Source organism: Dermacentor andersoni, chromosome 8 (genome assembly GCF_023375885.2).
Source record: "Dermacentor andersoni chromosome 8, qqDerAnde1_hic_scaffold, whole genome shotgun sequence".
NCBI classification, from domain to species: Eukaryota; Metazoa; Arthropoda; class Arachnida; order Ixodida; family Ixodidae; genus Dermacentor; species Dermacentor andersoni.
This window is the reverse complement of record NC_092821.1, coordinates 58,265,524-58,336,931: the sequence shown is the minus strand read 5'-3', so window position 1 is coordinate 58,336,931 and position 71,408 is coordinate 58,265,524. Positions and strand designations below refer to the sequence as shown.

General features: G+C 46.8%; 2 protein-coding genes, 1 long non-coding RNA gene and 2 pseudogenes across 3 annotated transcripts in view; all 5 read left to right on the top strand.

The window, feature by feature from the left end:
• Positions 1-2,190, top strand: part of LOC126526336 (piggyBac transposable element-derived protein 4-like) — a 2,475-nt gene extending 285 nt beyond the window's left edge. The window contains exon 2 of the mRNA XM_050174234.3: positions 194-2,190. Coding sequence (XP_050030191.3) covers positions 194-1,971 — 1,778 coding nt within the window. The 3' untranslated portion in view covers positions 1,972-2,190. The remainder of the gene's footprint in view (positions 1-193) is intronic.
• The window catches only part of LOC140212958 (uncharacterized), a 4,170-nt pseudogene extending 864 nt beyond the window's left edge, over positions 1-3,306 (top strand).
• Positions 3,307-36,686: 33,380 nt separating this feature from the next.
• LOC129383463 (uncharacterized) lies at positions 36,687-39,807 on the top strand. The gene is made up of 3 exons (XM_055068054.2): positions 36,687-36,807; positions 36,870-37,028; positions 37,087-39,807. The coding sequence occupies exons 1-3, from the start codon at positions 36,730-36,732 to the stop codon at positions 37,261-37,263; spliced, it is 414 nt and encodes a 137-aa protein (XP_054924029.1). The 5' UTR covers positions 36,687-36,729; the 3' UTR covers positions 37,264-39,807.
• A 22-nt stretch (positions 39,808-39,829) lies between these two features.
• Positions 39,830-42,587, top strand: LOC126526337 (piggyBac transposable element-derived protein 3-like; annotated as a pseudogene).
• Positions 42,588-64,410: 21,823 nt separating this feature from the next.
• LOC126526338 (uncharacterized) lies at positions 64,411-65,668 on the top strand. Its single transcript, XR_008611382.2, has 3 exons — positions 64,411-64,655; positions 65,131-65,490; positions 65,570-65,668. It is a non-coding gene; the product is annotated as an uncharacterized lncRNA (long non-coding RNA).
• The last annotated feature ends 5,740 nt before the right edge of the window (positions 65,669-71,408 follow it).

Genomic DNA, 71,408 nt, shown 5'->3' with positions numbered 1-71,408 from the left:
GCATTCAGAGAAACAACCCTGGATTAAAATCAGCTCTTGTTTCTGAGATTTGAGCTTACATATAATGAGATAAATGCAAATTTTCAATACCATGCTGAAAAAAGTTGCACATTTTGCTAAGCCTAATGGCAGAATTTTGAGCGGTAATTTTCGAATTATTTGATCTAGAACTTGTCGTTGCTTTCTAATGCAGGCAAGCGATTTCTATCACAAGAAGAAGCTCTCGAGCTCTATTTTAGCATATCGGACGATCCGGACTCCAATGATTCGGATGGGGAAAGCACAGACGAGAATGTCATTCCCGAGCTTGCGCCTCATTGTACAGATGAGGATGCCAGTGCAGATGAAATGGCTGCGTCAACGAGCAGACAGGCAAAACGCAAGGCAACCTATACAAAAAAGAAAACAAAGAGGCGGAAAAGATCGCTAGACCTGTGCGACAACATCGTGGAAAATGAGGAAGAAACGCCGGGCACATGGGGTTGTGACGAGCCAGACCATGTTCTGCAAGTCCCAAAAACATGGGATCCTGAGATGTCACAAAAGTTGCCATCCAAACCGATTGAAGCTTTTTCACTCTACTTCGACGACGAAGTAATGCAGCTCCTTGTAGAGGAAACAAACCGCTTTGCAGAACAGAAAAACCGGCGAAAATGGAAAACGATCACGTTAGATGAGCTTCGGGCTTTCTTCGGCATTCTGATTCTCATGAGTGTAAACCCGAGACATCAGCTGTACCTTTACTGGAGCAGCGATAACTTTTTCAATGCACCAGAAATCTCAAAAGTCATGTCGTTCAAGCGATTCCAATCCATCATGAATTGCCTGCATTTGAGTGACAACACGAAAGAAAAAAAAAGAGGCGAAGATGGATATGACCGGCTGGCAAGAGTACGCCCTCTCATCGATGCTCTGAACAAACGTTTTCAGAAAGAGTACACGCCATCGGCTCATCAAGCTATAGATGAGAGTATGATCCTATTCAAAGGAAGATCGTCTCTGAAGCAATACATGCCAATGAAGCCCATCAAACGCGGCTACAAGGTGTGGTGCCGGGCCGATTCAGAAACCGGCTACCTGATTGCGTTTCAGGTGTATGAAGGAAAAAATGCGAAGCGTCCTGCCAACCAAGCACTTGGAGAGTACGTCGTATTGTCTCTGGTAGAAGGCGTTGAGCCTGGCACGCAACTCTACTTTGACAATTTCTTCACTTCCACTCGCCTCATGGAGGACCTTGCACAGAAAGGAATTCTTGCTGTTGGTACAGTCCGGACAAACAGGAAGGATCTGCCTGATGAATTGAAAATGGACAACAAACTCCAGAAAGGAGAATATATCTGGCGATCAAAAGGAAGCATTGTTGCATATCAGTGGCGTGACACAAAAAATGTGCATGCTTTATCGAATTTTCACCACCCAAAGGACACAGAAGAAGTTGTCCGCAAGCTTGCAAATGGGTCTTCGGTTTCCGTCCAGTGTCCAAAGGCTATATCCGACTACAACACTTGGATGGGAGGAGTCGACAAATTCGACAAAAAGCGCAATGCATACCGAGCTGACAGGAGGTCCAAAAAGTCCTGGTACAGAATATTTTATTTCTTGCTCGATGCAGCCATCGTCAACGCGTTCATTCAAGTAAATGCTGTGAATCCAATGACCTACTTATGGTTTCGATTGGTTCTTGGACGGGAACTCATCAATGGCCAGACATTCAGAACCACCGGCAGCAGGAAGCCGTTCAGAATGAACAAGGAGGGTAGAAAAAATGGCCACAAAATGGTTGGCGTATCGGATGAAGTTCGGTTCATGGGAAGAGAGCACAACCCTGTGAAAGTGGAAAATAGGCGCAGATGCCGTTGGTGTTCCACGAGGGGGAAAGAAGTGCGAACAAGTTTCTTGTGCAAGGCATGCTCAGTCCCGCTTTGTGTGACCTGTTTTGGACCATTCCATGAAGTGGTTAGTCAGAACTAACCTAGTGTGGCACCCGTGTAGGTCAATGGGATAAATACGTCCCACATTTCATTTTCCCATTTAGTGTCAATGGGACAAATGCGTCCCACATTTTTTTCTTTAACTATACATAATAAAACTGTGAAATTTGTTTAGAATCATTTCTGTACACCTCATTTTCAAGTGTAATAAAAAATTTTTTATAATTCTTGCAAAAAATATATGTTGTCCCACAAAGGGTTAAGACTGTGATTCAGGGCAAGGAAGTGGAAATTCCCCGGGATGTGCCGCAACTCGCGAATGATGCTGTTCCTACACTGTTTCCTGACGCCCCAAAGTATATCTCGAAACCCCTGCCCCGGAAGAGGAAGGATAGAAACTTGTGCGAGCAGAAGCAATCGCCGGGAGTCAGAGCACCACCAGAGAAAAAAAACGCATTGATCCTGAAGCACCAGTCAACGAAGGGGACGGCATATTCTAATAAGTGGCTACTGGAATGCATTCTGATGCGAATGAAGAGCCCTAAGTTGTATGAACATATGCGACGACACAACATCCTGGCTCTTCCAGGTAGAACATGCTTACAAAAGCGCATCTACAGCTTCAAGAGTGGATTTGGTTTCAATCCAAATATATTTAATGCTTTATCCGAGAAGTCACAACATATGGATGAGTTCTCACGCAGAGGAGGTATCGTCTTTGACGAAATGAAGATCTCCGAGCACCTTGACGTGAAATCAACTGGTGAGTGGTTTTTAAGCCTTACTTACACCCGTAAGTAAGCTTTACATGAAACATGTGGCAACTGTGTTTTTGTGTATACTACTATTGTACTTTTTCAGGTGAGCTAGAAGGATTCGCCGATCTTGCTCAGTTCACGCCCGATTCCCAAAAAGGCCAACTCTCGGACCATGGCATGGTAGTTCTGTTCCAGCCTTTCCAGGGTAATTTTTTTTCTAACATATAGGTCGGATTTGTCGCGTTACTATTAAAACACTGTGTTTGTGGAAAAAGTAAATTTGCTGTTTTATCTTTCCAGGCAAGTGGACACAAGTCCTTGGGATTTTCGCATCACGATCAGGCTGCAGCTTTCACTGCAAACTTTGATAATGGTGGCTTACTCTATCCGTCTGGCCCCTTGAAGAAAATTGTCACCGTCCTTCAAGACAGCTTCACTACTAATTTTAGTCTGAATAAGTTGCACGAAAAAAGCATTGTTGACTTCGCTGATCTTTTAACACATGTAAATGTTCCGTCTCTGGCCTGCGTGAAACATGGACGTGAAATTGTTAATGGCATAATGAAATTTTATATTCTGCTTCGCCTGCGCTTCCACACGAAGTCTATCAATGTTGAGAGGGCAGCTAAGAAAGAGCAGCTGAAGCTGTTAAAGATGAGAAGATGCCAGTAGGTGGTGAAAACAAAAATGTGGGCAGCCTGAGTGCAATGTGATCAAAATAAATGGGTTCAACAACGATTTTTATGTTGTGCATTACATTAGTGATCCTTTGGTATCTTTTCCTTGACAGTACGTGTTACCTACATAGCATAGGCTAAGAAGCCTATTTTACCAAGCACGTGATTCGAAGGAACTACTTAGAATGCATGCTAGTGTTCATTACTTCTGTAACACGGTTGCCTAAGCACTAAGGAATGCGTTCCTGCAGTTTGCCTAAAGCACGTGATTTACAGGGCTCAGGTTCTCATCTTACATGTTTTTATTGTGCGTGCATCTAGAAGTTTCCAGTGCTCAGTCTGCTTTCTAACTTCATTTATAGTCTGTAGAAGTTGAGATCGGATCAATAGCATGAATGAAAACGGCGCTGTCAATAGCGCACTGTTGCGCGCACACACGGTCGTGGGGTTTAGAATCCTGGGTAATGTTTCTGATGCGAGGAATTTTCATTTAAATTCCTCAGAAGGCGGTATTATAATACGTGGATGGGCAGCAGTATTCAGAAAGGAGAATATGATGTAAAAATAAGCGGGTTCGTTTCACCTCCGACTCTGGGGTACGCGCCCAAAATTTTTCGCAATAAAAATATCGTTTGCGCCGCTACGCCAATAACTGAAGTGCACATTGAAAAACCACGACTAAGCTAAAATCAAAGAAAAAAACAGTGCAATCGCATGCGCAAGGCAAATCAACACGCGCAGTGAATTTGTTTCGCGGGGTGAGACGCGCGCGTCTAGAGCAGACGCCGCGGCTGGCATGGCACGCCGATTGTTCGCAGCGCCACCGCGGCGATCATTCAGCAGCAGTTTTCGCCGTAGCCGGCGGACGCCAAAGTAGCAAGTATTTTAGGGACCCTACCTCCACCTACTCACGGCTTTCCGCCAAGTAACACAGAACCTACAAGCAACGCACGCACAATCATGTGAGCAATGTTGAACAACGCGCGGTGCAGAGAACGATCACGCCGAGGACGAACACGCCACGGCGTCGCTCGGCGCCAGCATCGCGCCTTCTCAAAAATCCCTAAACGATGCTGTCCCTAGGCACCTAGGATTAGATCACGTGAGAGATTTTTGTACGACAAATAGACGCACGCCTCCGCGCGCTAGGAGAAAAGCGTGGAGGAAGTGACGTACAGGTTCTCCTCTGTTTTCGTGTTTTTTTAATTTCTTTTGCTGTAGCGGCCCCGCCTTTCGGGCCACAATGGCGGCTTTGTTTGGCAACACGTGCGCTCACATGGGTTGCTCCGTAGGTTTTGTACCGTGGCAGAGGCGCCGTGCGGGCAGGTTTGCGTTGGTCTCCGTGTTTTGTTGCACTGCGTTATCTGGACCGTGCTCTACCGGATGTTGCTGTGGCCAGGTGGGACTGGAGGAACTAAAGTTCGTGAAATGAACGCGCATGCAACGATGTACGCAATGTACCGCGCCACGGCAATGGCAACGGACGAAGGAACATCCGCGGGAAGTTTTGCCCTCTTTGGCGGAATCATGCTAACGTGCTAACGATTGTTTAGTACTGCTGCGGAGCGCGCGGGTCTGAGCAGCACGGTTGCGCGCAGCGCGGCGTGGTTTCGCGAGAAATGTAAACAAGAGAGGAGAGCTGGCCCCATAGGCGGAGCAACGCCAACTTCCGGCTTCACTTTCGCTTCACAAATTGTGACGTCAGGGCCTCTCCTTAGTTTTTTTTTCCTCCGTGACTGCTGGAACCCTCTATGGCTGGAACCGCTCTTGCGCGCTCGTTGCACGGTGGCGGAACTATCGTGCAGTGTTGCCAGATTGGGCTATTTATAGCCAAATTGGGCTACTTAAGATATTTCCTGGCTGCTTTTTAGATAATTTGGCGTTGTGGCTATTTTTGGGCTATACGCTCCCTGAAATTTTTAATGGTAAAAAAGCGTGTTTTTGGAAGAGCGCTACGTTTAATTAGTAGCTGCTGCAGCCTTTTCGCGGCTTGCTTTCATTTTTTGCTTCCGTCTACGTGGCGTGTTTCCGTGGATAATGTCGTGGCTTTTGTTGGCTAGGGATTCTGCGTACGGCGCATTTAGCCAAAGCCGCTCTCCTGCTCGCTTGCTTGAAAGTGAAACTAGGGTGTCTGGATAGTGAAACCATGCATGCATGAAAGCTGCTGCTGTTGTGCTCGCTCTGTGTGTTTGTCTCGCCTCTTCATTTGTGCACAATGGGGAAGTGGGCGAAATACCCAAGGAAATACCAGAAAGAATGGGAGTAGAACCCAGATTTCAAACGTAAGTGTAACGTAGCCCAGCCTAGCGGGAGCGCATTGCCCAGCCGGCAACCCTGAGCTCCCAAGAGGCTGTTGCGCGTTCTCGAGTAGTCGGCGTGCGTTGCAATAAAGTCAGTCTTTGTTCAGCACTCGCCTTGGTGTGCGTGTCGTTATTCACGCTCGTTACATGGTGTCAGAAGTGGGATGGCCGTTCCCGCGCAAGCGACTGTTGCATAGCAAGCTCGAATTTCAAGCCTGCGCATGGAAGCCCTACCGCCCCCTGCTCCGCTGGTGCTCGCTGAGAACGCGGCAGCCAATTGGAACAAGTTCAGGCAACGCATCGAGCTATATTTCGTAGCCACGGGAAAGGAACATACCAGCGCGGAGAAGGCTGCCATTTTTTTACATGTGGCCGGCCAGGAGGCCATTGATGTCTTCAACACTTTTCGACTTACGTCTGCAAAAGCGGAGGACTACGAAGTGCTGGTGCGCAAGTTCGAAGAGTACTGCGCACCACAACAGAATGAAACATTTGAGCGATACGTCCTCCGCATGCGACTCCAGAATGAAGGTGAGCCATTTGAACAGTTCTCGCGGGACGTGCAGCTCAAGGCGCAGTCTAACTTTGGCGATCTCAAAAGCTCCATGGTGCGTGACCAGTTAGTCTGTGGAACTCGGGACAAAAAGTTGCGCAACAGGCTGCTGCGCGAGAAGGACTTGACACTCGAGAAGACCATTGATTTCTGCAAAGCGGCGGAGGCTGCCACGAGCCAGGCGCGAGTATGGGAGCAGGCAGAGACGGCACAGGTGATCGGCGCAGTGGAAGGAAAGTTATACGGGCCGGCTCGGAGCAAGACTTTGCGGCGGTGCAACTTCTGCGGCAGCTGTCACCCGCCGCGAAAATGTCCGGCATGGGGAAAGAGGTGCGTGGTGTGCCGAAAACTGAACCACTTCGCGGCGTGCTGCAGAGCGAAGAGAAGCGTTCAAGAAGTTGAGTGCCCTGAAGAAAAGTCGGAAGATGATTTTGAAATATTAGACGTGCATATAGCCGGCTTCGCTAGCTCGAACGATTGGATCGTCCCGGTTAAAGTTGACACAGATACAGTGCACATGAAGGTCGACACGGGAGCCCAGGCGAATTCGTTGCCGTTATCTTTATACCGGAGACTCAAGCGAAAGCCACCGTTGCGCCCCAGCCAGACTGTTCTTTCGGGCTATGGAGGCAATGCTATACAGCATGTTGGTACAACGGTGCTGCCTCTTCAAGTGGGCGATAAATGCGAACAGCTGGTTTTCTATGTGGTTAAGAAGGGCAAACAGGCATTACTCGGCCTTGAGGCATGTGAGAAATTCGGCTTTATAGCACGAGTCCGGTCAGTGTCACAAGAGGAAGGAATGGACAAGCAGATGATTATTGAAGAGTTTCCCGCTCTATTCCGTGGCCTAGGATGTACGAGGCGGAAATACAGGATCACTCTGAAAGACGATGCGCGACCTATAGCGCTACCATCGAGAAGGGTGCCACACGCACTGAAGGAGCCTCTGCGCCAGGAGTTGGACCGCATGGAGGCGGAGGGCATTATAACCCGTATGCAGGACCAAACTGATTGGGTAAGCCCGCTTGTCATCGTAACTAAGAAAAATGGGAGATTAAGAGTGTGCACGGACCCGCGGCGTGTGAATGAGGGTATCCGAAGGGAGCACTACGAGCTGCCCCGAAGAGAGGACATTGAGGCAGAGCTGGCCGGAGCCAGGTATTTTAGCAAACTGGACGCTAATAGAGGCTTCTACCAGATACCTCTAGATGACTATACGTCCTGCATTTGCACGTTTAGCACGCCGTTTGGCAGGTACCGGTTCCTGAGGCTTCCATTTGGGCTGAGTTCAGCGCCGGAGGTTTTTCAGAAAGCCATGAGTGATGCCTTGGACAACCTCTCGGGGGTGCGAGTCTACATAGATGACATCTTAGTACGGGGAGCAACCAAGGAGGAGCACGACGCCCGACTGAAGGCGGCGCTCAGAGCAATTGAGACTGCAGGCTTTACCCTTAATCCGGAGAAGTGTGTAGTGGCCGCTGACAAGATCAAGTTCCTAGGTGATGTCCTCTCTAAAGAAGGAATACGGCCCGATCCGGATCTGGTGCGATGCGTAGCCAGCATGCCCTCACCCACGTGCAAACAGGAGGTGCAAAGACTCCTAGGCGCAGTCAACTATTTCGGAAAGTTTTTGCCTTGTCTGTCTGAAAAAACACATGCTACGCTCCCTCGTGAGGAAGGACAGTGAATTCGAGTGGACAGAGGCGCATGACAAGGAATGGGAAAACTTTTGCGGCATGCTATCCTCTGCCCCCTTGTTGGCCATTTTCGACATTCAGAGGCCCACTAAAGTGTCAACCGATGCGTCCAACTTTGCCTTGGGTGCTGCTCTCCAGCTACATGAGGGGGGTTGGAGACCGGTGGCGTATGCCTCGCGTGTTTTAACGCAAGCGGAAACCCGGTATTCTCAAATTGAGAAGGAGGCACTAGGAATAACATTCGGCTGCGAACGCTTCAGAGAATTCATCGTGGGGTCTCATGTCACCATAGAAACAGACCATCAGCCCCTTCTAGCTATTGCGAAAATGGGACTGAATGAAATGCCTCCTCGTGTTCAGCGTTTTTTCTTGCGTCTGATGCAGTTCGACTTCACCCTGCAGTTCGTGCCTGGAAAGCAGCTCCTATTGGCGGATGCGCTGTCGCGTCTGCGGATCCCACCAGACTCAACTCGGGCAGAGGAATATGAAGATGTAGCCATACATGCTGTGAACGTACTTTCAACCCTCGTCAGTGACGCCATGGTAAAAAGGCTGCAGGCAGCGACGGCTGAAGATGAAGACCTCAGGCGAGTGATGACCGCTCTCGAGAATCGTAAGGCCATTCAAGGGCAGTTATCGTCGGTGGCAGCAGAGTTGTCGGTTGTGAATGGTATCCTTATGAGAGGCGCTAAAGTATTAATACCCAAGAAGCTACGGAAAGAAATGCTGGACCGCGTGCACGAGGGGCACCTCGGGGTGGACAAGGCAAAGGCGAGAGCTAGAGCCCTAATGTATTGGCCGGCTATGCAAAAGGACATTGAGGAAAAAACGTCAAAATGTGAGACCTGCTGTCGCTACGCGTATCGGCAGCCATCAGAGCCAGTGCTAATGAAGCCTGTCCCTTTGTCGCCGTGGTCAAGAATAGGGTTGGACCTGTGTGAGCATGCGGGAGTGCACTACTTAGTGGGCTATGACGCTCACTCAAGCTACCCAGAAGTAGAACAGCTGACTCAAACAACGAGCCACCAAGTCATCCAGAAACTGGAAATGTGGTTTGCCAGGCATGGGATACCTTTAGAAGTGTGCACGGATGGGGGACCGCAGTTCTCCTCGAGGGAGTTCCTAGAGTTTGCCAAGCTATGCGACTTTCAACACGTGGTTTCGAGTCCGAGGTTTCCAAGGGCAAATGGGCTAGTCGAGAAAGGAGTACAAGTGTTCAAAAGACTCCTGAAGAAAACAAAGCATGCTAATGAGCCTCTGTGGCTAGGACTTCTAAACTACAGGTCATCGCCACTAGAGGATGGAAGGAGCCCTGCGCAGCTGCTGATGGGAAGACAACTTCGAGGCCGTCTTCCAGACTTCTCCACCCCTCAGGCAACCGAGGTGAAGAAGCAGACACAAAGGCACCGGCCAAGGCCGGAACTACCGCCACTCAGGACAGGAGACACGGCCCGCCTTTTAGAAGATCAGGGTTGGACTAGCAGAGCTAGAGTAACGCGGCAGGTCACACCACGATCATATTTGATGGAAACCGAAGACGGGAGCCTACTGCGTCGAAATCGGCAGCACATCCTGCGGACGGCAGAGCCGTTCCACTCGCCTAGTGACACAGCGGGCAGCCCCCACCATCCTCAGAAAGCTAATGGCAGCGGCCAAGAAACAAGCCCTGCAGGCACCCCAGAACGTCCACCAGCCTCTGGCCTGCACGACGCAGCAACTCCCATGCGCCGCCCTGTGCGGGCAAGGAACCCGCGAGTGCGTCTAACTTACGATGAGAACTTCGAGCAAGAACCTGGACCCTCACGTGGGAGTGAGGGAGGTGTAACGTAGCCCAGCCTAGCGGGAGCGCATTGCCCAGCCGGCAACCCTGAGCTCCCAAGAGGCTGTTGCGCGTTCTCGAGTAGTCGGCGTGCGTTGCAATAAAGTCAGTCTTTGTTCAGCACTCGCCTTGGTGTGCGTGTCGTAACTCACGCTCGTTACAGTAAGTATCTGCTGTTAGCTAATTTTATAGTCTACGACAGGTTTATAGCATAAATTCAGTTTACTATTTTTTTTAAATAGACTGGATCATGCCTTCGAGACAGGAGGGCAACGGAGACGCCATCGACACGGTATACTGCAAAGCATGCAAGTGCAAGCTGAGGCCGCACGTGCAGGACCTCAAGGTCCATGTTACGAGGCACAAGCACATTCAAAATATAAAATCGGTGAAGCTTGCGTCTGTAACCCGGCCTATCGACTCGCACTTAAAGCCCGGGCCTTCGAAGCCAACATCAACTCAGCTGAAGATTGCAGAGCTGCGCCTGGCAGCGCATGTCGCCGTGCATAGCTCGCTGTGCTCTGTGGATCACTTGGCTCCACTGTTGGCAAGTACATTTCCCGAGTCAAATGTTGCGGTCGGAGTAACGCTTGGACGCACCAAGTGTATGGCTCTGGTCTCAAAGGTTCTTGGACATACCTTCCGAGAGATGCTACTCGAAGACATCGGAGAGCAGCCCTACTCCCTTATCATCGACGAGAGCACGGACATTGATCCCTATCACTGACGCGTCTGCTAACGGCATGTTTGTGGAACTTAAATCTTTTCTTGAGTTATGCCACCTAGATTTAACAAAATGTGTTGGCATTGGTACGGACGGTGCCAGCGTGATGTGCGGCCGGCACCACTCGTTATATTCTCTTCTAAAAGAGGAAAACCCAAAACTTATACTTGCGAAGTGTACTTGCCATTCCCTCCACCTAGCCTGCAGTGAAGCAACCGCTGCTCTTCCTGCTAACATTGAATTTCTTGTGCGGGAGTGCTATAATTGGTTTTCATGTTCACCAAAACGGCGAGAGCAGTATCGCCTTATCTACTCTGCTATCAATGAGACCAACCAATCAGGTTGGTCAGCATAGCGAACACTCGGTGGCTCAGTGTTGCTGCAGCTGTGAATCGCATTATCGACCAGTGGACGGAGCTGCGGTTGCATTTTCAGATAGCTCAAAACACAGAGCGGTGTTATACAGCACGACTAATGCATGAAATGTTCCAAGACGAAAAAAATTATCTGTACATGCTTTTCATTCAGCCCATCATCTCGGAATTCGACAGAGTCAATAGGTTATTTCAATCGGAAAATCCTGATCCAGTTAAGCTTTTTGAAGATTTAGATATGCATGTCAGGTCGATGCTGTTTAGAGTGGTCCTGAAGGAGCATGCTTGTCCAACTGCAGAGTGGGAGAAGCACTTGCTTCACGTACGTGCGTGTAACTACGGAACTGTTTTCTCTGACGCCTTTCACAAGAGCTCGCTTTCAGACGGCGAGAAGGACCAGATGCTTGACCGCTGTCGTGTGTACCTTGTCGCCTGTATCAAATCACTGCTAAAAAGGCTGCCTGACAACCTAGAGCTACTGCAGAACTTCAAACTGTTGAGGCCCAGATGCATTCGTGACACGCCGTTTCGTACGTTTCACAGAGTCATTGCCATTGTTGCAGCACCGAGTAGTACGTCAACCCTTGAAAGCGAGTACGGAACTTTGCAGTCGATGCTCCCGTCTCTCGCTATGAGTGACAATGTGAGTGAATTCTGGCGAGAGGTCGCGAAATTCACTAACAGTGCAGGCGAACCTCTCTTTCCTAAATTGTCGGCAGTTGCCTTCGCACTTCTGTGCTTGCCAGTGTCAAACGCCGCTGTAGAGAGAGTTTTCAGTCTGGTGACCGTAACTAAAACAGACCATCGAAACAAACTAAGCGTGCGTACTTTGGAAATGATACTCCATGTACGATGTGGCTTAAAGGAGTACGGGTGCTGCAACAATTTTGAACCAAGCCCGCGTTTCTTGGAGAAGTTTAACAGTGCTGTCATGTACGAGTAGTGATGTGAATGAATGAAGGGCATAAACTGGTGTGCGTTAATCTGAAACATGTTCCTTGAGTGGCCATGTGTCAACGCGAGTGAGATTTTTATAGCCTAGTGATCTCGCTTTTTTCTGCGAATGCGATAGTTTTCGCTTTCTGCTGCGTCACTTGGGCTAGTCAACCGTAGGTATCTTTTGTAACAAGTTTATTGTTTTCTGTTCGAATTTTAGTTGCGAATAAAAAAACTTCATCTCACTGTCCGATGGGTAATGTTGGCTACATTTTGGCTACTAACTGTCTTGGCCTGGTTGTGTGGTTGGCTATTTTTGGGCTACAATTTTCCTATACTTTGGCTACGGCACTCTGCGCCATCTGGCAACACTGCTATCGCGGAACTAGTGCTACAGTGGCTACAAGGGGGAAGTGTGAGGAGCGCGCCGCTCGCCGTATGCGGTCCACTGAGGCCTTTGAGGAGGATCCGACAGGCGGCGCTCGACGACGTTTGCACGTCAGTCGATGGGCAAGGCGCGGTGGCATACGCTGGCGTGAGCTGTGCTGCACGTGTTTCTCTCGGCTTTGCCGGCAGTTGTGTGAGTTATTTCTTGTGCGCTGTATGTGTGGTGATGCCCAGAAAACAGAGCCACTGTTTTGTGCCTGGGTGCACTACTGGCTACAAATCGTGCAAGATGAAACTGTCGCTGTTTGGTGTACCCAAGAATGAACTGGCGTTGGCGCAGTGGCAGCGGGCTATACCGCGTGCTGACAAACAACTCGAGAAGAACTCTGCGGTGTGCGAGCTTCATTTCGACACAAGGTACATTTCAAGGTACTTTGAGCACACAGTGAATGGAGAGCTCGTCCGAATCGAAAGAAGCAGGCCTCTGTTGCTTCCTGGAGCTGTGCCCACGCTTTTCCCAAACCTACCAAAGTATTTATCGAAGCAACTGCCGCCTGACAGGAAGCGGCCCGCAAAGCCTGAACCCACAGCTCCAGCCAAGAAGAAATGTGCAGAAGACAGTGCCGTTTCTGTGAGTGTGGGCTTCGAGGAGGTTCCGTACTGCACAGCTTCGTTTCAGGACCTCACTTTACCGTCGTGTTCGTGGGGCATGCACACGTTGAACCCTTCGCCGTTGACTGTGGCTTACAGTGTGTGCAAACCAGGGAAGGATAAACGGGTCCTATATGCAAGCAAGCTGGTTGTGTTTTCACAAGAAGCGAACTGTGTGAAACAAGATGTTTTTTTAAAGGGAGTGCGCCAGTCGGGGCTGTCATCCACCGATCCTACATCTCTTTTGAAAGAGGTCGACAGCATGGAAGTCTGTGTTGGAGCCGGCACAGTCGATGAATTTCCGTTTGCGTTGGGAAGCAAGAAATTTCACTTTTTTGACGCAATCATTTCAAGCATAAAGTGTCGTGGTGTAGCGCATGACAGTAGGCCATGTGTGATGTGCAAGCATCTAAGAAAAGCTCTTTTGAACCAGCGATCAAAAAAGCGTCGTAGCCAGAATTCAGCTCCCAGACTCTCAAGGAAGAAAAAACTTCAAACGCAAACTGTTCGGCGACTCAAGGCCAAGTTGTCAGTCTACACACAAACCATCAAGGATCTTGAGAGGCAGAGTGTAGAACTGGAAGAGAGCGTCCTGGAAGACAGATTAAAAGCTCTTCCACCTAAGCAAAGGCTCGCGGTACTGCAGTGTTTTCAGGCAGCTCGTCGCAAATCACTGAGAGGGATGAAATACAACCCAGATTGGCTACTCGAGTGCATTATAATGCGCATGAAGAGTCCAAGACTCTACGAGCACGTCAGAAGAGAGGGAATACTAACACTCCCGAACAGAACCTGCTTGAAGACATATATGCGGAAGTATAAGAGCGGGTTTGGCTTCAACTCCCTTGTGCTTGCAGGGATTGGCAAGAAAACGAAGACCATGGATGAATTCAGGTGCCACGGTGGCCTGATAATAGATGAGATGAAACTGTCGGAGTGTTTCAGTGTAGTTGGAGGGGGAAAGATTGAGGGACTTGTGGACTTAGGAAAATTCACCCCCGAAAGTGAGAAACATGTGCCTTGTGATCACGGTCTAGTGGTCATGTTTCAACCTCTAAGCGGTTCTTGGCATCAAATACTTGGTGTTTTTGCCTCAAGGGGCAATGTGAAGGCAGCTCTGTTGTCGAAAATCGTCCTAGAAGCTGTGATTCTTGCCGAAAAAGCTGGCCTGAAGGTTGATTTTGTGACAGCTGATGGCGCTTCATGGAACCGCTCTATGTGGCGCATATTTGGAATATCTGGTTCCTCGAGCTGTGTGAAGTCGTCGGTTGCTCATCCTGTTGATAAAGAAAGACGTCTTTTTTTTATGTCAGATTTTTCCCCACTTGATAAAATGCGTAAGGAACGGTTTCCTGAAGTGCTTCTACAAAACTCCGGATGGTGCTGCCTACATTGAGCACATCAGGGTGGCACACGAGGAAGATAAATGTGCAGTCACCCTCAAGGTCATGCCAAAAATTAGTGCATGCCACGTGAAGCCCAATAATTTTGAGAAAATGAGGGTGAACTTAGCATTCCAACTTTTCAGCTCAGAAGTCGTTCGTGGCCTTTTCTTTTACAAGAATGAAATTCAAAGGAATTGGGGTGACCCAGCAGCAACTGAGGCATTTGTCAGCACAATGGCCAAGCTAATAGAGGCGATGACAGCACGTATTCCATCCGAAGCTCTAAGACTTGGGTCCATTCAAGAGAAAAACATCAAAGATTTCATCGAGTACCTTAACAAATGGGAAAGATCCTTGGCACCTTCCAGAGTAGGTTTTTTGTCAGCAAGCACAGCTGAAGGACTGAGGGTTACCCTCCATGCAACATTAGATCTGTTAAAGTATGTCCATGACAAGCTTGGGTACAAGTACTTGCTGACAAGCCGCCTTTGTCAGGATAGCCTGGAAAAACTGTTTGGCGTCATACGTCAGTTTTCCGGCTGTAATGACCACCCCAACGCAACCCAGTTCCTCATCACTGTTAATTGCCTAAGTTTTTATAACTTAGTGAAAGCGCCGAGCAGCGGAAACTGTGAAGGAGGCACCCTGCAGTTTTTGCTGGGTGAGAAGGAAGCAGGCGGTGAAGTGGATGAACTTCTTGACAGAGGACAGATAGAAGATGCTTCACAAAGGCTCCAGAAATCTGAGCTTCTCTCTGACCATGTGTACAATGAAAAAACGAGCGACAGCCGCCTGGTGTTTTACATTGCAGGGTATGTTGCACGAAAGACCATCCTGAAAACTCACTGCAAAGACTGTTTTGATCAGCTTCTCGTGAATCCGGAGAATGCTAACAAAGAACTCTCGACATTTACCAAATTTTGTGACAAAGGTGGTCTGCTCTACCCATCCCACGAACTTTTCTCGTTTGTAGAGGCGTTAGAACTCACCTTTTCTATGTGGTTTAGCAACAACCAACTGCACTATGACAGCATTGATCAGCTGACATGCTGTCTCAGGAAGAACAATGTCTTGATTGGCTGTGAACTTCATGGGCTGAGTATTACCAACCACATCACCAAGTTTTTCCTGCTAACACGCCTTCATTTCTACATGAAATCCCTTAACAAAGAGAGGGAATCATCGCGGGAAAAAAAGAAGCACTTGAAACTGAGGCGGGTTACCTAAGGACTGTTTGGAAGAGGTTTCACTCCCAAGTACCAGGAAATCATTTTATTTTGCCGCTACCAGAGCAGCTTAGCAAAATAAAGCTTTATTCAGAAATTTTGCGCATTTGAACATGTGGTGCTTTGTCCGAGTACAGCAGAAATCAACCCGTCGCGAAATAATCTACGCTGTTGGGCGATCCAACATGGAAACGGTAAGTCTGCTTTCTCTTGACATTCTGCTCAATTTGGAATTAACTCAGTAATATTTCCGGCTCTCTTGTACAACCAAGTGTCCAGCAGAACCGATTTCTGTAATATAGTGAGAGCCATGGAAACATGACGAAAGAAAAACTGCGTCCGCCGCGTATAAAACACGCGTTTACCAACGCTGCAGCCGAAGAATCTGACGTGTATGCGCGCTGCAGCGCCATCTGCCCCTTTCCTTCCAAAGCGCTTCGCCTGCCCGGGCGCGCTCCTCACACTTCCCCCTTGTAGCCACTGTACTAGTGCAGCCAGTGCAGACAAATCAAAGGGACCTTTTCTTCCTCTATGCTATGGTTTTGTTTTTCTGCAAGTCCGCGCACGCAGCTCAGTAGTGGATGCACGGCGTCGCATTGCGACCTGCGTCATTTTATCGTTCGCACAATCGGTGTGAGACATGTCGCACGTGAAATGTTTGATAGAAGTGCCTCACGTCCAAGTGATGCGGATGTACGGGTCACGATGGAAGAATACCACAGTGCGCTGACAGCGCTCCGTTCTCTCACCTAGCCTATCTTCCACCGTGGTACGGGTGCTGTGGCGGTGTGCCCCGTTCTCGGAAGCGTCGTCGGGTTTTCGGCATGCAGATTTCAGGTACGTGCAAATATGTTTCGCCCTCCTATTGAGCTCCGGAGAAAAGCGTGCAATATTTCACGTGAAAGATGCAGTGCCCGTCATCATGGTGTGAATTTCGAGCGGCAAACGAGAACTGCGGCACTTAGCGCAGACTGCGGCTGCTAAATCAGTGTGGAAATTGTTTTACGTTGCCGTAATATATTGCTTGTGGCAACGATAGGTATGTAAATGGGAAGCGGTAATAATTTTAGAGAGCGGACAGTTGTTTCGCTCGATGTTTGGTCGTGTTCATGGCGTTATGAAGGCTAGAAAATTAACTGGCTTGATGGGGCTTAGTTCTAACTTCAACGGGCGTAACGTTGGGGCTGTATTTGTTTGTTTTCCGTGCGGCGAGTGCCACTTTCATGTTTTGTTGCATGAGAGTGGTAGCTGCTACGTGCCGCCTGGGCAGAATAAAATGAAAGCAATTTCCTCATTTCATACGTATGCAATGTGACGTGACAAAATTTCCAGCGTTTTATTCGGAGTGTAAATATCCAATATAGTTTAGTAGGAAACTCAAATTGTATCTTGGATTAGTAGCTGTGAGACAAGTGAAACTCGCATTCCTTTTTTAATTGTTCGCCCAATTGATCTGCCAGGGTCGGTGCGCCCCTGGCAGATGCGTCATCGGGTATTTGACAGTAACTTCGCCACATGGGTCGTTTTATGCGCAAATATTGCCCGGTTACGTATCCTGTTAATTTATGCAGACACTCGTTCATCTTATTTTTAAGCGATTACTATCCCCGAGTACCGGACGATGCCAAACTTGTGAGGGTAGCAAACGCGGGAAATTCAAAGTGGCGTGGCTGCAAGTTCCTCTTTTTACGTTTCTTGCATTCAAAGTAATCACTGATCTATTTTCATTTCTGGTGTACTTGATCACTCTAATGTGACAACTGTGTTTGCTCTTTAATTTTCTCCTTTTATTGTGTATTCGGCTGGGCTGCCAGAAAATGCTAGAATTTTTTTCAGTATGCGAGTGACTGAATGTTTCACTGACGGCCGTGTGTGAAACACACAAGATCACAAAACTCGTAGCAAAATGATGAGATGTTTCTTCATTTATAGAGTTTGGACTCGACTTTTGGTGAGGATGTCGGTCGACCTTGGGCCTGGTGACAGCACACCTGACATGGCGAAAGTGCAGCCTGTCAGTTGAGTGCCCCCGAATGGACCATCAACATCAGAAAATGAAGCAGAGCAGGTAGGAGCAATTTTCACTCTGGAACAGAATACTAACAGCTGCATTTTTTTTGATGAACTAAATAACATATTTACAAACACAATCCTTTCTCTTCGTGCAGCCTACATAGAATTGTTCTTGCTTGTTATACAGATCTTCAGAAAGCAATCCTTCTGAACCCATTTTGCATGCACAAATAAAGAGGAGTGCACTTTTTGAAGAAATTGATGCACTGAAATATGCATTTGCTACACACAGAGATGCAAAATAACCAAAAACATTAAAGCAGTAAAAAAAGAAAAAAAAAACAGGTTTGAAAGATGTTCTAGCATCCCAACCTGCCTTGGCATACGGAATTAAATGTAACAGCAACAGAGGTGCATGCAGAGAAGTGTTTGTAAATGTTTGCAACATATGGACATTGTCTAAGAAACTGGTCTTATTTAGTTGGAGCTTCTGAATTTATGTCTGATGATGGGAAGCACATGACTTTGTCTGATCTTCGTGCTTGTGAATTCAGGCATTCTCGTGGCTTTGTATATTATACGTTATATAAATTTCATTGTCATAAATTTCAGCGCAGTCTATACTTTTTGAAGTGCAGAAGACGCCGCCAACACGCATAATTGCTATTAATTGCAACGATTGAGCTTGTCCAGGTGGCCAAATCAAAACACGCCAAGCGTCTCAAGGCATTGGCATGCCCGTGATAAATTCATCAGGGCGTTGCACTCGCTTGTCGTTACATGCCTCGTGGCTTAATGGTTTCAGTATCAGACTTCTGTTCTAGGGTTCCTGTGTTCGAATCCTGTCGTTGGACGATTTTAATGATGATTATTTATTACACAGTGCATTGTTGAAAATGACTAGTTTAAAAGTCACAAAGCCGTTTGCAGCCAAACAGACGAAGTTTAGGCAAATCCATGTACTTCCCATAATTCCCATGCTGGTACAACCGTTCTTGTTTCATCTCCTGTAGACACTAGCGTCAGAGTGCCCTCTAGTAATTATTGTATGAAACTGATTTCTGCACCTCGCCCGTGCAGAAGCAGCACCACACCTGCTGCGTAAACATGCACTGCCTTTCGGCCAAGTGCAGGGGATGCTGTGAACTCGCCCTGTACAAAGCCTGCACTAAGTAAAACAAATCACAACGTGCAGTTGCTGCCATGTTGAGCTGGTGGAACGAGTAGTGAAATGCAGCACCTCCTGAACTAGTTCAGAAAGTGGAGGTCAATTGAGTGGAGATTATATAGTAACAGAAGTTGAGTGATTCTGCATTACATTCGCGAAATTACTTCATTATACCTTTCCATTCATTTCTTCCGTTATTAAGAATCCCTTTTGCATTGTTGGACAAAACTACAGAATGCCAACATATTTTCTAGCATTCACTGGTAGCTAACATGTCAAAACTTGTTCTAGTTTCTGGATTGCCGCTTTACCTGTAAACCCCCAAGTTAATTCCGGAAAAACGTACAAAATTTTCTAAATTCTTATGTACTCATTTTTTCGGTGTCATTCTCATTCTAAAAATATATTACTTCATTGGTCTCTGGTTAGAAATAACACAAAAAAAGAAGCTGCTCTTGGGGGTAGCTTTCCCTGAATGCTGACTGTAACATCTTTGACAATCGGAGCAGCATAACATCAGGCAGAAAGCGTGCGACTCGTCATTGGTGATATTGGTACTATCTCCAGTCACTAGTACAGCTCGGGATCAAGGGTTAAAGGTTGCGACTTCTTTGCTGCCCAATTTTAATTCTGCAGCTGTTACACTGGGTGTAGCGTGTGTATGTACGTGTGCATGCATTAAAATGACTTCATGCTAGAGCAAAGCAACTAGTGCAGAGAGGCATCGGTCATCTTTATATATTTGCTTTGCAAAGATGCGCTAAGTTTATCTTTTGCAGTATAGACTTGGCGCTCTTTGACCAAAGATACTCTTGTGCTATTAAAACCTATCAATTAATTATCTTTTTGCAGTAGCAGGTGCTTATTCTTTTTTCAGGATCGGTGCACCAGTTTTAATTTGTTTTTCTTAAACCGTGCAATTCCCACTCACAGGACTGCGTGTCATCCGAGGTGTTCCTTTTTCAATCAAGAATGTTGAGGTTGTCTTTGTGAAACTCGATTTCTTGCCCCAAACGAGCTTGTACAAACTGACCAAGCTGATAATTCTACCTGCTTATATATGAAATATGTTGCAGTTATGAACCCTCATAATGAATGACACATAGTACAAAAATTTTATGTATTAAAAGAATTTCATGAAATTTTGCGTGTTTTTTGTGTTTGTGTTGTCCACTTCTCTACTCTTGTGTCCTGTCTGCATACCTCACCTCTTTTTTTGCATATTAAATGTTGTCTAAACTTAACCATGCTTTTTTACCACAGTGCAGGGAGAAAAAGTTCCAGTAACACCAAGTAACTCGAGAAGCAGTTGGCAAAGAACGAGCCTTTATTAAAGGTCAGTGTAGCTTTTATAGGCTTTATTTGCGACGTCACCACAGCCACTGCTGATTCACAAGAGGCGTGGCCGGTGAATCTAACACAACAAACACGTGTCAGCGGCGCATGCTGATTCACAATTCTTCCCCTTTAAAGAATGAAGCAGTCCGGGGGCTGGGGCTTCCCTTTCGACCTACGCAGTGTCACTTGCGTCTCGCTGGTAGCACCCTCGGCTTCGGCCCGCTCATCTGACGGCGTTCGAATGTCGGTGCCTACTTGAGCCTGACTGTGACTGCTGTCGTGTCCTTGAGACTGCGAGTCTACCGCTGCGTTCTGGCTGCCTTTAGCCGTTGGTACTTGCATGGGGGCCTCGGGTTCCACCGCTTCTCCTCCCACGCTGGTTCTCCTGGTCTTTAGCTGGTCGAGGTGGCGGCGATGTTGTTCCCCATCTGCAGTCTTTACCGTTGCCATTCGCGAGCCTTCGGTGGACTCTACCGAGCCTGGTTTCCATTTGTCACCCACTCCGTAGTTCTTGAACCAGACGTCTTTGCACAGCCGTCGGCCACTGTTGCACGCACCTGCAGAAGGGAATGGTCGTGACACGACGTTGTGCAATAAAGAACGTGGCTGATATCCGAGAAGCATAGAAGCTGGGGTTTGCGCCGATAATGCGAAAGAATGTGGTCCAGCCGAGCTTGCAAACTGCCGCGTGTGTTTTTGTTTAACCCTTGTTTGACAGTCCGTACTGCTCTTTCTGCCAGGCCATTAGACTGCGGTTTGTAGGGAGCTGTCCGCAAATGAGCGATGCCGTTGCGCTTCATAAATGCCTTGAACTCTTCGCTAGTAAACTGCGGCCCGTTGTCCGTAACAAGGGTCCTGGGCAAACCGAACCGGCTGAACATAGTCTGCAATGCTTCAATTGTCTTTGCCGAACTGGCGGTCTTCATGGCGGTAACCTCGATCCATATCGTATGGGAATCAGCCACGATCAACAGCATGTTACCTTCCACAGGACCCGCAAAATCAACATGGACCCTAGACCATGGCTCCTCTGTGTCCGGCCAAGGCACGGGTTGTCGGGCAGGAGGCATGCTGCCCCATTCTATGCATGTTGGACATGCGTTAACCAGGATCTCAATGTCCCGATCGAGCCCTGGGTACCAGAAAACAGAACGTGCCAGGTTCTTCATAGCCGTTATTCCTTGATGTGCATCATGCAGCATACTCAGCATTGACTGCCGCGCACTTGGAATAACCGCTCGATGGCCCCAGTACACAATTCCATGGCTGTACGTCAGTTCGTCTTTCCTGTGCATGTACGCGCGTAACGGCTCCTGAACAGGTTGCAAGTACCGTGGCCAGCCATTCTGAATGTACTCACAGACTTGCGCGAGGTCACTGTCGTCAACAGTCATCTTAGCCAAGTCACTCGCCGACAGAGGACCGGTATTGAGGTGATCGGTCAGAAGAACATACTCACGAGCGTCAACTTCTGCAGTCTTAGTGTTGTTATGCTCCTGCCGTACCAGTAAACGGCTGAGGGTGTCTGCAGGAATCAACGTCTTTCCTGGCTTGAACTGAATTTTGTAGTTGTAGGCGCTTAGCAAGAGGGACCAACGCTGAATCCGGGCAGCGGCCATGGCGGAAACGGGCTTGTTGGGGCTGAAAAGGCTCAGAAGAGGTTTGTGATCTGTAACAAGCGTGAAATAATTCCCGAGCAGATATTCCCGGAACTTTGTAACCCCGAAGACAACAGCCAATGCCTCTCTTTCAATTTGCGCATAGTTACGCTCAGCAGCTAAAGCGTTCGCGACCGGAACCCAATTGGTCGATCTTGCCCATTTACTCTGTGATATAGCACTGCGCCGACGCCACACGACGACGCATCGGTTTCCAAGATAAGCGACTTACTTGGATCGTAGTGCGCCAGGAACTTAGCTTCCTCTAGCAGCCGCTTTGTTGCTCGGAACGCGTCATCTTGTCTTGCTTCCCACTGCCAGCGTGTGTTCTTTCTTAGCAGCTCATGCAGGGGCTCTAGAACAGTAGCCAAGTTTTCCAGAAATGAGTGGTAGTAGGTCACGAAGCCCAAAAACGCCCGTAGTTCCGCAACACCGGTTGGCTACAGCATTTTCATTATTGCAGCAATGTTGTCCGTCTTAGGTAACAATCCATTCATATTTATACGATGTCCAAGAAATTCTACTTCTGCTTGTCGGAACTTGCATTTCTGCGGATTCAACTTGACACCGTGTTGCCGGGAACGTCTGAAAACTTCACGCAGCGTCTCACAGTTGCCGCATTACCACATCGTCCAAATATACTTGAATGCCCGGAAGGCCTTGCAGGATGCCGTCCATACGTCTCTGAAAAATCACAGCAGCAGAGGCTACACCAAAAGGAAGCCTATTAAAGCAAAACAGGCCTTTCGGAGTGTTTGCGACCAAAATCTTCTTCGTTTCCTCGTCAAGTGGCAACTGACTGTAAGCATCCATCAAGTCGATGGTGCTGAATACTTCACCACCATTTAGGTTTGCAAAGATATCTCTTATTTTTGGCAATGGGTACTGCTCCGTGACACATGCAGCATTTGCGGTCACCTTAAAATCGCCACTCAATCGAATGGAACCATTCTTCTTGATAACGGGAACCAGAGGTGTGGCCCACTCTGCACTGTCGACAGGCGAGAGAATGCCATGCTTAACAAGTCTGTCTATTTCATTTGACACTTGCTCCCGCAATGCATATGGCACAGAACGTGTTTTGCAGAACCGCGGCATCACATTTTCCCGCTACCGCAAATGGACTGCGGGGCCATCAATTAGCCCTACACCTGGCGTAAACAAATCGTCGAACTCCTCTAAGAGTGCGCTAACCGAAGTACTGTCGGGGACATTTTGCTCGCCGAGAATGCTGAGGACGGGCCTTCCGCTGCGCTCAAATGCGCTGATGACATCGCGCCCGCACAAGTTCGGGCCATCGCATTGCAGTACGGTTAGAGTTGCATCTAGGGCCTCACCCGCGTACGAGACAGGAAGCTTCAGTTGACCCCTCACGAGAAGCTTGCCAAGAAAGCAGGACAACTGCAAGGACGTCTCGCGGAGCGCAGGCCAGGCGTGCCGATGCTTGCAGTATGTTTTCCACGTAATGATGGAGACAGGCGATCCGGTGTCCACTTGCATTGTCAGTGGAATTCCGCTCCAGCAGAGGGTGCGAACCACGAGCTTGACCCACTTTACCGACGTAGTGTACAAACTCAGTAGACAAAGTTCGTTGCCATCGCTCTCTGAAGAATGCTCCTCACAAAGGGCCACCCCTTGTTTCCGCACACATATTTTAGCTAGGTGCCCTTCACGTCGGCAGCGAAAACACTCCGCCTGGCGAAACTAGCACTTTGCTGCCTGGTGCTTCGTGCTACCACAGCACGGGCAAACGACGTCTTCGCTTGGTCGAGAAGTGCTCGGATGAGTCTTGTGGTAATACGGTTGACCTTGGATCTTGCTTCTCACGGCATGGACGTCGCCATAATCTTGTCCTCTCCATGTGGTCAACATTGAGAGTTGCCATCTCGGCTGCTAACGCTATATCTTCGGCTTCTTTCAGCGTCAGCGAAGGTCTTGCCAAAAGCTTCCGACGAACGCTGGCATCACGTAGACCACAAACAAGTCTGTCTCGTAGCATCCTGTCCGGTGCCTCGCCAAAGTTGCAACTGCAGGCCTTCTTCCGAATTTCCACAATGAAGTCCTTTGTTGCCTCGTCGGGAAGCTGGCATCTCGTGAAGAACTTGTAGGACTCCGCTATTTCGTTGCTCTGTGGCGCAATGTGTTCTGCCAGCAGTTCAAGCAGCTTCTCGTAGGTGAGGTCTTGAATCTTCGCTGGTGCACACCATACTGTTATTATGCCGATTGTTGCCATGCTTAAGGCTGCCGTTAGCAGGGCTCGTAATTTCTTCGAGTTGATTTCGTAAGCTTCAAAGTAGGACTGCAGATGCACCTGGTAGGCGTCCCAACTGTCTTCCGTTTCGTAGAAACCCGGTGGTCCGGCGTGGGCCGCCATGGAGCAGGCACGGCCCGGTGGTGGGCAGCCTTGTCGCCACTGAAGTAACTCGAGAAGCAGTTGGCAAAGAACGAGCCTATATTAAAGGTCAGTGTAGCTTTTATAGCCTTGCTTTTTAGCTTTTTTATCTTGTGACGTCACCGCAGCCACTGCCGTTTCACAAGAGGCGTGGCCGGTGAATCTAACACAACAAACATGTGTCGGCGGCGCATGCTGATTCACACTTTTTTTTTCATATTAAATGTTGTCTAAACTTAACCATGCTTTTTTACCACAATGCAGGGAGAAAAAGTTCCGGTAACACCATGCATTCAATATGGTGGCCCAGATGTGTATGCAAGCAACCTCCTTCATGTGGACCAAGAACTACTCTTCAGTGTCTCGCAGACTTCCATGCGAAGCCCTCAACATTTCTCGTCTCAGCGGAATGACTGCTCATCTATCAGCGTGTCCATCACCAAGACTGCCAGTTGTAAAGCTTCTGAACCCCTTCAAGAAAGCTTAATTATTTTTTATTTTTCACGGTTGGCTGTAGAATCTGAACATTTTTGATGTTTTTAACATTTTTACCTGGCACAAAGTGGTGCAATAACTTTTATACCAGTGTAATGTATTTAAGTGGTGCTCACTGTAATGCCTACCTGGTTTTGTTAGTGTTTAAGAAATTTGAATGTCTGATGAGGTAACAGCATTTAAATTTGTCATCGTGACTCCTTTCAATGAGCTGCTAGGAAATAAGACTCAAAACTTACCACACGCCAGTTGTAGCATTCTTGTTTTCATGACTACAGTATACATGTTTCAAAAGACTGAAAGTGAGGAAAAAAGCCTCAAGAAAATATTCATCCTAGGATTGTCATGTTTGTCATGTCCTTACAGCTTTGCAATGACTAATGCCTCATACATCTTGGGAGCACATTGGTCGCAGTGCTTACAGGTATATTTGAATAGCTTGCACCCAGATTTGCTGCACAGTTGATGGCTGATGGCTTTTTTTTTTGTCGTCTTCATGTTACTACTAGGTATTAAATATTAATTTGGACGTAAAGGAGACTGCAGACACTGAAGTACCAAATGGCACTTGCATTTCAGGGGACAAAGTGTCCAGCATGCCTGTCACAAAACGTGTTCTAGGGGCTACCTTGCCTCTGTAGGTAAATAGACACCAGATTCTCTGTGTACAATGTAATCGGTGTACTTGTCTGGAGTGCTTGAAAGATGTGCTACGAGCTGTACTGGCACTGTCTGAAGATAATGCATGGTTCTAGAAAGCCTGCAGCTGAGCATCTGCTGCCGTACTGAAGGAACTGTCCTAATTTATTTTGTTGATGTGGTTGAAATTTAGGAGCTGCAATGAATAGTTGTGACTGTTCTTAATAATAGACTGTTAATAATGACTGTTCTTAATGAATAGTTGTGACTATGACTTCAAATAAAGGCTGTATAGAGGCCTACACGTAAGATAGATCTATAAATACTAGTGCATAAATTCTAAAATAATTACTAAGATAAATATAGGACATTAAGTGCATTGGTTACAGGCACACATGTTAAATTATTGTGGATTGTCCGAGTCCTTTGCTGTACTATTCTTGCTTACGCAAGAAGTGCGAGAGTTCAGACACACTTTAGTGCATCAGACTGTACCTCACCTGTGAGGCACAATCTGATGGTTAGGATGATATGAGATGATGTCTAGAAAGTTAACTTCTGCAAGATAATTAAGCACTCTTTTAAAGTTAAAGAATGCATCCTCTGATAAGAACATTGAGGGATGGAGGGTATATGATTTGAGTAAAGTTCCCTAAAATAAGCCACTTGCTCTTGGTGATGTTCGGGACATTGAATGAGGACATGTAGGACGGTTAAGATCTCACCGCGGCGTGTGCACGTCGGTGGGTCAGTTGCAGTCAAGAGGTATTTGTGTGTGCCATAAGTGTGTCCTATTCTGAGTCGTGCCAGGGTAACTTCGGTGTGTCTGTCAAGCTTCAGTGGAAAAGATTTGGTTAACTGCGCTTTAAGCAGGTGCAGCTTATTTTCAACTTCCTTGTCCCATTATGCTTGCCGATGATTACGGAGTGGCTTTTGTACCACAGGTTTCATGTCCATACCAGGTGTCCAATTTACATCAACGGTATCCCGATGAACCGCTTGTCCAGCATTTCTGTCCGTTATTTCATTGCCTGTGATCCCAGAGTGGCCTGGCACCCAGCATACAACAAAAGCTAGGTTTTGTTTATATGCTTAAGGAGCATGTTTAGTACAGGGTTTCGGCTTGCTTTGCCACAGGACAGGGCTGTGACAACGCTTAAAAAAACTGCATATTATAGACTTTTGTATTTCGTGCTGTACTATGTGCTCAACAGTTATCAGAATACCGCACGCTTCCGCTGTAAAGATGCTGCCATGGTTATGCAAGGTTTTAGAGTTAAAGAAGTTTGGGCCATGGGCTGCACATGATACCGAAGTTGCAGACTTAGAAGCATCAGTGAAAAATGCCACAGATCTATACTTGTCTTCAAGGGCCAAAAATGTTGCTGGATGAGGGCATTTGGACAATTCTTTTTGTTAAGTTCCGTAAAGGACAAGTCACAGGAGACTGTACATTGCTCCCAAGGTGGGATGGGTTCAACGTGGTCACTTTCCTGCAGGTCTGTGAAAACTACTCAGAGTTCTTGCGCAAGATTTTTACTGCTAACAGGAATGGCAGGGCTTGTGACGGCCTGTTTAAATACAACTGATTTGTTGACTGATCACTAATGAGTGCTTTGCATGAATGTTGTTCTAGCGACAGGGTTCTTATTGCATAGGCGATTCCGAGATATGTACACTGATAATCCAGTGACCACTGATGCAACTCTGCATAGAGACTTTGGACAGGGCTCGTACGAAAGGCACTTAGTGATAGACAAGATCGAGTAGCTTAAGTTTTGTCTTTGAAGCCGACTGGTAAACAGTACATCCGTAGTCTATGCGTGACAACACAAGTCTTTTAAAAAGAGATAGGGGGCAATACCTATCTGTTCCCCACGACTGGTGAGATAAAATCTCTAAAAGGTTCATAGTTTTAAGACATTTCAGCTTCAACTGTTTTATATGCTCCATGAAGGTTAGCTTACTATCGAAGATTACACCCAGAAATTTTTGTTCTTTTCTGTTTAAGAGGCTTCTCCCATCGACTGTGTGATCACAACCTCATTGCACCTGCTTGTGCCAGAGTGCATGAAGGAGATTTACTTCATTTACTGAAGGAATATATTACTGACACAGCAGTAAAGGGCTTGAAACCTTATGCGACCGCTAGTCCACTCTCTTACGCTGACGAGGACTGTCGCCTTCACTGTTAATCTTTTTTATCATCAGGCCACCTTGTCAACGCTAGCTTCACCATCACTATAGCACAAAGAAAAAATTGAGTCCTTACATGATTTGAATGCGAAATCATTATGACTTCTCTAATTAATCGGTTACATCCATGATACATGTCATACATTGTAACACGTGTCCTTTACAACTCTACCTTAATCCACCTTGCTGTAATTTGCACCAACATTAAACAACCTTGACGTAATGGTTCTGCGGAAACCCGCAAGGTGGAGAGAAGTAATTAAGAGAAAATAAGACATCCACCCATTTGTAGCCATTTCTACAAAGGAAACCCATACGGTTTCCTCAAAAGAAAAGCCTCACAGTTGAAGAAAAGTTCGTCCTGGTCCGGGACTCGAACTCGGGACCACCACCTTTCCAGGGCAGCCGCTCTATCGTCTGAGCTAACCAGGCGGCTGGCAAATGGCAGGGCGAAGTCGAATATGTCAACAACTCGAAGCAAAGGCCACAGTTTGACGTAATGGTTCTGCAAAAACTCGCAAGGCGGAGAGAAGTAATTAAGGGAAAATAAGACATCCACCCATTACGAACTTTTCTTCAACTGCGAGGCTTTTCTTTCGTGGAACCCGTATGGGTTTCCTTTGTAGCAATTGTTATGAATGGGTGGATGTCTTATTTTCCCTTAATTAATTCAACCACCTTATTCTACTCTAATGTCACAGCCAGATGGCTGTGACGTGATGTGTGCAATGACACACGCACTAGGCACATTTTTAGTCAGCCAGAACCATCCAGCTGCCGTGGCATTGGTGAAGCTTGCTTGTCTCGCACCCCAGAGGCCTGGGTTTGACTGCCACCTAGACCCAAATGTACCAAATTTTATTTTCAGAGTTATTAATTTACTTTGTTTAAACATGTTTTTACTCCTTGTGTTGTCGGCCCTATTTTTCTAACCACCGCTTGATCATGCTGGATTTTCTGCCTCGTCAGACATAAGGCAGAAATTTTGTGACCCCTCTGTACATGCCAGCTGCAGTGTAGCCCACTGCTAAAGGGAACACCTCAGTGTAGTGCTTGTGCTGATTTTTCCCTCTTGCAGGTTTACAATGTTCCAACTTTGCAGCAGATGACTTGTGGTTAGGGGCACACCAGCACTTTTCTACATACCTGTGCAGTGCATCGGCACAGCTTCAACAAAAACTTGCAGCTATAGCGCCAGCAGTATGAGAGCTGCGCATTAGCGAGTCCTAAATGCCACACACTTTACATGTTTCAGATTCAACAAAATGCATTACTTTGTCATACAGAAAAGAAGGTGCATATGGCAAACACAATAAAGCTGCAACTTACTTATTTAAACAACTCTCTTCCTTCTTTGATATAACAAAATATGTTATTTTCATTGAAAGGCTATATAAAATATTCTTTATAGAAGGCTATATAAAATTTGAAATATTTTTCAAATTCTTAATCTAATACAATAGTTTACAACACCTAGCCCAATCAACAGCCCTACAATCACTAGCTTGTTATTGTTATGCCCCTGTAGTGGGTGAGCAAAATTATTTCGAGAGAAAGCAGGCAAGCAAAAACTACATCATGGTCTCCAATGTGGGAAGGTGCTGCTGTCACAGTAAACGAGCATAGAACAGGAGGAATTGATGGTCTGCTATCTTTTTTCTCAGTAGAACTTGTTGCTGGGCGAGTTGGTTGGGATATAATGAATACATTGTTGCACCAAAAAAGGAAAATAAAGAGTTGGGAAGGAAGAGTACGCAACGACGCTCAATCACTGCTCAATCTGTTGTTTCGTACTCTTCCTTCCCAAGTCTTTATTTTCCTTTTTTGGCGCAACAATGTATTCATTATATCTTTTTTCCAGAGGGCAATAATGCAGGTTATAAAATGTCAATAAATGTTTTCAAATAGAATGTAATTGTGTTTTGATCATGCTATTATTGCAGGGAGCATCTTCAAAAAAGACTGCTATATAGCAGCAGAACAGCAGCTCCTTTTTTCAGAAGGATTAGATTTTGTGGAGGCGACGTGCCTGCTGTTTTTGACATACTATGTATTAAATATGTCCTATGCTGAAGGAGCAGCCACCACATTGGAGTTTTTGCAAAGGTACAGGACATCCGTATGCAGCATTCATTGAGCATGTCAATTGCAAGTTGTAGAAGCTACGTGTGATGTTTTTTTTTCATTTACCTGTGTAATGTGTATTGGTATTCTCTTAGTTTTAAGTTGCGAAATGTAACATACTGATAAATTCTCTCACTTGCTTCTTTTTCAAAGCTTTTCGGTGTATTAACACCGCTTCTGTGAGTTGTCATACATATTGATCATACACAACATGATATTTTCAACAAGTGCCATTCTACATTTTACAGTACAAGAGGCATATGTACTTTCTTGAACTGTTGCAACCACATGCAAGTGGATTGGGCTCCTGCCCTCTTTAGCTTATTTCTGTTCCAGCATTGCACATTGCACCATCTATAGAGTTTTGTATTACATGGGGTTATTGGGTCTGATATTCAGTTAAAAATTATAGCTGGCCATTGACTAGTGTTCTTATTATAGTGCAGAATGGTATTTCTAGTCTGATAAGGCTTGGGACTGGGAACAAACACATTCTTTGCTCCTAATTCTAATGTTTATCTTATGGATAGCCCTTTCTAATGGGTGTCATGAAAAATAACCACACAAATAACACGCTGTGGACTTCGTAGTAATGTATACAGGAACACATAGTCTGCTTGTTCAGATTCAAGGAAGACAGCTAAAAAGGAACTGCTAGGTGTACCACCTGCACATCAGCACTTGGATTACTCTGTCTAGTGTCTGGTGCCCTCTGTTTCCTTGCTTGCTTGCTTTCTTTGTAACTGCTCCTAATGCATCTCCTTTAGTGCTTCATTTTAATTTTGCGTACCTATATTCCTGAACAAAGACTAAAGTGGACTAGTTACTATTTCAAATTGTAGAGGTTACATGCTTTTAGTCTGACTGGATGGCACACTCGTGGCGTGTAACATCACAAATGATATATAAACAATGCAGTTGAAATGTGGGCACTTTCTAAACTGATGCATCTACTTCAAGAAGAATGAATGGGCAAACCACATATATGATGACTATCTAAGTATGTGGATAAAATTCTTTTGAGATGAAAATGAATATATTGTATACTGAGCTGGAATTTCTGGTGCGAGATGGTGCTGTAGAGCAACATGAACGCGATGCAGGAACCAGGGTAGAGTGAGGTGGCACGGAAGGTGCCTCTGTTTTATAATACATGTGACGTCACATACCACATTGAAGGTGGAGCCTGATTCGCGGAATCGGTTACCAGAGCAAGTGCAGTTTTGATAACCCGGCTTGTGTGACAGAAGTTGTATTCTATGTAGCGTCGCATAAATTTAAGAGGATTTCTTTTCAATTGAAGAGCAACGAGAATGTGGTTAAGCCCACAATGTCAGACTTGTGCTACCTGCAGGATCAGTCTACAATTTTAGACTTTAGTAGGATGCTCTTGAGGGCTAGTTGGTTCATACTTGAAAGAAGGTTGAAACTGCGCAAAAAAAACGAGAACAAGGGCAAGGAACACACAACACACCATAAGCACTTGTGGTGTCTTGTGTGTTCCTTTCATTGTCCTCTTTCTCTCTTTTTTATTTGTGCAGTTTTAACCTTCCTTCAGTTTTTGGCTGCACTATCTTTGGAATTGACCCATATTTTTTTTGGTTAGGTAGCTAGAAAGAAAAGTCGCCTGACAATGCCAAGAAGGCTGTTCACACTGAGAATTTGTGTCTGGTGTGTTTACTTGTTTTACAGACAGATATTTGACATAAATCCAACAAAGGGCAGCAGATGCCAAGGTGCAAAAAAGTCACGCACCAATGTGAACATGAAAATAATGAGACTCGCCCAGAAGCTTCAAGTGAATCAGTGAACCTGTGAGTATGTACCCTGTAGATTTTACTGATGCCTTGCCATTCTGGCTGAATATTATTTTGGTTGTTGCTTCATACTGTCCATTTTTATTGTTAATTTGTGTAGTCTATTTACCATTGCACCAGGGGGGTTGTTCTGTAAGGGTCTGCCTAGTTGAACGTCCATTTCAGTCGCTGCTAATTGGCTGAAGCAGTATGAGCAAAGAGGAGGCAGGCTGGAGGCACCTTCCTCATTTTTGCTTGTTCAGCTTCAGCCAAACGGCAATGTACGAAATAAACAGTCGACTAGGTGGATTGTTACACAATTAACCATCCCGATTTGCCACAGTAGCTATGGCATTTTGCTGCAGACTAAGTCATGAATTCAGTTCCCAGCTGTGGCAGCCGCATGCTTATGGGTAAAGAATCAATAAATGCTTGTGTACTTAGATTTATGTGCACTTTAATAAACACAAGATGGTGAACATTAATTTAGAGCTCTCCATTACAGCATTTCTCATGGCCCACTGTGCTGTTCTGGGGTGTTAAACCGAATGATATCTCAACAATATAGTACCTTAGTGTGAACATGCCAGAGGTTGGTAACCAAGGCTGGGATAGAGCAAAAGTGGTCAGACATTTGTTCAATGCCAGCTTGTGATAATATGCATTTTATTCAGTATTTGTCCTAAGCATATGGTACCTAAGCAACCTTTACATGATCAAGAATGTTAAGTACATATGGCACGATAAACAAAACATACTTCTGTTACAGTTGGAGAATGTGGGTGCATAAAACATTGCCATTAAATTTTCATGATGGGCATGTATGAAGACGAAATTACTTTGCTTCAGTTAATATAGCTGCACAGTAGTGTCACAAAATTTACTATCCGTCTTGTCATCATCATCTGTTTGTCCACTGCTAGACAAAAGTCTCGCCTAGCTACCTCCAGTTAACCCTGTCCATCAATGCATGCTGAATCCTGTGTTAAATATCCTTAATCTAAAGCCATCTTGCATCATCCTTCATGGATTTTTCTATCGTTTTCACATATGTAGTTATATGAACACCGTAGTGGGTAGAGGGACTGAGGCTGGTTATATAAAACTAAAGGGGCACTAAGCAGAATAAGCTGTGCTGTATTTTTATGTTACCGAAAAAAAAAAGACAGCTCTTACCAGAGTGGCTTGGTAAGGCAAATATTATGCGGGCTTGAAAGCATTTTCTTGGCCTAATTATTAATTTTTAGTTGGTCAAGGTAGTATTCTTGCATTCTGCCTGTTCCAAAGACTGAACTCTGCAGGATTTGAGAATTTATAATGTGCCACAATGGCACAATTACAAAGGAGATTGTTTGAAGTGCAAGCGTCACACTAACATACAAGTGCTGGGGTTTCGGTGCAAAATAATATAAAAAGAAAGTTTGGCCTTCATTTTTTGAGCCTGTCATTATGAGATTAGGAAAAATAAGGTTTAAGATCATCTTTTTAATCTACACTAATTCCATGCTTCTGTTTAGTTTGCCTCATTTTCACTGTACACATTAATTTTAATTTACATTCACGTTAGTGTCTACTTAACCAAATTGAGTTCTTCCAATTTTCTCAATTCTTTTTCTACATTTTGTAGTGGGGCCTCGAAATCTGCAGTCTTGATGGATCAGGTGGCATAAAAGGATCATGTAGCGAACTGCCTCCATACAAGGCTGCAGCATAGGAACCGCTTCGTACCCGCTACCGTTGGTATGAGCAGGAGACCTGTAGTCAAGGCTGCATTTGTAAAGATATACATTAAGTTATGAAGGAACTTGTAGCTGTCGCAGCGCAATGTGAATTCAGAGCCTACTGGAAGCGTGCCTTTCTTCCTACTTTTATCTTCTTTTCACCTTATGAATATAAAGATTTGCTTGAAAATATGTGCAAGCCTAAAACATCCAAGTATACTAGGTCTACTCAATGACAACCTAAGAATTCAGTACAAGCTAAATTGACAAACTACTGTGCATCTGCCCTCTGTTCCATTGTGGTGTAAAGTATAATTTCTTAGGAATGCCAATATTGAAAGCAGTTTTCGATGACATCATGGAAATGAGCTATAATTGGCTGGTGCAACTTCGGAAGATCTTTCATGTAGAAGTGGGGTAGAAAGTGGGGACCACTGCATTCTTGTCACATACTCCAGTAACAAATCTTTAAAAATGGTATTGCTTACTTTTGGCTACGATCAGAGCCAGTTATGGAATTTCTGTAGGAATCTGTTGTCCTTTGTGCAACAAAGCAGTGAAACATGGAGCTACCCCTGGTTTCTCGAGTTGTGTAGCCGTGATGGTAAGCATGGGCCGCATTCACATGCTCAGTGCGCATTATATTTTTGTACTAAAAGTGTACCTTGTTGCGGTCTAAGTGTTTTGATCAGTTTCTGTCTTTCATTTTCTTTTCAGGCCTGCCAGACATCTTGGGCGTTGTAAATAAGCCACCTACGATTCGGGGGTGGCGTACCTGCGCTGCATACAGTACCTGTGGGAGAGGAGCCCGCCCAACGACGAGGACGGTCGGCCCAAGCTGGTGGTCCCGCCGCGAGCAATCTACCGGCTCAAGTTCGAACCGCCCTTTCAGTTCTCGGACGAGTCGGAGCAGCTGCTGCACAAGTGGATTTACATGACCCAGGCGAGCGTCAATTTCAACTGCACGCCCTTTTTCGTAAAGTACATTTTTCGCATGGTGACCGAGGGCCAGTGCGTGATCGTGCTCGACACGACCAACGACCGCTACGTCACGCTCCGGTACAACCCGAGCCGCGGCATCTACCAGCAGGAGGCCATGACAAACATGATCGTGCCCCTGCAGAACGCCATTTTCAAGGTGATTCTGAGCAACATGCACTGCAAGGACCCTTACAGTCCGCTGGACATGATGTTGAAAGTGTATGACTCGCTGGGCAACCTGATAAACATGCAGAAACTGATAAAGATGGATCTAAGCAGCGCCGACATCGGGGACCATCAGTCCAAGCCGTCGGGCGACCGCTACCTCGTGTTCCCCAACAGCACCACGTACGACCTGCGCGAGGCAAAGTTTGTGCCCTGGGACCCGAGCCAGATCTGCATGTACCGGGCCGAGATCGATCCGTCGCTCGGGCTGGGCGAGTACATCGACCACTACTCGGTCGAGGTGCATCCGCTGCGAGGCGGCCGCGAGTACCTGCGCAAGATGCTGTTTAGGATCGTCGACTGCGCGCACGCCATCTTCTGCAAGCAGGCCCAGTTCAAGCAGGAGTACGTGTGCAAGACCTGGTGGCTGATGACACCTTCCGCTTTACCCATCAAGTAGCTCTGAAGATATTTCAATTTGTCTACGTCTGTGATATATCGGTTCTGGTGAACAGTAGACTCAAATTGATCCCAAAATTCTGGCCATTTAATGGGGTCACCATGAAACTTCGGCACATCGAGCTTCGGTAGCTTAACGTATGCGCGTGCTTGACGAAAGTCATCGTGAGATTCGCGCATAGTCGTTTGCTGATCGGATAAATAGCGTTCAGCGCGGGATTTCGCGAGGCCGATAGATTCTTGATACTGTCCGACGCTTTAAAGCTCATCCTCAAGGTTATCATCGGTAACCTGTTCTTCTACTTGGTTATCAAGGTCCGTAAGCATAGTTTCCTTTATCTTCAATAGGTTAAGATGGTCGGTCAGCTCACCATATGGCGTTGGTTCCGTCTGCATAAGAGTTGTCATGTCGTTGATGATCCTGGTGACCGCCGCTCGAACGGTAGCACGCTTCCGTCGTATTCTTTCCATGTCGTCACGTCGGGAATCGGTGGCTTCGTGATGACGTGGATCGTTCTTCGATTCTGTCGGTCGTCCTCTTCAGGTAGCTCGCTTCATCGTCAGGGGTCTTCAACTGTAGATCTGATATCCTGGTCACGGCACCATATGTTGAAAACCAGGAAGCGGAGCCGAAGTAGAGAACGTCTTCTTTATTCGACGCTTGCAAAAAAAAAACTAAAAACGCAGGCGCGCGTTCGGCTCCACGCTCACTTCTAACTTCGGCTTCTTCTCATCTTTTTCGGAGCATAATATTCAACAGCTTCCGGCCGAACAATTTGCGTATGCTTGTTTCTTTTCAAAACGGAGCTTGTCCAGCACTGTGCCGGTCTCCGCAACGTATTGCCACTAAAAGTGCGCAATTTGCATGAGCGAAATTTGCCGTCGGCACCATGAGCACTTTGCTGTGCTCGTGGTGGAGCCACTGCTGGCATGTGTCTTCCTGATGGGCGTAGGTGCCGCAGTGGAAGCCGTTGCTGACGTGCTGCTAGTGGATGTGTCGGATGTTATGTGACTGGCCTGCCTTGGCCCCGGCCCAGACAGCATTCCTAGCCCCACAGGGGTTAAGGGTGGTGGCTGCTGGGGTGAAGGTCACCAGGCCTTTTCAAGGCCTGGCGAGCTGTTGCGGGCGGCCATGGCTTGAGGCTGTCGTGGAAGTGGCATTCGCTCCACCTGGACAACGGGGGCCAGCGTGTGGTTGTTGCTTTTTAGCCTTTTCACCCCACTGCTGTGCCTCCCTGACAGTGAGGACCCAGATGGAGCCTTTGCTGTTGACGACGGGCGCCCGGCAAGCCCGCTCGAGTGTCGCAGGGCGGAAGACGATAACGTTGAATACGACGATGGGGACGACGATGACAAGGAGCTGTGCCCCGACGACTTCCCTACACCCGCCGGGTGGAGCACGCACGTGTCAGCAGTGTGGTCGCCGCTGCTCCAAGTGCTTTCGCAGAGCCTGTGGTTTTGTGACTTGGTTACATATTTCACACACAACTAAATAAAAATCATCCCACGCTAGACAAAATCTGAAAAGTCCCATATCCTCTTTTCTTAATTTCATGGCACCGCTTTCTCTTTTCGCTGTCTCTGCATCGGTGGTATCGGCTGCAACTCTGCGACACCGCTTCCAACTGGTAGAAGACAAATACCCTTCTACTGCCAAACTATTGAAAGATCTTCACAGACTGGCGGCCACCAATAGTGTGTCGGCTACTCAAGGACAGTCATGGAACTCTTGGGCTGAAACTATCTGCTTCAAGAGTCCAGAAAACGAAGAAACCGATACAGAGGCAGAGACAGCGAGGAGAAAGGGACTGCTGCAGGCACCAAAAGGAACCCTTGTCATGCGCAGTTCTTCAATATATACTTAGTTTATCCACTTGTTTCCTTTTATTGCTGAGCATACCTAATCACAAAGAACGCCGTCTGCGGATAACAAGCAACAGTGCACACCGCGTCAAAACCAGGTGCAACTATGAAACTCTGGCAAGTTCCCTTGCGAGGCCAAGGTTCTTTTCATCTTCTGCAACTTCTTATGGTAAGCTAAAATTCAGAAATAGGCTAGATAATCTAGGCACTGTGCGAAATCGTATGAAAGAAGTTCACAGATATTTAACGCATAGCATGACAAACATTTTCTGGTGCTGACTGTGGAGTCACCTTTTACTGATGCTTTGTGCAGGAAAACAAATGGAAAATGAAGCCAGAGCAGAGCTGTCCATTGCACTTGGCACTCTCATCCATGAAGTAAACATGCATGCATACTTTGAAAGAGAGTTTGAAACTTATGCTACTCTTTTGATTTGCAGGTTGGCCTTTTCATCGACCCGGAGCAACCCTGGCTGTGCTGCAGCCCAGATGGCATTCTGGATTCAGATGGAAGAATGTGTCTGGTCGAGATAAACTGCCCATTTTCTTTAAAGGATAAGAAACTCATCAATCATGAACATGAAGAAAGCTTCATGCCATAGATCCACTATGTGAATGGCCAACTTCGTCTGAAGAAAACATCAGTATTATTCTCAGATGATGATTATGTTGTACATTTTAGGTATGAGAGAAGCGTTTCTTTATTATTTATTCATCACAGCAAAGCATCACTGTATGTGTAGATGCGATGAAACATTCCTCGCAGAATATATGCCCGAACTTGAGACCTTTTATTTTAAACATTTCTTGAGTGAGATAGTTAATCACACCTGAAAGCATTCTCATTGTTTTGCTTCCTTTAAGTACTATGTGATGCACCAGTGATATTGCTCTAGTGCTTTGAAATGTTTTAGAACACCTGAAAGCATTCTAATTTTTTTGCTTCTTTTATGCACTATGTGATGCGCCAGTAACTGTAAATGGCACTCTATTTTGGTTTATGGTGTTTAACGTTCAAAAGCGACTCAGGCTGTGAGAGACGCCATAGTGGATGCTCGGGATAATTGCAACCAGCTCAGGATCTTTAACATTGTCTGCTATGATCGGACCTTTTGTGTTTGGAGCTGAAGACAAACCGGCAACACCGTGAGGGGTTCGTTCTGAATAATCCATGGGAAAGTTGATAAGCTTGGTGACTAAGCCAAGCGGCCAGATGGCTGGTGCAAAGAGAGCCAGAAAAGGTGACTCACAATAATGACATGCTCAGCACCTTTTCGTGTCTAGGTGCAGGGATTTGTCACCCTGCGTCTAAGCTACTGACGGCTTCGGCATTGTTGCATTGTCACCACCACTGATAACGAATGCTACCCGCCGTGGTTGCTCAGTGGCTATGGTGTTGGGCTGCTGAGCACGAGGTCGCGGGACCGAATCCCGGCCACAGCAACCGCATTTCGATGGGGGCGAAATGCGAAAACACCCGTGTACTTAGATTTAGGTGCACGTTAAAGATCCCCAGGTGGTCGAAATTTCCGGAGTCCTCCACTACGGCGTGCCTCATAATCAGAAAGTGGTTTTAACACGTAAAACCCCATAATTTAATTTTTTTAATAACAAATGCTCTGTCAACTAATAATCCCCTTGGGGTGTCATATTGAGACTGATACTGCATTTCACAAATGAGGTGAACAATGTTTCCCCTATTAAGTGGTCTAGGGAAAGCAAGACATTTAAGCCGCATTTCGAGATGTTAGATTCCTGCAACCAGCATGATGTAAATCAACACCTTTTCGATTTAACGATGTATTCCTCACTGATGCTTGAGGGCTCCTGGCCGAAAGGCGACAATGAATCCTGGCAGTACAGACATCGCAGCATACACGAGCTTCTGTAAATAAATAGTAGTCTAGTCACCAAATCACAGCATTTGTTTGTTCGCACTTTTGTGTGCCCTGGAAGAGCACATACCCCAGATCCTGAGATTCATATACCCTGATCCATTGTCCACCTGGTGCGGCTAGGCGCGGCTGTGCGGAGGGAATGGACATTTCGCAAGCTGCTGCCGCAGTGGCGCTGCATGTCTGATTTGAAACAGCAGCGCTTGAGGCCTATAACGAACGTTGAAGCAGCTCGGCCTAGCGTTTGCCATGGTGGTGAGGTAATAAAGCGGCGGAAGTAGTGGCTTTGGTTAATGCCGTTTCGGACCTGCGGTCACAGCAAAAAGTCCAGAAAATTGGACAGCGAAGGGCTCTTGTGTCCGAAGTTTCAGACGTACTTAGACATTGATTCTATGGGGTGCGTGATATTGCCGCGGAGCCGTCAGGCGTCCGGAAAGTCTGCCATTGACTGTAAACTCCTCCAGTCGACGGCGTCAAAAGATGATCCATTACGATCCCTCTCTGTTACGCAAGCCAGCATTACTGCGACTTTCGTTCCCTTTCAATAAAATTACAGCTAATTTTTTCTGATAGAAGCAAAAAATTCCCCCGAGTTTTCCCTGCGTATTTCCAGACTATTCAAAATCCCTGAGAATTCCCGGTTTTCCCAGTTCGTAGACACCCTGGTATTACGGACCTCGCTGTCGCACTGGCCATTTACAGTTTGGGTTGTTATCTCGAAGGGCATGCAGCTTTCACAGTGTGCACATGGTAATCCCATAGTGTGCTGGCAAGCACTGTTTAAACATAAAGAAAATGAAGTACCTGATTAGTTACCTGCTAAGCAAAATGATAACTGAATTGTTTGCATTAACTGTGATGTAATGAACTAATGGTTGTAACTGAGCATCCTCAAAATTGCATCTGAACATATTTCTTTTTGCTTATGAATTATTTGCGCATTTCAGTCTTGTCTCCTGCAGGTACAACTTGAGTCAAACAAGAAAAAGAAACAGCGTGGAATGAGCATTTGGTGTATGGAAAAGGCGCTTCGCATGCCTGAGGATAAAGCTGCTGACGGAGACTGACCGGTCTGCAGCCATTATAACAGCTTGTTCAGCGCTGCACAACATTGCCTGTGTGCTGCGAGACCTTAGTCCGCATCCTGATGAGGAACAACCAGGCAGGAGTATCCCGACACACTTCTGGGCACTGAAGCATGCAGCTGCTCAGCGCATGTTAGCTGCTTGGAAAAGATATGTTCCAGCTACACTCTCAAAACAGTTGCGTTCTTTGGGGTTTATATTTGCCTCAAAACAATAATCGTCATCTATCTTGCTTGCATTTCCTTTCTTGAAAAGGCTGCACTCACTGCTTTGCTGTTGACGCACCTGCCGTTTGTGACTTGGAAGTACCGGGATCGCGGCATTAAAGAATGCAAATGTGGGCAAGACAGCCGACGATTATTGCTGTGAGGCAAATGTACACCACAATGAGTGTAGTTCTTTAACCTCTTATGACCTGTTGTCGCGATTTCGCATCATACCGGTTTTAAGCCGCACCACCAGAAGAAAACATCTGTAGCCGCTACCCCTGCGCTCAGAGGGAATCCACAGATGTCTGGCAACACGTGGAAAAGGCAGCGCCATCTATCGTCGATTCAGTAAAGAGCTGACGGCTGCCATTTCTCCAGTTGATGCCGACGAAGAACATTTCTCACTATCCATCCATTGACATCCGTCTCCATTCAAGGTATGTAAGTTTTTTGAATATAAAAAAATTTTGCATGATAGGCACTTGGTTGAATAATGCACGCAGATCACGTAAATAATTTGTTTTTGAAGATTAGTTGTTTTTTCAAGCGTGTGTCGCTTTGTCGCGTTTTCGCATCAACAGGCTGTAGCGTCCCGATTTGTGCACAACTTCGTCTTCCTCGGCATGTGGTCAAAAAACTAGTAATTTTTGTTTTTTGCAGTTATTCGGTGCTTTTTGTTCGTGATGGACACCAGAAGGTTCTACGGGATCAGGGTTCCACCCGTTGAAGAAAGCGAAGATAGCTGCCTCAGCGACAGCGATTCGGAATACAGCCCTGACACAGTACATGCTGCCCCATCAGATCAATCTGGGCAGTCTGGGAGCGACACAGGTGCGCAATTTTTTGTTTGTTGGGCGAGTTGCATTCGGCTGCAATGTGAAACGCCGTCAGCGTTCTTTCGTGTTGTATTGCAGTGGCGCGTCTTTTTCTTTTGAAGCCAAAAGCTTCACTACGATAGTCAACACCGCGTTTGTCGGAGCACGAGTGACATCACGCACTGCGCAGGCTACTGCCCATGTGCGCCGTCGCTTCTCCGCGCCACCGTTTGACCTTTCGCCGCAGCCGTGCGCATTTGAAAGGAGGGGTATATAAGGCGCGCTTGCCCATAGAACAGGCGCACGCTGCCGCGCGCTATGCGTCATCGTTTGACGTTCGCCGCAAGCGCGGATCACCGCAGCTTTTCGCTTCGAGATATCCAGGCCCTTAGCTAAGCCCCAGCCAATTTTTTCAAGCCAAGGTTTTTGTGGCTTCTCAAATGTGGTTTGCGACCTCGCAGTGATTTCTTTTTCTTTTTTTGTTTGCAGATGAAGAAGGTGAAACGGAAGAGCCGTCAACGTCAAGCGCAAGAAGTTTCCTCTGGAAGCAAGTGAACCATCCGCGGACATGCCACCCTCAATGGGAAGACGGTCTTCCAGACCCTCCAGATGAGCCGAAAGCTCCCATTGCGTACTTCCGGTATTTTTTTGACGACAAGCTTCTTGAGGAGATTACAGACCAGTCCAATCTCTATGCAGTGCAGAAGAATGCCAACAAAGCATTGTGCCTAACACGCGCTGAACTGGAGCAGTTTCTTGGGGCCACAATGTATATGTCCATATACAGGCTTCCGCGATCGCGCATGTACTGGAACCGCGAGATGCGAGTAGAAAAAGTGGCAGAAGTTATGTCACGTGACAGGTGGCAAGCGATAAAGAACAGCCTTCATTTCAACGACAACAATCTCCTACAAGCAAATGCTGGCAAAGACAGGCTCTTCAAAATTCGACCACTCATTGACAATCTGCTGCTCAAATTTCAAATCCTTCCAAAGTCACAGATGCTGGTGGTCGACGAGCAAATTGTGCCGTTCAAAGGCCGCTCCTCACTCAAGCAGTACGTCCCTAGCAAGCCTCACAAGTGGGGCTACAAGATTTTTGTACTTTGCGACACCCACGGACTTGTCTCTGACTTCTCTATATACACAGGGGACATCCGCCCTGTTCCTGGATTACCTGACCTTGGAGCAAGCTCTAATGTTGTGCTCGAGCTTTCGCGCTCCATCCCAGAGAACAAGAGCTACTTGCTCTTTTTTGACAACTGGTTCACATCCATAAAACTGCTGGTAAATTTGCATCAGCGTGGTATTCCAGCAATGGGAACTGCACGCGCAAACAGAATTTCTGGATGCCGACTGCCCAGCGATGCAGAAATGAAGAAGAACGGTAGAGGAAGCCACGTGGAGAGGCAGGCTACTATTGAAGGGGTCGAAGTCCGAGTAGTGAAGTGGTACGACAGCCGGGGAGTGAATATTGCTAGCACATTCGGGAGTGCCCAGCCTCTAGGAAGCTGCCAGCGGTATGACCGCAAAAAGAAAGAAAGATGTGAAGTTGAGCAGCCAGCCATTGTGAAGGCTTACAACACTTTTATGGGTGGAGTCGACCTTCTCGATGGGCTCATGGCGTACTACAGAATTTTTCTGAAGTCGAAGAAATTCTACCTGCGATTTTTTTTTTCATTTTGTGGACATGGCTGTTGTGAGCAGCTGGCTGCTCTACCGGAGGGATTGTGATGCTCTAGGAATCCCAAAGAAACATCAACTGGATCTTGTAGCGTTCAAGGCTTCTCTAGCCAGCTGCCTGTGCAATCAAAACAAGGACGTGATGAAGAAGAGGGGCCGGCCGTCTCTTTCCGTGGAAGGAGAGCTTGAGAAGAAGAAAAGAAGAGGACCAGCAGCTCCAACACCTAATGCTGAAGTCCGTCAAGACAATGTTGGCCACTGGCCTGAAGTGTCGCAGCAACGACAACGATGCAAGATGCCTGGCTGCAAAGGCCAACCTGTTTCCTTCTGCACAAAGTGCAAAGTTCATCTGTGTATAAAAAAAAGTTCAAATTGTTTCATTTCTTTTCATAAGAACTGAGATACAAATGTGCTAAACTCAAAGAAATGAGCTCTCAAGTGTGTTTGAAAATAAACATTTTTTGATCCATTACGACCTGTTGTCGCGTTTTCGCGACATAGCTGTAACTTTCTTCCTAAAACCCCGACACGCATAAAAGTTGCTGTGTAACTTCCTCATAACCAGAACATAAAAAGCCACAGCAAAAATAATTTTTTTATGCAGTATGCTAAATTCAGGCTAGAAGAGGTTAAGAGTGCACCACTGGAACTCACTTAAAAAAGTTTACACCCTTTGGGTTGCATTTTGTCCCCAAACAATTATCGTCATCTGTCTCACCCGCATCTCCTTTCTTCAATGCTGCGAGCCTGGTACTTCCAAGTCACGAACGGCTTGCACGTTATCAGATTGACACAGCATTCTCGACAGGAGAGTAGTGAGCACCTTTTTCAAGAGAGGAAACGCAAGCAGGGCAGATGATGATTATTGTTTGGAGACAAGATAAGCCCCAAAGGGTGTAAACTTTTTTTAGAGTGAAATGTATGCTAGGTGCTGGAAAAATGTTCCAGCTACACTCAGTCTCTGATGAGGCTGGCTGACATATCATTGAGTAAAACGCTGTTCAGTCAAACATTCTTAAATGTAAACATGACACGTTCCAGTTTAAAAAAACATTTCAGACCCACTGTTTCACTTGAAAATGACATAATTTATTTAAACTTAAACACAACTCAACAGTTACATGCGTACAATGACTGGTTGTTACCTGTGAAACAAAATAAAGAAGAAGAACCTGAGCATTCTTGCCATCAATTGCGGTATAATGTACTTATAGCATTAGCTATGCATGCTCACCTTTACATTTTGACAAGTTGCTAGAACATGCTATCACGAATATCCTTTAATCAGAGTCGGCCACTTGCAGCTGCTTTTTCAGGAGCTCCTGCTTCAATTTTCACACCTTTTCTTTTTCTTTAATAATGTAAACCTTCATATTATGCAGCGCATTTCGTTTTTTCCTCTCAGCACCATGCTGCTCCTTTAGGTAGCAACTTTTTTAGCTCACATTCTTCTGTGATACATCTCATTTTTTCGTTGTATTCACTTTCTTCATTGCTTTTTTTTCGCTCCTGATGGCATTGAGACGAGCTTAGAGTTCAACCTCAAGTGTCTGCTGCAGGAGACCTAGCTTCCCTCCATGGACATGCCACATGCTTGGCTCAGCTACTGCACCTTGACTATTTTGTGTGCTTGCATTGATTCCAGACTCGTATACAAAGATTGTCATTGCTCCAGCGTGATGTATAAGCTCTGCACCACTAACTGCATCGCTGCTCTGTCACCTGAGCTGAGTTCAAGTGTTTCTTCTGCAAAAAAGAAGTCACAGACCAGCGTCAACCATGTTACATATATTTCTTTAGAGTGTGTTGTTTCGGGCCACCCCTTCAGAAGCTACGGGAGGAGGTCGTGAGAGAGGGCTGAGAGGACCGCCCAGGGTCGAAGGGCATCTGGAGACGGTTGGCTTTGTGAGCTGCGCAAACAGCTGTTCTTCAAAGGCAGCTTCGCTGTCCCCTCCAACAGAGTCGGGGCTTGGCCGTGGTGTCAGGTTACCAGAGCGGAGCAGGCAGAGTGCATGGTGAAGAGAGTTGTGCGCTCTGTGTCCACTGTTCGGTGGACACAGAGCGTGGACAGCCAGGCCATAAATCGACAGAGCGCATACTGTCTTCGGTGGCGCCGAGGAAGACGCTCGTAAATAACCCCTGGGCATAGCACTGTTTTTGACCAGCGCCTTCTGCCAGCTCTTTAGCAGTTCCGTGAGCAGCCGACACAGCCGGCTGGAAACAGACAGCGAAGAAGCTTGTGTGAGTCTTTGCGGCGTGCAGGGCCGAATTCCTGTCGGCGAGGCACGGGCTTCATCGCACCGGACCCACCGCCTAGCACCCGAGCCTGCCCCGTTCTTCACCCGAGCTCCGATATGGTCTGTCCACCGGCTTGTCCTCCTTTTTCTGTTAACGCTCAATGATTCGTGTGCCTTTAAACTCAATTGTTTGCTTATGTTGTAACCCTGCTTGATTGTGTGTTCGGGTCACGTTTCGAATTGTGTGTGCTTTTCGCCAATTTTGTTCGTTCCTCTGTTCAATTCTTTGTTCCCTTATTGTCCTTGATCAGTCCTGTGCTTTGTTATCCCCCTTCAACAAGTTGCTTCGTGATTGCCGACGCACCGATACCCTTCACCTGATCACCTTTGTCGGGCTGACCAACCCTGTATAAATAAATGTTGTACAAAAACCTCTTGCTTGTAGGCCGGGCCAAAGCGTAAAGCGGACCCCTGTACTTCGTTGGCTTGCGCCTGGGAGCCGGGTCGGCGAGCGAGTTGTATAACTTTGTGATAATAATTGGCGTCCGCAACAGGACCTGGTCAGCCGCGTGTCGGTGCTGAAGATGCGAAGGAACTCGTTTGAGGGGTCGTGCTGTGAAGTCCACTGTTTCTTTGAGCATGATGGCAGAGGCCGAGTTTAATAAACTCGTTGATCAGGGACAGCTACGGCTTTGAAGGTAAAGAATTGTTTTCTTGGATAGAGCAAGAGAGAGCTAGACGTCGAGAAGAGCGCAATGCAGAATGCACTTGGCACAGGGAAGCTGAACGCGAGAATACTATGAGAGGAGGAGTCCAAATTAAAGCTTGAGATGGAAAGAGAAGAGTCCACCTTAAGAATGGCTCTGCTTGAAAAAGAAAAGGAGGTGTTGTTGCTGAGGCAGCAACCCGGCAGTCCCTCGGAAACTGACTCTAGGTCCGGGTCGGAAGAGAGGGGGGCGATGCAGGGAAACAAATTGAACCCACACAAAGTTATGCCTGTGTTCAATGAACAACATGACCTCGACGCCAAGGTTGGCTACGAGACCATCGGTCCACTACATTGAGCCTGTGTTTGAGCATTGAGGCACTGAGCATTTTTGGTAAGATGTCTGCGCCAGATTGCACGGATTAAGAAAAAATAAAGCAAGCATTGACGCTACACTTTAGCATGACCGAGAAAGGGTTTAGAGAAAAGTTTAAGGGTGCATCCCCTATGAACGGGGAAACGTGCTCCCAGTTTCTTAGTCGGCTCAAGCTGTCCAACACCAAGAAGGAATACAAGGATCTGTTCGAGCTGATGGTGAAGGACCAGTTCCTTTCAAGCTGCGCGGTACCACTAGAACTCTTCCTAAAAGAGAAAAAAGACGCTACTCTTCAAGAAACGATAGAAAGAGCGGAGCATTACGTGGACGCACATGGATGGCTGAATTTCGCAAGACATCCAGCTGCAAAGAAAGAGCAGTCAGCTACAACAGATGCGGAACAAAGAGCTGAAAGGAAAGACAGGAGTAAGTCAGGTGTGAAGGCGAGGAATCGGGAAGTGCAGAAATGCTTCCTATGCTCTCGTACCGGCCATCTAGCCGAAAAGTGTTGCATGGGCAGAGCGGAGGGAAACAACCCACCTCTGAAATGTTTCAAGTGGGGCAAAAGTGGGCACACTGGTTGGAAGTGTTGGCAAAAGAGTCCAAACAAGCCAAAAGGCACAGCAGAAGAATCAGCGTCGTGCACTGAGAATGGATACATTGAGCTGAAAAGTGGGGAGGAGCTCCCAGCCGTTGGCGTGGGCCTGATAGCTAAGCCCGTAAATGTCAATGAGAAACATTCCGTAGTCACCGGAGTGGTTGGCAACCAAAGGGTTTGGGTGCTTAGAGACACTGGGTGCAACACAGTGATAATAGTGTTTTAGTTGAGCATGTTTACGCTCCGCTTAGCCGTAAGTGGGCTAGCAGAGCGAGGAACACGGTCCGCTGAGAAGCTGCCTGAGCGGAGCATGCTGCGCAGCGCTTTGGCTAGGATTGGATGCAGAAAGCAAGTGCACTGGCTATCACGTGGCGTTCCCCAAGACGGCGCTTTATATTCTATTAGGTAAAATGGACCGGTAACGCATTACAAGCGCACGTCTAGATACTTCATAGAGAAATAAGTTATATATACACATATATACGTTTTACTGTATAAAACTGATCAATTGTTTTTATTTTCTTTCATTACCCTAAATTTGGCCAGAGGGTGCAGCAACTACGAAAGGTGCGCTCCGCTACGCTAAACGTATAACTACAACATGAAAATCGCCCGCTGCTCCGCTTTGGCTTAGCGGGGCCACTTGGAGCGTACCGTAAAGACGCTCAACTAAAACTCTCTAGTAAGGAGGAGTCTAGTCAAGAATGGTGATCTCACAGGATCCAACTCTCCCGTGTACCTCCTCGATCGGTCAATTCTCCTGCTTCCAGAGGCTTGGGTCGCTGTGGACACACCTTATTTCAAAGGGCACCTTCAGGCAAAGTGTATGAAGGATCCCCTTTATGACCTGGTACTCGGCAATGCTGAAGGAGTTAGAAATGCCGCCGACCCAGATCCCGACTGGAGATTGGAGACGATGGCCACGACTGTGCCCTCCTCGAAAGAAGTACAACCCTCAAGGAGTATTAGTGCTGAGCAGGAGTGCGACACTGCTGGAAACAAGCGCTCGGCTGTCGCAGACCCGGATGGTGACCAGGCACACGCAGTAGTGACGAGATCGCAAGCCCGTGAGAAAAGACCGTTAAGGGGCCTTCGGGTGTCGGAGAATTCAGATAACACAAGCTGGAAAGACCTAGTAAAGGAGCAGAAACAGGACCCAACACTGCGGGCACGCTTCAATCGACTAGGTCACGTGGTGCGCAGCAAGAAGGGAGACAGTCACTGGTTCTTTCTACAAGAAGTTCTCCAATGCAAGTTCACTTCCAAGTTTGGGGGAGAATACGTGCAGGTAGTCATACCAAAGAAATTTCGGACAGCTGTGCTCGAACTCGCCCATGACGGTGTAATGGGAGGACACCAGGGCACCAGGAAAACTGTGCTCAAAGTAGAAAGAGTTTTTCTGGCCGGGACTGCAGGCCGACACAAAACGTTTTGTCGCGTCGTGCAACTTGTGCCAGCGGACCACTCCTAGGGGCCAGACATGGAAGCGCCCCTTGTCAGAATGCCAGTTATTCAGATGCCCTTTCAGAGGGTGGCTGTTGATATTGTGGGCCCACTGAACCCAAAGTCGGCTCAGGGAAATCGATACATATTAACAATGGTGGATTACGCCACTCAATATCCCGATGCAGTTGTGCTCCCCAGTGTTGAAACGGAGCGCGTTGCTGAGGTGCTCGTCGAGATGTTTTTACACGTGGGAGTCCCAAGAGAGGTATTGAGTGACCGAGGGACGAACTTCACCTCGGACGTGATGAAAGAAGTGAGCCGACTGCTGTCTATAAAACAGTTCCAAATGACCCCTTACCATCCGATGGCAAACGGTTTGGTGGAGCATTTTAACGGGACACTCAAACAGATGCTAAAACGGATGTGTCAAGATAGACCAAGGGACTGCTTACATATTTAGTCCAGTTCTGTTGGTAGCAGGTGCATGAACTAGACGACTCCTCTAGGCCTAACCTTCACTAAACACGACCAAAATGTGCTTAAACTTCATGTGCACAGCTTGAGAGAGTGGAAATTCTGCATTTTAACTTTGAAAGGATGCTTTGACTCATTCTCTTCCTGATTAAAGGTGATATGGCTATGAGGTTATCAGTTCAGTGGTCGGTCGCACGGAGATCAATCAAACGATGATCGGCATGCTGATTTTGTCGGTGCCGCCAACATGAAAGCCCATTGTACCACGATAACTCCCACTCGTCGGTTGCAACGTTGCCATTCTGGTATGATGAAATGGTCTCAGCGACATACTGTGCTGAATAGTAAGCCAATCCTATACGTCGGCGCCTTATACCGACCCAGTGTTACCGCGCCTTTTCAAGAAGTATTAGTATATATAAGTGCACCGTCACTGCATCTGATGGACAAGGAATTTACGTTCCTCGCCTTGGCTGAAGTTTCTATGCCACCCTCCCCCCGAACGCTTCTTTTTTTTTTGGAATGATCCCTGTCAGGCCACTTGCACGTGCCGCTCTTGCTATCACCTGCAAAAGCTGTTGTTATTGATGTAGTGAGGTATGCCACGTTGTTAGGCGATATTTAAATTTTTCTAATGTTAATTTTTTTCTTCACGTTTCTCGATGGCAGCGCATGCGCAATACTGTTCCTGGTGGTTTGCCTCTGAAAATACACTTAGTAGCAAGTGAGCGTCTTTCCTGTCCAGGTCTCATTTTTTTCGCAACGCTTCCATGCTCCTCTTAGCAAAAATGATGTGAATTCAGCCACACACTGCCACCACCAGCAAGGGAGAGCCGACACTGCCAAAAGTAACGAATGTGATGTTTTTGAAGTGTCCCCATAGTGTAATGCAGGGATTTCTTTCAATAAATTTGCTAGCAATCAATGAAAGCCTGCTTGCTGTATGTGCTTGATGGTGCAGTCCAGACAAAGCCCTGGCCAGTTTCAGTTTTAAACATGGAGTTGCAATTGTAAGCAATGCAAATTTTCTCGGCACTGCACTGGCACAGAGCTACTGGTGGAGTTGCAACATGATACACGGCACAATTGCAACAATGTGCATCCGTGCGCTTTCTTATTTTTGGGGGGGGAGAAGGGGCACTTCCCGCCGAGACTCTGACAAAACATTTTACAACTAATCTGCTGCGGCAGGGCTCATGCGTCATATGCCATAAAAAAGGCGCATTCAGGAAACCAGTAAGTCTACTCTGTATGCATGTCACACTGGCTGTAGACCTTGAGTTTTTGTCCTCCAGAAGGCTGGTGAAAAAAGCACCAACAGCGACTGAAGAATGCATCCAAGGGCGACCAAACAAAAGGCTCAAGAATATGCCTGATGGTAGAGAGACCAGGCAGTACAGCCTTGGTGTATTTTAATTAAATGTATACTGCTTGTCAATTTTTGCAGACCATTTACTACACACAGAAAAAGCAGTAACTCATGTAGTGATTCCTTGGATAGGAAAAGGACAGGCATGTAGCAGATGTAACTGTCTGCACATTGCAGCGGTGAACCCAGCTTTCAGTAATGGCTGGATGCAACTGCCAGCAAGACATTGTGAAGCAAGGCAAAAAAGGGACACAAAACACTGCCAGCAAGTGCCGATGCCGCAGTTGCAGCAGACGCTGTAGGCCAAGCCACAGCACTTGTGAGCAGTATTAGGTACAAAGGGTCTGTTCGATTCAGCTGCACCACTTGAACCAGTTCACGCGGTGCCGCACCTTGCCGTTCGTTTCAGCGGTGCAGCTTAGCACCCCCTGCACCCTAGCTCCCGTTTCAAAAAGTGCAGCAAAGGTGCAGCGCTGGTGCACGCGCGGTTCACGAGCTTCCACACTTGAGAGCCGACCACAGCAGACGATGTCAGCAAATGACTTGCCGATGCTGTCTGTACTTGTAGACGGGGTGCAAACGCAGGTTACCCCTGTAGTCGATGAGGATGGGAGTCGCGTTCCCTTCAGTAATGGTTTTGCCTACAGAACGCCAGGTATGTTAGCCCTCTTTAGTCACATGGGGTCAATTTCTTGTTGTAAGCTCCTTCAACTCAGCTCTGTCAGCGCCTGTGAATATGGTGAACACAATGTATTCATTGTTTAGCTATAGCAGTGTGCCTGTTTGTCAATATGCCAGTACTGAAGTGTACAAAATGCATGTTATTCTGATCCGGAAATTTATCGCACTTTGTTTCCCGTGCAACAAAGGCGGAGGAAATAATAAGTACGTAGTAACATGCGTAAAAATTAAAAATGTTGGCTGCGACAAAAGAAAGAAGACGTTAACGTTTATTTGTTGCACTGCACACAACAAACTCGTATGCCAATCGAGAAAAAATTGAAGTAACTATTAGTAGACTATTAGACTTATTTTACACTTTCCTATAAACTACCCAATACTTGTCCCAATACTTGGCCCAGAGTGGGTACGTGCCACTAGGCCACAAGAATCTACATGTACATCTACGTCTGAGTGCGTAGGTTGACAAGACGCTCCTCTTTACTACTGAGCCCACGTGTTAAGCTTCGAATAAGTCAGTCCAGAGTAGATGCATACCTACAAATCAATGCAGTACTATTTTCTGTCACAGATGGGACGGTCATCACAGTGATATTTTGAGAATGTGACACTGACACGTCATCTGCCATGGAGGCAACACCTGCGGACCTCGGCGCCACACCAATGGAGGAGCGATCCGGATCCCCCAAGGCTGAACTTTGGAGTGCTCAGAGCACCTGGTTCCTCATTTTAAAATACAAAGAGCTCAATCCTCTCATTGGGAAAAAAGGCGGCCTTAAGCAAGTTTCATTTATTTTCTCATTGACTTGTTAACGAAAAGTTAAATTTCAACTTTGCTTTGGAACTTGTGAGCATACTTCAGCAGCTTTTAATGTGCTAGAATTGCCCATTTTTAATCTATTACTTTTTTTTTCACAGGACAAAAGAGGCCATGTGGCAAGCAATTGCTCTTATGATCACTACAGAATTCTCAGCTGTGATGACTGAGCTGCAGGTGCAAAATGAATGGAAGAGCCGTTAACGCTCTTATGAGAAGACGAAAACAAAAAACAATTCATCCGGGCACTCGACGGCTTTGTGTGAATATGAAGAGTGAGCGCTGTCGACTATTGCATACAGTCTCGGCAGTCTCTGTATTGCACATACAGTCACGGACTATTGCATTTTGACGGAAGTTTAGTTATCCGCCTTAATCCTGCACATTGTTTTTCAGCAAGTCTCTCGGCGCTAATGATGGCATTGACAACATGGAGCCAGAACTGTCAACGGGCAAATCCCTGCCAAGCCCTGCATCAGCTCCAGTTGTGAATGCACACCAAAAGGATGCCTTGCCAAGAAAAACGAAGGACAGCACATCGTTGAATGCTCTTTCAAAGAATTTAAGGAGGCAAAAGAAGAGCGGGCTGAACGCTTTGACAGAAAAATGGCCCTATTAGAGCGGCTGGTTACAGCTGTTGAGAAGGTTGCCAAAATTGCTCCTAAATAAAAATTTCAAAAAAAAAACACTGATAGTTATGTGTGTGTGTATTGTGTATTATTACCACACAACACAAGACAGCCATACAAAGTAGCCTGGGGCTTGCAGGCCCTAAACGTCTTGATTCTTTATCTTTCACAAATGTCTCAGAAACTATATTTGCAGCATTACACAGAGTGAAGCAAAACTTATCTGCATAAGTACTGCTAGCGGCACAAGGATATGCACTTAAGTGTTTCAGCACTGCTTTTCGGCAATTGCCTTTTGCAGGCACTCGCTGTAGCCTGCCACACTGCGGTCAACAACATGGCCACTGTCCTCATCGTTTCCGACTTCCTCCAAATCCGGGAGTTCCTGCAGCTCTTCGAAGAAATCTCTCTCTTCATTGCATAAGTTGTGGATTACGCATGCGCCTATGATTATAAGGCAGCACTGCTTGCTGCTGGCTGCGTCCACCAAGTACAGCCTGTGAAATTCCAAATGTCACCTCAATGGCAACTCGCTGCTGGTAATGGCACTTGTTATATTTCCTTTTTCAGGAGGGGAAGCTCCGCTGTGTATCCTTGTAAGGTGTCATAAGCCATGGTAGCAACGTATAGGCTGAATCCCCCAGGACGTAACCATTGCTGCATTTCGTTGCTGCAGCTTCAAAAAAGGGGCCTTCGTGGAGCACCCTGGCGTCGTGCGCCGAGCCGGGAAATCCAATGAGCGCACCTATGAACCTGTTCTCATGGTTGCATATGCCTTGCAGGAAACTTTTTTCGGTTGAAGTACGAGTGCGGGGATTCGGTCGGGGTGTTTATCTCTACGTGGCTTCCGTCCACGCAGCCAGTTGTGTTTCATGGCCTCTTCCCAGCGCTCTTTATAAGGAAGCCACCCTTGCTACGTTCTTGCTGTTGCTGGTACGGCCACGCGATCACTTCTTCACTCATGGTATGTAAAAGGTTGAGCACCCTCTCAATGCATGCGTGCACAGATGACTCTGTAACATCAAATCTGTCTGCAATATGCGAAAACAATACAATAAAACTACTGCTTTGCCATGAATGGAGGTTCATCGCTTCTGTCAAACGATGCCGTCTGCACGATGTGTAGGCGTGCAGAGGGCCCGCACATATGTACACCCGGCCACAAAATATTACGGACCATGAAACCGGAGAAAAATCTGAATATTTCCGCAACTTTACAAAGCAGCCTGGTATTGGCAATTCTGGCGTCATCTAGAATATGCTATCAACATTGTCGTATACAGTTCCACTGGCTACTGCCACAGGCTGCTCAGGAATTGAACGTTTTCGGAGATCCCGTGGTCCGTAAACTTTTGTGGCCGGGTGTACATATGTCGAATATGTCTAGAGTTTGTCTGGTAACTCGGCAACTTGGCAGAGTGTTCAAAGAATGAAAGGATGAGCACACCTAGAACACCTTGGTGAAAGAACTATTGTTGCGTAGTGGCTTGCAAAACCATATACAGTAGATTGAAAGGTCAGGCCAAGCTGTCGCTCCTTGGAGTCCTTAAAGGTGAAGAAAGGCGCCGCATGTGGGAACGCAATCTTCACCGTATCGATTGGGCCTTTGGAAGCCACCGACTGCATTTGTGGACTGCACTTCGAGGCAAAGTACATGCTGACGCATTATGTACATATTGAAGGCCGAGAAGTATCTACTAGGCATGGAAGGCCTGCGCTTCGGTCTGACGCGGTATCCACAATCTTGCCGGGTCTTCCGGAGTACCTCTACAAGCAGCCCACATGAAACAGAAAGGCCTCACAAGCAATAGATGAATGCCAGTCATCAAAGAGAACACCCCCGCCATCAGTTGAACAGTCATTGACATTGGAGGCATGTGACAGTGGAAACCTGTGCGAGCTCGAAGACAGACGACCTATATATTCAAACAAATATAAATATATTTTTCTTTATTCACCCAGGGGACCTGAAAAACCAACTGTCTCAGCCGTATGACGCATAAAAATATGGAAATAAATGGCTATTCCGTAAATATTTTCAAAACACACAATTAACCTACAAAAGAAATGTGCTGTGCCTAATGAATAATGTGGCCTACATTCTCCCTAAATGTCAAATTGCTGCCGTTATTAGGCCATAGGGGAAATTTTGCTTGCATTCAATATACTGCCTTGAGAGAAGCAGAAAACGAAGGTATACTAGTTTTTATTTAACGCCTAATTAAGCCACACAGTTCATTTATTCCTGTACCTCATCCCATTCCTGTACGTGATTCCCATTTCTTAGCGATATGAGCTCTGAATTTCGTTCCCTCACGACACAGCGGAAACATGCACATAAGATTTAAAAATTAAAGCAAACTGCAAGCGCCATCCATCTGATTACGTAGCTGTGGCTGCTCCAGGCACGGTCACACTCTAACAGAGCTGCAACGCTGCGTTTCAGCGCAGCCGTCTTGCCGTTCGGCATGCTCCGATGCTGCCGGCCGGCGCGTGCGGCCGTGGCATTCAGGAGAAGGCAACGGTGGCACCATCTGTATTTTCAATAAAAAATTCCTCAGCGCGGAGCCCTCGTTGTACCCAATCTAGTACACTCTAGCTAAGTTGCAGCAGGTGAACCACTTAGTTACTGCGTACTTTGCATTACGAGCAAAGCATAATAATAATAAGAAATGATTAGACCTTCAAATAGATGCACAAGCAAGACACAGTGATGAAACTGAGTAGCACATTCAAGCAAACTCGTTCAGTGTTGCGGCTGTGATGGCTACTGCTTCCATTATTCACCAAGAGCGTTGGACTTTTCGAAGAAATGAACGTTGGTTTGAAGACACTCTGCCAAACCTTGAAGAAAATCATTTCAAGCAAGCCTTCCCTGTGTCGCCCTCTACCTTCAGATATTTGGTGGAATCCTGCAGATCTGTAATGGAGCAGCAAACCACACGATTGAGAACACCTATTACTGTGGAGAAGCAAGTGGTAGTAGGATTGTATAGAATGCGTTCCCATGCAGAGGACAAACCATTGCACACCTTTTTGGCAACTGTAAACATGCTGACAGAGAATACTGCAAGACTATAATTGATCAGCTCGAAGGGGAGCAGCTACATATGATCTGTCGCCAAGAAATGAAATAGCACATGAAGGAGTTCTTTGCTCTAAGTGGCTTCCTCAGGGTATTGCCTCTATTGACAGCTGCCACTTTTGTGTGTCGCCACCAAAGCAGAACACCATAGATTACCACAACTATAAGCACCCGAGTTCCAGCTGTGAAGATTTGTCCAATATATCAGACATGAAATACTCCGCCACTATGCCGACTTCAGCATACTTTCCCCCGTAGAGCCCAGTTGTACAATATTTTAGATGCCTACTAGCGCCACGTATGAAGTTTTGTTGAAGTTGTGCCAGCAGATCCGGCGATAGGGGAGATAACATGGCGGCGTTCTACATTAATCACTAGAGACCTAAGTGCTGTTTTTAGTATATTTTTTTAGTTTTAACGTGAGAGGTGTGATTTACCAAAAAGGCAATGACACAGAGAGCTTGCTGGATGGAAAATTTTAGTTGCCTGTACGCTTGCTTTTCTTTGCTAGTGATTTGATTTTGCGTGTCCAACACGTTGGACACTGGCGCTAAAAGCCACCATCTCGAACGTACTGAAACATCTTCAGTGGATTTAACGCGTGTTCTTGTCGTTATCACGTGGTGTTTTTTGCTTGTCTTTTCTTTATGCAGTGCATGAATGAAATGCCTCTTTTTTTTTGTTCAGGGGACAGGTCTTGTGTCGGACGACACGGCAGAACAGATTCTTCAGCGAGTAGCCCAGGGGAGCTCGCCAGACATCAACTTATCAGATAGCAACGACACGATCATGGACCCGAGGTTTTCTGCGTCCCTTCAGAGTGTGAGACCTGAAGAAGACGAAAGTGGTAATGATGATGGCCCATCCACATCTAGCAGCAAGTCAGATGGGGTGTCCTGGACGCAGCACCAAGGGTAAACATTGTGGCGCAATGTGTCATGTCTCCGTCATCACTGTTTAAGCAATCTTGTGAGAACAGGATTATGCTCTTTCACGCTGATTCATTTTTAAAATTTTAATACAGGCCTGTTCTAATGTGTGTTCTAACTGCTGATTCTGCTGACATACGGATTTCTTGGACTCCTTCGAATACTTCCTTCAAGACGTACCCAAAGAGGTGTACGAAAAAATGGTGTATGCAATGAAAGGAAGCCATGGCGAGCTGTCGGGTCGTTCTTTGAATGTGTCAGCAAAAGTACTTAAGGTACATTGCCGCCTGTAGTATAGTGTCGCCCCCTGTCAGATCTCTGTGTCATCGTACATGTATGTTTTGTAGTTGTTTAGCTAGATGGCGCACCCCCCTTCTGTCATGTGACAAGCTTGGACCAATCGGGAGGTATCATCTAGCGTGTGAAGCCTTTATAAGTAATAAATGGCCGCGGGTCGGCTCGGTCTTCGTTACGGTTTTCATCGGGAGCAGTTAGCTCCGTGTCTCCTTCACTGCGCCGGCGCTAGCCGCGCGTTCGCCCGTCGGGGCCCCCCGCTTGCCTGCCGCTGCCGACACATCTTTTGGCGACGAGGATGGGATTCCCGCAGCGGTTCCGACCGAAGCCCCGGGAAACCAACGAGCTTCGTAAGTGAAGCGACCCTTCCCGTGTCCGGACGGCAGGCAAACGCCGCCGACGCACTTGGCGTCGCGAGGCTTCCGAGCCTAGGCCTTCTCGCCCCCTTTGTTCTTCCTTGCCCCATTCCTGCTGCGAGCTCCGGCTTGTTTTCTGCACCGTCTCCTGCACGCTACCGGGCATGGCGTCTTTCACGGCGAACCTTCCCGTTTTTCTGGAATTGCCCGGGCCACCGTTAAACCCTTGGTATCGCTGGAAAAAAATTTTTCAGGCCCACCTCGAAGCGGCCGGCGGTGGCGACTAGACGGACGCGCGACGAGCGTCCGCGCTCGTCAGCGCTCTCGGGCGTGAAGGACAACGGAAGTACTTTGCAGACGAGGAGCAGGAAGCAGCAAGGCAGTTAACCAGCGCAGCGTCAGCTTCAAGCGAAGCAGCAAGGCAGTCGACCGGCGCAGCGTCATCGTTAAGTGATGCGGTCCCGCCAGCGTCAGAGTTCCAGAAACTCTTGCAGCGGCTTGACCGGCTGTTCGCCGAGTCAACAAATGTCCTGGCGGAAAGGCACGAATTCACCAGTCGAAAGCAGTTCGATGGAGAAGGATTCCTGGAATTCGTGACCGCATTGAAGGAGAAGGCGGTACAGTGCAACTTCGGCACAGCCTACAACGAGCGCGTCCGAGACCAAATTATACATGGGGTAGCGAACGTCAGCGTTCGCGAAAAGTTGCTGGCTCATGGCGAAACCCTGTTCCCTGGACAAGGCAGAAGAAATTGGACGCTCGTTAGAAGCCTTGCATCGAGCGAACCGCGCGTTCGGCTCCGAAAATGTTCAAAGAATCGAGGCATCTCAACTTGGCGTTCCGTCGACGGGCCAAGATGGCCGACTTCTTCCGGGAAGCCGCCAAGATGGCCGACGTAGTCCGGGAGGCCATGAAGATGGCCGACTTCTTCCGAGAAGCCGCCGAGACGACCGACTTCTTCCGAAAAGCCGCCGAGACGACCGACTTCTTTCGAGAAGCCGCCGAGAGGGCCGACATTTCGCACAGGGCTCCTCCGGGAACCGTGGTGCATGCGATCGGTGTGGCAGCACGAAACATATTGCAACGTACAGGAATTGTCCAGCAAGGAACCGGCGGTGCAACGCCTGCCACACGTTGGGCCATTTTGCATCAGTATGCCGAAAAACCCGTACTGTTCAACACGTCTCTTTCGCAGAGACGCTGTCTTCAACTTCCGCAGGGCAGCCGTCTGCGTCTGTCTCGACGGTAAGCGCTTTTGAAACTAAAAAAGATTTGGAAGTTCCGGTCGTAGTGAACGGCATCTCCATGCGACTGCCGGTGGATACGGGAGCGTCTGTCTCATTGATGACGGCCGAAGATTTTGGAAAGCACTTTGGTCGACAGCACAGACTGTCACAAACAGTGGACTTGAAAAATTTCTCCAAGCAACGCATCGACATTCAAGGCCTGTTTAAGCCACTGTCCAGTTTTTCCAAAGGTCATGCTCCATCACGTTCCACGTAACGACTACAGGAACATCACTGCTGGGTTTAGACGCCATCCAACGCTTGGGCATACAGATCGACGGTACGTCGCTGACATGTCGTCTACCATCGCTTCCTTCAGTACAGAGCCCCACAGGTGTGCCTCCGGCTTTTGATCACCTTTCCAGTGACGAGTTGGCCCTCGCCAACAACTTTGTGCACCGAATTCATCGGCAGCAAGATGCGAAACCAGTATCTTCAAAGTTGCGCCGACTACCCCTGGCCCTCCGTGACCAGGTCACACATGAATTGCGACGTCTCGAGGACTGCGACGTCATCGAGCGCGTCGAGGCTACTGAGTGGGTGTCTCCACTCGTGGTGGTGCGCAAGAAGGATGGAACCATGCGGCTCTGTGTAGATCTGCGGGAACAGGACAGTCTTGTGTCTCAAGTTCAAGAAAGGGTCTTGCAGAAACAGTGGCAGACTAAACAGTACGTAGACAAACGTAGAGGTGCTCGGGCGACTCGTATCAAGGTGGGAGACACCGTCAGAATAAGATTTAACAGGAAAGGATTTTTTAAGTACAGTAAACCTCGTAAAGTGAAGGCCCAGATAGGACCATCTACTTTTCGACTCAGTGATGGGCAAACGTGGCATGTGTCTAAATTAACCGTAGTGAAGGATCCAGCAGGTAGTACATTGTGTACAAGTGATGGAAACTTTTTGTACTCATATTCAAACTTGGATAGTCATTCCGATGACTCGTCTGTAGTGACAGCGTCCTTTCATAGGCATCAATTAAGTAGTGCGTCTGACTGTATCACTTCCGAGTCTGCACAGTCAGCAGTCGTCTGTGATTCCGTGAGGGAATCGGTAGCCTCCCAGGACTTGTTGGTACTTAGAGAGGAGCTTCCTGGGCAACCCTCTCCAGCTTTGAGCGATAACCACATTCAATTGTCCAACCAGGGGGAGGTAAATAATAGTGGGACGACTGGGTCTTTAAAGTCGACCGATACGCGTCGCAACCCCCAAAGTTCTTCTGAGGTACACACGCGTCCTCATCGTGACAGAAAACGGCCTCCGTGGCTCGATGATTTTGTTTCTGTAGTGTAGAGTGTATTTCCGTCTTCGAAATGCCACGGCTAAGGGCCTCGTTGTGACATTTAGCAGACAGTCCACATGTTTCATTAACACAGGTATAAAATGTGCTCCTTGTTGCGGTGCAGTGAGTTTTGTGCCGTGATCCTTATCAGACTTTGTTTGAGTGACTGCCTGTGTTTTGGTGCCCAAGACTGGTGCACGTGTATGTGAACTTGGGCAGGGACGGACTGAATTTGTTGCGGACTTTAGTGCGTGCTTTGTGTGCGACTGGTGCACGTGTGTGAACGTGGGGGGGAACGAACTGAAATTGCCTTTGGACTTAAGTGCGCGTCTTGTGTGCGCGTTTCACTGTATGCTTGCTTTGTTTCCAGGGGGGGATGATGTAGTATAGTGTCGCCCCCTGTCAGATCTCTGTGTCATCGTACATGTATGTTTTGTAGTTGTTTAGCTAGATGGCGCACCCCCCTTCTGTCATGTGACAAGCTTGGACCAATCGGGAGGTGTCATCTAGCGTGTGAAGCCTTTATAAGTAATAAACGGCCGCGGGTCGGCTTGGTCTTCGTTCCGGTTTTCATCGGGAGCAGTTAGCTCCGTGTCTCCTTCACTGCGCCGGCGCTAGCCGCGCATTCGCCCGTCGGGGCCCCCCGCTTGCCTGCCGCTGCCGACACAACACCGCCCTTGAAAAAGACGTTTTCTCAATAATAGTGAATTTCATTTTTTTACATTTTAAGAATCTACAGGCATTCAGAATTGTGCTGCTGCAAAAATTATGTCTATATCTGGTTCTGTTCAAAAGTTATGATGTTTCTTACGACTAGCGGCAGACCTCTCTGAAACCGAAACTGACATTTTGTGAAAATGAAACCTACATTTCAATCATTAAAACAAACTTATGTTTGTGCTCAAATAGGCAGGATACATTTAGATTAGTTTGTGGTCAAGTATTTTTAAGGTTGATAACATTGAGCAATGGTGATTGCAATTTTTTTTATTCAAATGGAACAAATTGCCACGTGGGGGTGCACGACGTGTCATCGTGTTTACACTGTGACGACGTGTTGTACTGCTATTTAAAGCTATTGTTTCGCCACTTCAGTTTCCTGGAGTGTTGTCTTACAGAATATAACAAGTTATGGCTAAGTTCCGAGTGAAACAAAGGCCGAAACGCAAGTACTATTGCGATCGGTACACGACGAATGACTCGACGAAGTGCGGCGTGAATGTGGCTGTTTCGGCAAGTGAAGTGAAACTGGGCCAGTTGGAGGAAGACTGTGAAGTGCCACCAGAAGGTGTTGTGCTACAGGAGAACAGGATTATAGATGTCAAAATTCTTTCCTCAGTTTTGGCGTCGCTGGCATGCTCAGAATGCAAAAACATTTCACTGAAGCTTGAGAAGCGTTCACGCCAAGGGGATGTTTTCCATACGCCGTGGTATGAAGTGCATGTCCCTACGAGCATTTGTTTTCCTTATCAAAAAAAGCAACACGTGCAGCTCAAAACAATGCTCGGCTTGCCTACACTATGTGCCAGCTGGGGAAAGAACGTACTGGTGTTGTGACATTTTCGAAGGTTATGAATATGCCACTGCCACTTTGTCATTCCGCCTATGGCAAAGTGAGGCCGCGAAAATTGTCGCATCAAAGTTAATGTTGGATGCTGCTGCAGAAGTGCACCAGCTTGTCAGCAGTAACGAATGTGGCGTATTGGGTGACAGCACTTGGCAAAAGCGTGGGCTCTTCTCTTTGAATGGTTGTCTCTCTCTGATATCAGTGGACACAAGAAAGGTGATTCGTGTGGAAGCAATGTCCACAAAGTGCAAGGCACGTGAAAATATGAAGAAGTATTCCACAAGCATTAAGTTCGAAGAATGGTAGGCGAACCACACTGACTGCCAAGCCAACCACATAGGCACAGGCAGTACTGGTAGCATGAAGACGGTAGGATTGTACCGTATGTTTGAGCGGTCTGAAACGATGCACGACTTGAAGTACATTGATTTTTACAGAGATGGCGACTCGAAAAGCCATGCGGCTGTCAAAAATATGTATGGAACTTGCACTGTGTGCAAACTTGAGTGCATTGGGCACGTGCAAAAGCGTGTCGGATGCCGACTGAGGAAACTGAAAAAGACAACTCGTGGACTCGGAAGCAAAGGGAAGTTGACGGTTATGATCGATAGATTGCAAAATTATTACGGTATCGCAGTCGGCAAATGTGGGGAACCTACAAGCTATGAAGCAGGCCACACTAGCAAGTCTGTTTCACTTCAGTTCCACTGATAGAACTCCTAGACACAGCCTTAGTCCTTTGGGAGTGAAAAGTTGGTGTGCCTACAACCGAGTGAAAGCTCTGGGCACAGGACGTTACAAGCACAGGGATGTTTTTCAAATGACATCTTGAACAAAGTGAAACCTGTGCATGCACACCTCTGTTCTGATGAACTTTTGACAAAATGTCTCTACGGAAGAAGGCAGAACGTGAATGAATGCTTAAACGAGATGCACTGGCAGCATCTTCCTAAAGGTGTCTATGTAGGCCTGCGCATTGTTTGGTTTGGATTATACGATTGTATATGTCACTTCAACAATGGAAATAGTGGCACACTGGACATCTTGAGGCAGGCTGGTGTAGATCCTGGCTACTACAGTGCAGTCCACTTATAACAATATCGAGAAAAACGAAAAGATATGATCATTATAACCAATGATTGCTATATCTGGACTGCAGTTATTTTAAAAAGAAAAATGCTGAACATACCTTTACAGCTCCGAACTCGAATTTGCTACTTGCTCTAAAGAATAGATGATGTCGAAAGTAGGCTGTGAAAAACAAACTTTATTTGTAGCGCCAATGACCGTGTCAAGGGTTAGGCGCACCGAAATAGTCCAAAATCTGCACTTGCTTTTGCAGCAGCTTGAGCTTCACAACCGCGGTGTGCATGGATTCCAGCTGCTGCGCGAACACTGGCGGAAATCCTTTAGCATGCATAAAATCAATTAAGGAGTCGATCGACGACAGTGCACTTCGCGTGGACATCCAGGTCGGAGTCAAGGAGCCACTGTCAATCTCGTCACTGTCGCTGCTGCCGTCGCCACCGTCGGTGACGTCATCGCAGAGCTAGGCAGCACTGTCTGCAGTCAAAAACTACTCCATCAACGCACCGCCTGTGTCACCAGTGGGAACGAGCTCCCAGAGCTCGGTTATGTCAGCGGCTTCCACCGGGGTCTCAGTGGGTTGGGGAAGTTCGTCCTGACGCACAATGCCCGCCTTTTTGAAGCAGTTGTATATGGTTGACTGCTTTACTTCATACCACGCACCATAAACGAAGCGCACTGCTTTCAAAAGGCTGATCTTCAGGTCAGGGGGCCTATCTACATGACCCAACAAGCCAGGAGCTGCGCGGTCAATGGCTAAAATTATCCACTCCAGCATGCGCTGCCGATACAGGACTTTAATGTTGGCGATCATGCCAGCGTCCAACGGCTGCAGGCCTGCCGTAGTATTCGGAGGCAGAAACATCAATTCGACAGATGATAGCTTTGGGCTAACGCTGTGTGCGCTACAGTTGTCAAGTAGCAACACTACTTTTCTTCCTTGGCCTTCAATTATACTGTCGAACTCGAGCAGCCATTCTTCGTACAGGTCGCGGGTCATCCATGCCTTATTATTGCTGCGATAGCGGACCAAGATGTGCTGATTCTTAAAGCATGTTGGCTTCTTTGATCGCCCGATCATGAAAGGCTTGAGACGATGGCTCTCGTCCATGATAACGCACAGCAACACGGTCAACCTAAGTTTCGAGTGCTTCCCGCCGGGGCATCGATCTCCTTTAAGGGCTCATTCACACCGGCGACTTGAGGAGGTCGTGCGACCATTTGCGACTTGCGACCAAAAAGCGATTGAAGGCGACTCATGTTCACACCAGCAAGCCCGGCTGAGCGTGACCCGCAAGTCGCAATCCCGGAGATTATCGTTCTCAGCGAGAACTCTCGGAATCTACACAGTTCGCGTGCACTTCGCTTGTCTGCCGCCACCAGCCATGGATTTTGATTCTAGCGAAGAGGAAGACATCGTCAGTGTGCTGATGTGCTCTGCCATGGTGTCAGTCCTGGCAGCGCGGAAGCCTCCGAAAAAAAAAAAAAAAAAAACGACGCTGGTGGGCGCGCTCGTGTCTCCGTACGCGAGAAGTGGCCGTCCACGCAAGCCGCCTCCTGCTCGAACTCCGCGCGCTTGACGAGGAGTATTATCGAGAGTAAGTTGTAAAGTTCGCGGTGTCTGGGAATCGGGGCATAATGTGTGTGCTTTCTTTTGCTGCTGTTTAGCTTCCTGCGCATGCCGCCCAGCACATTCGACATGTTGCTGGAATTGCTGCGCCCCAGCATCACAAAGGAAGACAGGAACTACAAGCCTGCAGTCCCAGCTCATGATCGCCTAGCCATGACCGTCAGGTAAAATGCATGTCATCTCAAGAATAGTATAAATCACATGTGCATATGCTTTGCATGTAAAGAAGCCACAACACGAGCCATGAACATTGATGTGAGGTCAAAGCAAGTCCGACGCTTTCTTTTTTATACACAAACTGATTTAAGTACACTTTATACGTTGGATTTCTTTTTTCATTAGGCTGGGGGAGATTATTATGGCACTCAAGGTTGTTGCTTGCATGACGGAGCATGCATTGATTTAACGAGAAATAGCAAAGTTCTGTATGGGCGATTGGCGAGGTACATAATTAATAACCTCGGAATAGCACCTTGCGCAGTTGGATTTGGGCAGTAATGTGCTATTATTTTTAAGAAACATTCCTTTGCACCACTTTGAATATATGCCTCAAAAATAGTGCTAGAAAATACATTCGCAGTACAGTTATTCTAAGTTCCCAAAAGCTTTCATAGAATTAGGGCGGAAAAAAAGGTGACCGTATATTCCTATGTCTTAATAAAGAAGTATATTTCATCGGCTTGACAGGTTCTTGGCCACAGGAGAGATGCAACGGGACATGCCGTTCAACTTTCTGGTGGCCAGATCGACTACATGCGGCATTGTGTCAGCAGTGTCCGATGCTCTGTGAACTGTGTTGAAGCCACTGTATCTTCAGCATCCGCAAGGAGCTGATGAATGGCTCAAAGTACGCGATACTTATTTCACTAGGTGTTTCATAAGAATGATTTGTAACGTATTGCTTGTTCGTACTACTTGTTTGGCATATTTAATAAAAGAAACCACATCAAACATTATTTGCCTATATGAAACGGCCATGGAATGGCTCTTATGCTGCAGATATCCGCAGAGTTTGAGGAGCAGTGGAATATGCCATACTGCGTCGGGGTCATTGATGGGAAGCACATGAATGTTGAGTGCCCCGTAAATTCTGGAACCCTTGACCATAACTACAAGGGTTCATTCAGCAAATCACTCCTTGCTGTCTGCGACGCACAATACAGGTGAGACTGGGTCCTTGCATCCCAATCTTTACTCAACGTTAGTGGAAGTGGCATTTCAAGACGGTAAACATCCAGCTCCCTAAGTGTGATGACAGGTTTGTATGTTTATAAAGTATCACGTAGCAGTAAAAAATATCCACCACAGATGGTGATATGCAGAAATACATGTGCATGAGCACACACTGAATGTATTGTGCACGTTGCACATTTTTAGTGGCTATGTGATGCACTTCACAGTGTTTATCACAATTACTCCTGCATATCACATTCTATTTCATACTTATCACGCGTAACAGTTTCTTGCGATCGCGCCGTTTCTGTGCAGGTTCCTGTACATGGAAATTGGCCACAGCGACAGCGAGAGTGACGGCGGCATTTTTTCACGGTCCACTCTACAGAAAGATCGCCAGAGGGACGTTAGGGCTGCCACCGCCAAGACCTGTTGGGAGAGAGGGGCTTCTCCCATACTTCCTTGTTGGCGATGGGGCCTCCCCGCTCAAGGAATACATGATGCGGCGATACCCACGATGGAGTAGGTGCACAGCATATTACTGAATATATGTTTCTGTCTGTTATGCTATTAGCTGTATGACAACGAAACTTATCTGTGTGACAGGCTATGGAGGTGAAACTAAATTGTGCGAAAAAGCTGTGAAATTCACCACACTTACATTCTCTAATTTCAGATCTTGTTCAAAGGGAGAAAAACAAAGCAACATTATAAGAGGTTACATATGTTATTTTGGTGTTACTAGGGCTCATTTGTGCACAGAAGAAGGTTTCCAAAAAGAGAGAGAAGCGCATTAGTGGCAGGCTTAGCGTCGCAAAAGAGAGACGCTGTGCTGTGCAATGTACTCTGAATATTTTGCGTTACATGTCGTTTTTGCCATAGGGTATGCCATACTGCATTGCAGCAGTTTTACTGTGTTATAGTGATGAATTTTTATTACAACACAAATTGTGCATTTTTCCTCACTTCATTGATAAATGCTTTTTTTTTTTTGCAGCACTGCATGAAGACTCATGCGAGACGCACAAGCGGCGAGTTTTCAACTACCACTTGAGCAGGGCCCGGCGAGTCATCGAAAATGCTTTTGGAATCCTGGCATAACGGTGGAGAATTCTGCGGCGACTGTTCAAAGCCAAGATCGACAATATTAATAGATATGTGGGAGTCTGCACAGTGCTGCACTATTTTTTGATGAAGGAGTCATCAGCCTCTTCTGCTGCATACTGCCCACCAGGTTCTGCCGACAGCGAGGACTGGGAAGGGCAACTTTCCCCTGGCAGCTGGAGGGAGGAGGAATCAGCCGGTGGTGCCCTCTTGCCATCAACGTCTACTGGGTGTCACGCTGCTCGGTGCAAAGGTTACTTTTATTTCAAAATATGTTTGCTGTTAGAAATTTGAAAGGTAGGCAAATTAAACCTGGCATATTATGTTTATAGGTATGCGAAAGAACTTCGGGACAAGCTGGCACACCACTTCATCACAGCCGGCCAAGTTCCCTGGCAAGATAAAGTGGTCACCAGTACTTGAACTGCACAAGGTATGTTGTCAAATAAGCTTATTCAAAACAAACACTCGTATTTTACATAGGAATTTTTTGTGCAAGAAATATTACAAATGCACAGAGAAACGAGCAACGGGAGTGTCGTACGAAGTTAATCCTTGAAGTTGAAATATCACATATGTCTTACCTGGACACATAAAAGTATTGCATTTTCATCTATGTTTGACAAAGGCACACATGCAGAAATATCACAATGACACCTCGAATACAAGGCAATAATTGGTAAAAAAATGTTGCAACAGTTGCAGTAGCAGCTTAAAATATTTCTTAATATTTCAGGCTGTGTGGTGATAATACAATTAAAAAGCTCACCACACATTGCTAAAGAAGGTTACTGTAAGGCACTGTTTCAAAAAGAAAGTTTTCACAATACTAAAGAAAAGTATGAGGAAAATACAAAAAATTAACCTAAATATATGCTGATGATGATTATGACTAGAATATGTAACAGCACCCGAGGTAAATCTTCCTTTCAATTGCTGGTGTTCCTATTTTCCACTTCTGCCTGATATATCATGGACTCCAACAGGTGCATCAGGTCTTGCGCTACATGAATTGGCAGTGCCTGCAGGCGCGCATTAGTTCTCAGCGCAAAATACGCAATGTTGTCCCTTTTGCTTGCGGTTTTGTGCTCCCTTAGTTGCGCTAGATGCTCCAGACTGCTTTACTTCATGCCACGCACCATAAACGAAGCACACTGCTTTCAAAAGGCTGACCTTGAGGTCAGGGGGCCCATATGTATGACCCGACGTGCCAGGAGCTGCACGGTCAATGGCTAAAATTAGCCACTCCAGCATGCGCTGCCGATACAGGACTTTAAAGTTGGTGACCACGCCGGCGTCCAACGGCTGCAGGCCTGTTGTAGTATTCGGAGGCAGAAACATCAATTCGACAGATGTTAGCTTCGGGCTAAAGCTGTGTGTGCTACAGTTGTCAAGTAGCAACACTACTTTTCTTCCTTGGCCTTCAATTATACTGTCGAACTCGAGCAGCCATTCTTCAAACAGGTTGCAGGTCATCCACACCTTCTTATTGCTGCGATAGCGGACCGGAATGTGCTGATTCTTAAGGGGGGATGCGGGGCTAAAATACCGATTTCGGTGAAAAAAGACGTGTTTTTTAGTCTGAGTTGTTCTGAATTGCTTGTTTAATAAAGAATCTTCTCACCAAGTTTCGTAGTTATCTGAGCAGTTGAAAGGAAGAAAATGAATTTTTTCACAAGTTGGTGGCACGCATTTCCCGTCGAACTCGACTCTGAATGCTGTTTTTCCAGACGCGGTCGCATAGTGGGCAAGAAACGAAACGCAAAGTGAATGCCCACATTAGGAAGTTTGTTGTTCGCGCTTTTTAGAGAAATTGAGAAACTAAAGAAAACGACAAAAGGTCTAGGAGGCAAGAAGAAACTGTGACACAAAGTGTTGCAAAAAACTCACTGCTTACTATGCATCTGCCCTGAAAGACAATGCTCCACATGTAAAAAAAATGCAATAAGGAGTATTTACGATGCTTTTTCACTCCAACTCAACAGATGAAGTCCCACGACATGACGCTTGCCCAGTTGGTGAGGACTCTTGGTGTCACTATGATCGGCACAGAGCCCTAGTTGCAGCAGAAAAGCCATCAGTACCAAGATCCCATCGTCCAGCTTTCAGCAGAGACATTGCCAAAGAGCTGGTGCCTGTTTACAACAGGCTTAGTAAGCCAGAACTTCTTGCGCGATGTTCAAGGATGCAGACACAGAATGCAAACGAGTCCTTCAATGCTCTTCTATGGAAACGGTGCCCAAAGATAGAATTTGCATCACTGAGAACAGTGGAGACTGCAGCAGCCCTGGCTGTTCTAGAATTCAATGAAGGAGCATCAAGCATCAAGAGAGTTCTCGACAAGCTGGAACTCGAACATGGAGTCCAGACGAATAAGCATGTTCTGGAAGTAACGAAGCAAGCCATTTCACGAGCGCAGACAAGAGCGATGGATAGCTCTAAAGTTGAAAAAAAAAAAGAAAAAGAGAGACGACGCCTTGAAGAGATCACCGCAGAGCAGTGTCGTGTTGAAGAGGAGGGCCCGACATATGCAGCAGGGCACTTTAATTTTTTCTGATCATAAGAATAAATTCCGTTCTCTGAACTCTGAATTTATTTTTCTCAGTTTGCACTTTTTGCAAAAAAAAAAGGAGCTTTAGGAAAAGTATCATTTCCAGACTGAAATTTTGTGAGGAACAAGATAAAGTACTTTTCAGACGCCTAAATGTTTTCCAACATATTATATTTAGCAGATCTTTGACATGTAATGACAGCGAAAAAAATAAACTTCATTTTCAGAATGATGGCATTTTTACAGAAATTACATAAAAATGTGCAACTGACCTTATCCTGCACTATAAACCATCTAGAACGTATCTAATCACAACTAATTTGTATATTTTCAGTATTTTGTAAACAATAGTTTTCCTAAGTTGACACACAGATTGCTCAATTTCAAAGTTATAACTTTCTTTCTCGTTGCACTAGGGTGCTGATATTTGGAAGATATTCTAATGACAACAAGATCAACTACCCCTGAAAATTTCATAAAAATTGGTTGAGCGCTTCAAAAGTTGACTCTTCAGCCTAGCATCCCCCTTAAAGCACGCTGACTTCTTTGATCGCCCGATCTTGAAAGGCCTGAGACAATGGTTCCCGTCCATGCTAATGCACAGCAACATGGTCATCCTAAGTTTCGAGTGCTTCCCGCCGAGGCATCTCTCCTTTGAGCGCGAGTCTTCGACGGCAACATTTGAAAAAAACAGCGCAGTTTCATCGAAATTATATATGTCTTTCTCCGTGTAGCGCTCCAGCACGCCGGACAGCTTTGTCTGCAGCCACTGCTGCTTTGCCTGTGTGTTCAAAGATGCCGTTTCCCCTACCACGTTTTTGTAAACGATTCCGTGCCGCTCTTTAAAGCGTTGAATTTAGCCTCCCCCAGGCTCAAAATTTGGGCGTCCCAGAAGAAAAGTGAAGTTTTTCGCTTTGGTGGCAAGTATTGGCCCACTAATAAGCACATTATGCGTGAGGGTTGCGATGAACCACTGGTAAAGCGCCTCTTCAACATCGGCGTACAAAGGGTCTCTAACCCTTTTCCGCTGATCGGCATGGCTGCCGATAGCTCCTGCCTTCACAATCACAGTGCTCCCGGCTTTCAAGATGGTTGATATCGTTGACTGGGCGAGCACATACTTCCTGACGAGCGCGCTCACCTTGAAGCCGCGTCGAGAGTCCTGCAAAATATCCATCTTAGTGTCAAGTGACAGCTTTGTGCTTTGTCGGTGCCATCTTCGAACTGGGTTGTACCATTGGTTGCACGCTGCTTTGGTGGCGTCAGCCTGCTATCGCGCTCGCTGAGAGAGAGAGACTGAGTGCGGGACGGACCTCCTAGACTAGAAGGCCTGAGTGCTCGGCGAGTGACATCACAGAGAAGAGGCCGGCGGCGCGCTTGGGGTTACGGGTTGAATGAAGGGATCGTGGCTTGGTTCGCTTAGCAGCAGTATGCTTCCATTCACTACTCCACAATTTTTCTTCAGTCAAAACTGCGGAATGAGCAGCAGACACTTTACAAAGCATTTATTTAGAGGCACAGATACAAAACAGCTTTGTAAAGCTTGTGCAGGTATTTATGCCAGCAGCTTTTTATAGCGTAGCGCTTTGTCATCTTTGTGATGTATGTTTTTTGTGAATTATTATTATTATTATTATACCCCATACTTCATACCTATTACTTCAAATAAAATGAATCCATAAAAACTTTTCCTTCTGTATTTTTGTACTCAGGGTGTCTACCAAGTTGGCATTTCCGAATTCCCTGAGTTTTCCAGGTTTTCCCTGAGTGCCTTTGCAAAACTCCCCGAGTGATGCAGAACTATGTTTTATGTCAAGACGGGCTGAAACCATATCGCCCGATGCTGTCACTCTCTAGTAAGCATATGAAAGAAAACTTAAAAAAAAAAACGACTTAATGCAATTTGAATACTAAGAAGTAGTGTTTATGCTATTCAAAAGAAGAATAGAAGAATAGTAAAATGCACAGCAAATAAAATGTCTTAAAATAATCCAAATCGAGTGGGACATTCTCAAATACAAATAAAATGAAGATGCATACAGAAGCAAATATTTTCGAATATGATCTATTTCTAGCAAGCTCAGTAGTATGAGGCCCGAACTTTGTCACAATTGACATTCTCTCTCAACAGCTCGTAAGTCAACCTCAACTGTCCTGACATACTCTCAGCACGCAACAACGCCTCAGTGTTATGTTTCACTGCTTTAAAGAGTTTATTTTGGTTTGGATGAGGAACATTTGCATCTCAGCATCAGCCAACACTTTGTTTTTTGAGCTCAAAACGGCGGCAGCATGCTTCCTTTCCCATTCATTCCCCAATGCGTAGGTCCTTTCTGTTCTTGCCCGCCTTCCACCACTCGTTCGTGCCCCACGGACCATTTGAAGCATCTTCTTGGTCAGTTGCACAGTCCAAGTCCGATTTTTTCGAACTCCCTAGGGGCCGCGAAAACGTCCGAAAAACGGCCGGTTGGAAAAAATAAATGCATGTCATTTACTGCCCTTAAGGGCTCAATCCACCACAGGCACATTCGAAAACGCTCTGCAGGCCTGTCAGTACACGTATTAGGCATATTGGTACTCGTACTATGACAGGAAATAGCGGGTGCACGCGTGTATAATTAAGGAATACATACCGTGTCTCGGGACAACAGCCCCTTCACACGCTTCTTATGCTTCACTGCAATACTTTTGCGTATGCTTCACCAAGTAACATTTCTGTACAGAGGCAAAGCTGACTTTCAAGAACCGGCATTATACAACGCATCGTGCTTTCCAAGCTTCTAAGCCAATCGCGAGGGTCACAAAGGCGGAGTCCGGGCCATTGCTGACAGCAGCGAATTCTTTCAATAAAAAACGCGGCACCCAACGGCAAGAAGCTTTATAGCGAACGTCGAAGCAGCTAGGCCTAGCGTCAACGCAGTGGTGGCTACGGCTGCCAGCGGATCTGCGTGCGAGAGCGCCTGTTCGAGGCGGCGAGGTAATCAAAATGGCAGCGGTGGTGGCTTTCATTAATGCCTGCGGTCACGGCAAAACGTCCGGATAATTGGACGGCGAAGAGTTCTTGCATCCGAAATTTCAGACGTTCTGATACATTGACTCTATGGGGTACGTGGTGGTGTCGCGAAGCCGTCCAAATTATCGGGAATCCGGAAGTCGGTCGTTGACTGTACACTGGCAACTCCTCCAGCCGACGACCGGGCGTCAAAGACTATTTATTACCATTCCTGTATGTTACTCGAGCCAGCATTACCGCGACTTTCGACCCTTTCAATAAAATTACGGCTAATTTTCCCTGATAGAGGCACAAATTCCCTGAGTTTTCCTTGAGTTTTTCCAGACTACTCAAAACCCCGAAGAATTCCCGGTTTTCCCTGTTGGTAGAGACCCTGGTACTTATGTTTTTTATGGCGCGGGAATGATGAATGTAACGCACTCGATTAGCCTCACAATTGCATAGCAACGATTTTAACGCGATAGCGTTAAGGAGCTCGCGTCGCAGAAAAGCCGGTGTCGTCGGCGTCGATGGCCGTGGGCGATAAATCCCAGAAGGCACTTCATAAATAAAAAACATCTTGCAAGATGCGCTGGTGGGAATCGAACCAGGGTCTCTGGAGTGCGAG

What these genes read in the sequence shown, in the direction of transcription:
- LOC129383463 (XM_055068054.2), top strand. Translation starts at nt 36,730, where the DNA reads ATGCTTTGTGCAGGAAAACAAATGGAAAATGAAGCCAGAGCAGAGCTG. An exon ending in TTGGCACTCTCATCCATGAA is followed by an intron (nt 36,808 to 36,869) that starts GTAAACATGCAT and finishes TTTGATTTGCAG; the next exon opens with GTTGGCCTTTTCATCGACCC. An exon ending in ATGAAGAAAGCTTCATGCCA is followed by an intron (nt 37,029 to 37,086) that starts TAGATCCACTAT and finishes TATTATTCTCAG; the next exon opens with ATGATGATTATGTTGTACAT.